Here is a 72,089-nt window from a genome sequence, read left to right as displayed (position 1 = left end):
CAGGTGAGACGTTGCCATGCCGTGCTGCGTCTGTTGTGCCTGGAAGCAAAGAGCCACACTGGCCCGGCACTCCTTTCAGCTTTGCGTTCACAGGCAGATGAGTGGCTAACACCGCTCAATTTGACAGTTGGTAAAGTGGTGTGTGACAACGGTGCCAATCTGCTTAGCGCATTGAAACAGGGCAAAATCACGCACGTGCCGTGCATGGCACACGTCTTAAACTTGGTCGTGCAGCGATTCCTTGTCAAATACCCTGGGGTCCAGGACATCTTGCGGCAGGCAAGGAAAATCTCGGCCCATTTCAGAAGATCTTACACGGCCATGGCTCGCCTTGCTGACATTCAGCGGCGACACCATCTGCCGGTCAGACGTCTTATTTGCGATTGCCCGACGCGATGGAACTCAACCTTCTATATGCTTGATAGGCTGCTCCAGCAGAAACGTGCAGTTAACGTCTACCTGTATGAACTCTGCGAAAGAAACGGTTCTGGGGAGCTGGGTTTTTTTTCACCGCGCCAGTGGCTGCTCATGCGCGACACATGCAGACTTCTGCGGCCATTTGAGGAGATCACCAAACTGGTCAGTCGCAGCCATGGCGCCATCAGTGACATGGTACCTTATGCCTTCTTTCTGGAGCGTGCATTGCGTCGTGTCATTGATCAGGCTGTGGAGGAGCAGGAGCGGGAAGATGAGGAAGTCGCAATGCTGGATGAATTCCCAGGGGGGGCTACTCTATCTGAGACAAGTCAACAACAGGAGTCTGATGAGGAGTCAGAGGAGGATGGTGCCGGGGCGGATGAGCAGGAGCAAGAAGAGCATGCTTTAAACCTTTCTGGGATCCCTGTTGTGCGAGGATGGGGAGAGGAGAATGAAGAGGACGACATTATCCTGGATGATGAGCAGGAGCCAGGCCACCACACCGCTTCCACTTTAGTGCAAATGGGGGCCTTCATGCTCCAGTGTTTTAATAGGGACCCCCGTATAAAAAGCATGAGGGTCAAGGACCAGTACTGGGTGGCAACGTACTTAGACCCCCGGTACAAACACAAAATGGCGGAAATGTTACCGCCGTCGCAGAGGGCTGTCAGAATGCAGCACTTCCAGGCCTTGCTTCGAGAAATGCTGCATTCTGCTTTTGCGTGCGCTGGCAGAGGAGCAATTCCCACTCCCAGAGAAGGATTTGCGGGTACCAATCCAACAGCGCCTGCAAGAAGAGGCCGGTTTGAAGATGTGTTGGTGACTTCGGATATGAGGTCATTCTTTCAGCCGACCCATCGACAGGTGTCATCCGGATCCAGCATCAGGGAACGCCTAGACCGTCAGGTGTCCGACTACATTGGGTTAACGGCCGATGTGGACGCTCTGAGGAGTGATGAACCCCTAGACTACTGGGTGGGCAGGCTTGACCTCTGGCCAGAGCTTGCCCAATTTGCAATCGAACTGTTGGCTTGCCCCTCATCCAGTGTCCTGTCCGAAAGGACGTTCAGCGCAGCAGGGGGGATTGTGACCGATAAGCGTACTCGCCTAGCTCACCACAGTGTTAACTACCTCACATTTCTAAAAATGAATGAGGCATGGATCTCGGAGGAATTCAACACATGTGATCAGTAGACCATGTATATGTCTATAAACAATTTTTGGAATCAAGCACACAGACCTTCTTAATTCATTTGGCTCACTTCCCTGACCCAAAAAAGCACACCGTACTATATGCCCCTACCCTCCTCTTTGAAGAGGTTGAGCGGTGTCATATTTCTACTGGGGCTGCTTATTATGAGGGGTTCCCACCATCCCTGTGCTGTGCTGACTTCCTCCTGGGTGTTCTTATTATGAGGGGCTCCCACCATCCCTGTGCTGTGCTGACTTCCTCCTGGGGGTTCTTATTATGAGGGGATCACACCATCCCTGTGCTGTGCTGACTTCCTCCTGGGGCTGCTTACGGTGCTGCTGTCAGCGCTGTATGTCACGGAGCTGCTGTCAGCGCTGTATGTCACGGAGCTGCTGTCAGCGCTGTATGTCACGGAGCTGCTGTCAGCGCTGTATGTCACGGAGCTGCTGTCAGCGCTGTATGTCACGGAGCTGCTGTCAGCGCTGTATGTCACGGAGCTGCTGTCAGCGCTGTATGTCACGGAGCTGCTGTCAGCGCTGTATGTCACGGAGCTGCTGTCAGCGCTGTATGTCACGGAGCTGCTGTCAGCGCTGTATGTCACGGAGCTGCTGTCAGCGCTGTGTGTCACGGTGCTGCTGTCAGCGCTGTATGTCACGGAGCTGCTGTCAGCGCTGTATGTCACGGAGCTGCTGTCAGTGCTGTATGTCACGGAGCTGCTGTCAGCGCTGTATGTCACGGAGCTGCTGTCAGCGCTGTATGTCACGGAGCTGCTGTCAGCGCTGTATGTCACGGTGCTGCTGTCAGCGCTGTATGTCACGGAGCTGCTGTCAGCGCTGTATGTCACGGAGCTGCTGTCAGCGCTGTATGTCACGGAGCTGCTGTCAGCGCTGTATGTCACGGAGCTGCTGTCAGCGCTGTATGTCACGGAGCTGCTGTCAGCGCTGTATGTCACGGTGCTGATGTCAGTGCTCTGTATTACGGTGCTGCTGTCAGTGCTCTGTATCTCCTGCACCCTCTTGTTTGCCTACCCTGGTCCCTGACCTTCCCTCTCCTCCATTGCCTTCATTAGCTCCATAGTCCTGAATTGTCAGAACAATTTCCCAAATAAAAAAAAAATGCTTGTAGTTATCGATCCCAAATTCACCTCATACATGTATTATGCTATTGTCCAGGTGGTGGGACTACGTGCTACCCCCTAATAATTACCCCGTGGCCGCAAATTCGACCTAAAGGTTTGCGAAATTCGCCTCCCATTGAAGTCAATGGAGCCCGCGGCGAACGGTCGTTTTCGCGAACGTTTGTGTCCGTTCGCGTTTCGCGTTCGCGAAACGTCCCGTCGGAAGTTCGTCCATCACTAAATGGCATGGTGTCTGCCCCAAATCCATACCAGGCCCTTTGAGTCTGGTATGGATCTTGAGGGGAACCCCAGGGCAATATTTTTTTAAAAAGGTTGTTGTGTCCCCACCCAAGACCATATCAGACCCGTCGATCTGGTATGGATTTCGAGGGAAAAACCCATGCCTCAAAAAAACCCAAAACAGTGTGCCCCCCCCCCCCCAAATTTCATACCAGGCCCTTATCCAAGCATGCAGTCCGACCATTCCAGACCACATACCCTTATCATAGAAGGATGGCAGGAGCCACAATTGCAGAACCCGTTGAAGGTTGCAAACCACCACAACCACCGGCCAAGTCACATGGAAGTCAGACTTGAAGTTGCAGGGTAAAGACGGATCAGAAGTCCAGCGACTTCCATGTTGGATCAGTATGAACAGGCCAACAGTGCCTAGAAAAGGTATTTCCACATTTTGTCATGTTACAACCAAAAATGTAAATGTATTTTATTGGGACTTTATATGACAGACAAACACAAAGTTGCACATAATTGTGAAGTGGAAGGAAAATGATAATTTGTTTTTATTTTTTTACAAATAAATATCTGAAAAGTGTAGCGTGCATTTGTATTCAGCCCCCTTTACTCTGATACCCCTAACAACAATCTAGTGGAATTGCCTTCAGAAGTCACCTAATTTGTAAATAGAGTCCAGCTGTGTGTAATTTCAATCTCAGTATAAATACAGCTGTTCTGTAAGGCCTCCAGAGGTTTGTTAGAGAACCTTAGAGAACAAACAGCATCATGAAGGCCAAGGAACACACCAGGCAGGTCAGGAATAAAATTGCAGAGAAGTTTAAAGCAGGCTTAGGTTATAAAAAATATTCCAAGCTTTAAACATCTCATGGAGCACTGTTCAATCCATCCTTTTAAAAATGGAAAACTAAACTGACAGGCCGGGTAAGTTTTTAATCAGGGTTAATCAGAGAAGCAGCCAAGAGGCCCATGGTAACTCTGGAGGAGCTGCAGAGATCCACAGCTCAGGTGGGAGAATCTGTCCACAGGACAACTATTATGTCGCGTACACACGATTGGAATTTTGGTCGGAAAAAGCTCTGATGGTTTTCCCCGATGGAATTCCGTCGAGATTTCACTCAAGCTGTCTTGCATACACACGGTCACACCAAATTCCGACCGTCAAGAATGCGGTGGCCTACAACACGTACAATGGGACTAGAAAAGGGAAGTTCAATAGCCAGTAGCCAATAGCTTCCGTCTCGTAGTTGAATCTGAGCATGCATGAGTTTTTGCACGTCGGAATTGCATACACACGAATGTATTTTCGGATAGGAACTTTTTCCGACCGAAAAATTGAGAACATGCTCTCAATTTTTTGCTGGCCAAAATTCGGCCAGCAAAAGTCCGATGGAGCATACACATGATCGCATTTTCCGACCAAAATCTCTCATCGGTCATTTGCTGGCCAAATTTCCGATTGTGTGTACGCGGCATTAGTCGTAAACGCCACAAGTCTGGCCTTTATGAAAGAGTGGCAAGAAGAAAGCCATTGTAGTTTGCGAGAAGCAATGTGGGGGACACAGCAAACACGTGAAAGAAGGTGCTCTGCTCAGATGAGACTTAAATGTAACTTTTTGACCTAAAAGCAAAACACTGTGTGGCAGAAAACTAACACTGCACATCACCCTGAACACACAATCCCTACTGTGAAACATGGTGGTGGCAGCATCATGTTGTGGGGAGGCTTTTCTTCTGCAGGGACAGGGAAGCTGGTTAGGCCGCGTACACACGGGCGGATTGTCTGCCCAATTTAGTCCGCTGAAACGTGTTTCAGCTGACAATCCGCTCGTGTGTGGGCTTCAGCGGACTTTTTCAGCGGACAGTCTGACGGACTAAGTCTTTTCGGAATTTCCGTAATTTTGTCCGTCCAAACTTGGTTTCAGCGGACAGTGCGCTCGTGTGTAGGCAAGTTGGACGGACTAAGTATGGCGCATGCTCAGAAAGGATTTACACGCCGAAGGTTGCATTGCAGTGTATTGGACGTCATATTTCTAGTCCCGTCGTACGTGCCGTACACGTCATCGCGCAAGCTTTCAGCGGACTGTCTGTTCATCGTCTGTGGTCAAGTCCGTTCATTCAAAAGTTGGACGGACTGTCTGTCGGATTGTCTGACGAACTTAGTTGGGCAGACAATCCGCCCGTGTGTACGCGGCCTCAGAGTTGATGGGAAGATGGATGGAGTCAAATACAGGGCAATCTCACCGGACTTTCCAGTAGAAAAGGTCAGATGGAATCATTTCATTGGATAATCCGATTGTGTGTATGCCTCATCAGACTTTTTATTTCGAAAATTCTGACGGACCTAGAAATAGAACATGTTTTAAATCTTTCCGACGGAATAAATTTCTATCAGAAAAACCACTCATCTGTATGCTGGTCCGACAGACCAAAAACGATGTATGCTCTGAAGCAAGTATGAGACGGAAGCACTCCGTGTGGTAAAACTACCTTTCGTATTGGAGCTAGCACGTTCCTCACGCTGCTAATTCTGTGATCTTTTAATACAGCGCATTATTTCCTTCTTTATAATACTAGAAGAATGAAGTTGTTTTTCTGCTCATATTCACAAACAGATTTCTTCATTATTATTTATTTATCCTCATCTCATGAATAATACTCTATTTTTTAAAAGCCCGATCTCCATAATAATGTTTACAATTATTTTTTATACTCATCTTTTATAATTTTTGATTACATCAAGATTTATTTTACGATTACTTAAAAATTATTTTCTAGTGATCTCCATATCATTTTTTTCAAGTTACCACAATAAAATTATTATCTTGTATTTTTTCTTAACCTTAAGGAGATTGGTGTCCCTCATGTTAATTTGACATAGGGGGTTATTTACGAAAGGCAAATTAATTTTGCACTACAAGTGCAAACTACAAGTGCAAAGTGCACTTGAAATTGCACTGAAAGTGCACTTGGAAGTAAAGTCGCTGTAGATCCGAGGGGGACATGCAAGGAAAATAAAAAACAGGATTTTAGCTTGCACATGATTGGATGATAAAATCAGCAGAGCTTCCCCTCATTTCAGATCTACCCCTCAGATTTACAGCGACTGCACTTCCAAGTGCACTTGCAATGCAATTTCAAGTGCACTTTGCACTTGTAGTTTGCACTTGTAGTGCAAAGTGGATTTGCCTTTCGTAAATAACCCCCATAGTCAGGGGCGTACCTAGAGCATTTGGCACCCGGGGCGGATCCTATATCTGGCACCCTCCCCCCCCACCATAAAATGTAAAAACACCCACCGTGTCCCCTGCATACCTCTGCATCCTTCAGTATCTTTTTGTCACTACTGTGTACCCCCCCTCTCCACAACTGCACCTCTGGACCCCTTTAAATTACACAGCACCCTGCACCTCCGGACCCCTTTACATTACACAGGACCTTGCACCTAAGGACCTCTTTACATTACACAGCAGCCTACACCTCTGGACCCCTTTACATTACACAGCAGCCTACACCTCTGGACCCCTTTACATTACACAGCAGCCTACACCTCTGGACCCCTTTACATTACACAGCAGCCTGCACCTCTGGACCCATTTACATTACACAGCAGCCTACACCTCTGGACCCCTTTACATTACACAGCAGCCTGCACATCTGGACCCCTTTACATTACACAGCAGCCTGCACCTCTGGACCCCTTTACATTACACAGCTCTTGTACCTCTGGACCCCTTTACATAACATAGCACCCTGAACCTCCTGACCCCTTTACATTACACAGCGCCCTGCACCTCTGGACCCCTTTACATTACACAGCACCCTGTACCTCTGGACCCCTTTACATTACACAGGACCTTGCACCTAAGGACCTCTTTACATTACACAGCAGCCTGCACCTCTGGACCCCTTTACATTACACAGCTCTTGTACCTCTGGACCCCTTTACATAACATAGCACCCTGAACCTCCTGACCCCTTTACATTACACAGCCCTTGTACCTATGGATCTCTTTACATTACACAGCACCCTGAACCTCTGGACCCCTTTACATTACACAGCCCTTGTACCTCTGGACCCCTTTACATTACACAGCACCCTGCACCTCTGCACCCCTTTACATTACACAGCCCCTCACAGCTCTGGACCCTCTGCATGTTACACAGATCCCCTACAGTTCAGACCCCCCTCCCTACCATACAGACCCCCATCTACAGTGTAGACCCCCCTACAGTACAGAATCCTCCCCTACAGTGCAGACCCTCCTACAGTACAGACCCCTCCACCCTATAGCGCAGACCCCCCCCCTACAGTGCAGACCCTCCTACAGTACAGACCCCCCCCTACAGCGCAGACCCCCCTACAGTACAGACTCCCCTACAGACCCCCCTACAGTGCCGAATCTTCCCCTACAGTACAGACCCCCCTACAGTGCAGGACCCCTTCTACAGTGCAGGACCCCCCTACAGTGCAGGACCCCTACAGTGCAGGACCCCCCTACAGTACAGGACCCCTTCTACAGTGCAGGATCTCCCTACAGTGCAGGACCCCCCTACAGTGCAGGACCCCCCTACAGTGCAGACCCCCTACAGTGCAGGACCCCCTACAGTGCAGGACCCCCCCTACAGTGCAGACCCCCTACAGTGCAGGACCCCCCCTACAGTGCAGACCCCCTACAGTGCAGGACCCCCCTACAGTGCAGAACCCCCCCTACAGTGCAGGACCCCCCCACAGTGCAGGACCCCCCCTACAGTGCAGGACCCCCCCACAGTGCAGGACCCCCGCACAGTGCAGGACCCCTTCTACAGTGCAGGACCCCCCCTACAGTGCAGGACCCCCCTACAGTGCAGAACCCCCCTACAGTGCAGAACCCCCCTACAGTGCATGACCCCCCCCCCCCCACAGTGCAGGACCCCCCTACAGTGCAGGACCCCTTCTACAGTGCAGGACCCCCTACAGTGCAGGACCCCCTACAGTGCAGGACCCCCCCCCCCCTACAGTGCAGGACCCACCACAGTAAAGAACCCCCCTACAGTGCACAGCCTCCCCTAAGGACCCATAGTGTACCTCGAGCCCAAGGCAGCGGCATTGCAGGGGGGAGGTGTGGGCAGCACCCAAGTGAAGTGTCACCTGTCGGCTCAGTGATCTGGGACCCGGCGCAATAATCCCCTTCTCTCTGTGTGTGGCACCCGGGGCGGCACGCAGTGTGTGGCACCCGGGGCGGCACGCCCCCCCCGCCCCCCCACTTAGTACGCCCCTGCCCATAGTGTTTTTGAAATGTACCTGCCAACTCACAAACAAACTGTCCTTTTTGAATAAAAACACATTGGAAAGTATTTTGTGAAAATAAAATATCCATTTATTCAGCGCCCTGCACCTCTGGACCCCTTTACATTACACAGCTCTTGTACCTCTGGACCCCTTCACATAACATAGCACCCTGAACCTCCTGACCCCTTTACATTACACAGCCCTTGTACCTATGGATCTCTTTACATTACACAGCACCCTGAACCTCTGGACCCCTTTACATTACACAGCCCTTGTACCTCTGGACCCCTTTACATTACACAGCACCCTGCACCTCTGCACCCCTTTACATTACACAGCCCCTCACAGCTCTGGACCCTCTGCATGTTACACAGATCCCCTACAGTTCAGACCCCCCTCCCTACCATACAGGCCCCCATCTACAGTGTAGACCCCCCTACAGTACAGAATCCTCCCCTACAGTGCAGACCCTCCTACAGTACAGACCCCTCCACCCTATAGCGCAGACCCCCCCCCTACAGTGCAGACCCTCCTACAGTACAGACCCCTCCCCCTACAGCGCAGACCCCCCTACAGTACAGACTCCCCTACAGACCCCCCTACAGTGCCGAATCTTCCCCTACAGTACAGACCCCCCCTACAGTGCAGGACCCCTTCTACAGTGCAGGACCCCCCTACAGTGCAGGACCCCTACAGTGCAGGACCCCCTACAGTGCAGGACCCCCCTACAGTACAGGACCCCTTCTACAGTGCAGGACCTCCCTACAGTGCAGGACCCCCCTACAGTGCAGGACCCCCCCTACAGTGCAGGACCCCCCTACAGTGCAGGACCCCCTACAGTGCAGGACCCCCCCTACAGTGCAGACCCCCTACAGTGCAGGACCCCCCTACAGTGCAGAACCCCCCTACAGTGCAGGACCCCCCTACAGTGCAGGACCCCCCCCCTACAGTGCAGGACCCCCCCACAGTGCAGGACCCCCGCACAGTGCAGGACCCCCCCTACAGTGCAGGACCCCCCCTACAGTGCAGGACCCCTTCTACAGTGCAGGACCCCCCCTACAGTGCAGAACCCCCCTACAGTGCAGGACCCCTTCTACAGTGCAGGATCCCCCTACAGTGCAGGACCCCCCCCCCCCACAGTGCAGGACCCCCTACAGTGCAGGACCCCTTCTACAGTGCAGGAACCCCCCACTACAGTGCAGACCCCCCTACAGTGCAGGACCCACCACAGTAAAGAACCCCCCTACAGTGCACAGCCTCCCCTAAGGACCCATAGTGCACCTCGAGCCCAAGGCAGCGGCATTGCAGGGGGGAGGTGTGGGCAGCACCCGAGTGAAGTGTCACCTGTCGACTCAGTGATCCGGGACCCGGCGCAATAATCCCCTTCTCTCTGTGGTCGCGTGACTCACGTTGCGCCGTTCTGATCAGACTCGGGCAGCGGCTGTCACTCACAGCCGAGCAGAGTGAAGCCGCCTCCCCCTCCTCCTTTATGTCTACACAGTGCTGTGCATAGGGGGAGGCGGCTTCACTCTGCTCGGCTGTGAGTGACAGCCGCTGCCCGAGACTGATCAGAACAGCCGCGCGACGCGACCACAGAGAGAAGGGGATTATTGTGCCGGGTCACTGAGCCAGCTGATGTCACTCCACTCGGGTGCTGCTCCCCCCCCCCCCCCCCGCAATGCCGCCCACTGCCAGTGCCTCCGGCTCTCTCTGTGTGGGCTGCGAACCCGAGGCACTGCGCTGTCTGACACTTCAGTTGCGGGGGGGGGGGGCGCTGGCCTGACACCCCCCCCAGTGTGTGGCACCCGGGGCGGCACGCCCCCCCGCCCCCCCACTTAGTACGCCCCTGCCCATAGTGTTTTTGAAATGTACCTGCCAACTCACAAACAAACTGTCCTTTTTGAATAAAAACACATTGGAAAGTATTTTGTGAAAATAAAATATCCATTTATTCTGGGTAACAAAATAAAGAAGAAGTCAATGCTGGACAAACTTTTGCAATTTGTGAAGCCTTTTGGCCCCCAGGGCACACATCAAGTCTGTGGGAAATTGGGATCTTGAGGAGTCCATATAATAGGGAGCACAATCTGGTCCAGGAATCTCAGAGATCAGGACAAGCAGCAGATGACTTATCTGAACCCAGGTCATCATTTTCTTCTCTTCCCTGAAGCCTTCCTTCCACGCTGCCCTGCAGCCTTCTTTGGAGGCTGTGGCTCTGGTGGAGGACTTGAGGCAGGAGGAGAAGTAGTAGGAGGAGGAGGATGGGTTAGTGGGCCCTGAGGACAGGGTTGATGACCACTGGCTTAGATCAAAGCATATTCATGTGATAGAATGGCCCAGTCAAAGTCTAGACCTAAATCCAATTGAGAATCTGTGGCAAGACTTGAAAATTGCTGTCCTGGTCATGTGCACCATGGCCGCAGGCAGGGGCATTGCTAGGTGGAAAAAGGACCAGGGGTTTCAGCCCAGAGTCCAAGCCGGAAACGGGGGGAGGGGGGGGGTGTTGGGTGTTGTACGCAACGCAGGTTTTTTTTGGCTGGGCCGTGACACTGACGGTAGTGACTTACATACACTAACCTACCTACACTGACGGCAGTGACCTACCTACACTCACCTGCCTGACCTACATACACTGGACATATACATACACTAAGGCCGCGTACACACGCGCGGACTGTTCGCCCAACTTTGTCCGTCCAACAGTTTCGGCAAACAGTCCGCTCAAACTTAGCATGGACGGACATGGCCACACACGACGGACGAACAGTTTGCTGAAACCGTGCGCGATGACGTGAACGGCACGTACGACGGGACGAAAAATACGACGTCCTATACACTGCATTATAGCTTTCGGCGTGAAAATCCTTTCTGAGCATGCGCGCAACTTTGTTTGACGAACGAGCCTACACACGAGCGGACTGTTCGCTGAAACAAGGTTTCAGCGGACAGTTTTACGGAATTTCCGAAAAACCTTGTCCGTCCAACTGTCCGCTGAAACTGTCCGCTGAAAGCCCACACACGAGCGGACTGTCCGCCCAAACACTGTTCAGCGGACAAAGTTGGACGAACAGTCCGCCCGTGTGTACGCGGCCTAATGGTAGTGACCTACCTACACTGGCCGACCTACCTACATTGACATTTACCTACACTGACATTAACACACACTGACCTACCTACACTGACATTTACATACATATTTGTGGGAAAAAAAGGACACCAATTTTGTTTGGGAGCCATGTCGCACGACCGCGCAATTGTCAGTTAAAGCGACGCAGTGCCCAATCGCAAAAAGGGGCTTGGTCCTTTGGCTGCAAATTGGTCCGGGGCTTAAGTGGTTAAGGTGCAGAAGTCACGTGGTTCTGGGTTCTGGTCCAGAAGTTGTTGCTGACTCCGTGGTCCTTGTCCTCCTGACCAGCCCCCGGGGGCCCTCATGGCCTGGGGCGCGGATCCATCCGTTTCCGAGCCTCAGAACTGGCTAGTTTGAGGCACAGTAACTGGAGGGGAGGATTCTAAGGTGTTCTGGTGCCGTCTCAGATTTTGGAGAGGCCCAGCAACTCTACACACGACCAGGGGAGGACTCTTCAGTGAGAGAGCCATGCACAAGGCTGGCTGCTCGGTAAGAGCCTGGAAGCTGAGCTGCCATAAACATAGACTGAATCCACAATTCTTACAGTATTGCCAGACCGGCTGAAAGATTCTGGTACAGTAAGAAAAGTTCCTACTCCTACCCTTCCAGTTGTAACTGAGTTTCCAACCAAGTCTGCGTGAGAGTCTTTGAACGCTAGAATTACCTGTTGGCTTCTAAACCCAAAACTTAAGGATTTATCCAACAGTTAGAGTACAGTTGCGAGCTGCTGTTCCTTGGATTGTGTATAGAGAGAGACTTGTATTGAAGTCAGCAGTTCCAAGCACCTGAGCTAGACTCAGCTAGACTAAGTGTCGGTCTCTACAGTTACTGGGTTATCAACCCTGGGAACCCCTAGACAAGGACAACGAGTAGGAGCTGGAGGAGGTAATTGGTAAGCCCAGAAAAATTCAGCAGCTCCTTCGGGGGTTAGTGCTACAGGTCGTTCTACAAAGTATTAACTCAGGGGGGCTGAATACAAATGCACGCCACACTTTTCACATATTTATTTGTAAAAAAAATTGAAAACCATTTATCACTTTCCTTTCACTTTACAATTATGTGCCACTTTGTGTTGGTCTATCACATAGAATCCCAATAAAATACATTTATGTTTTTGGTTGTAATACAACAAAATGTGGAAAATCTCAAAGGCTATAAATACTTTTTCAAGGCACTGTATTTGTCAGCTTGCGTACTTGCAGTGATGGGTAAGCAAAGACAACATACTATGCTTGGAGCACTATATGCAGCAGTACTTACTTATAACATATTGGAGATGATTTCTGACATTAGAGAACACCTATTTAAAGTGGATATTTTTCTTACGTAGTAGGGAACTTGCGGCTTCACAGTCAGTTTCCCTTACCCAAGATGTTGGTGGCAGCAAGCGAGAGCCGATTAAAATATTGGCTCGGGTGAAGACACAGCTGGATTCATGGACAGATAAGTGTCCTGATATTAAAATATAAAAGTCAGCAGCTACAGTATTTGTATTTTTTTTTTTCTGAAGGAGCCTGGAGCTCTGCTTTAATGCAGGGAATGCATTAGGTTAAAAAATGTCTTGATATTAGAACCACTTTAATCGGATAATGTTTTTGATAATTTTATTTTATATGTTAGCTTTTTGGTATTGAGTAAGCCTCTATATCATATGCTTGCCAAATACTCCATCCTACATATTATTTTATGTAAATAAACCTCCCAGAAGTGTATTTTTTTGTATTATTGTAACCTTAATGTTTTAAATGTGATTAAAGCCAGAGGCTCTAATAGGCTTCAAAAAAGGATGGGCTTGGGGTGCAGAGCGCTGTGCTCTGAGCCCACCCAGTTGAGTGAGAATAGCAAATGAATGTTCGTTATTCTCACACTGACACATGACCGGGGCAGAAGCAGGGGAAGACCGACCGACCCACCAGCTGCCACAGTCAGACTCCAGGGATGGCTCACCACTAGAGCTGCACAATGAATCGTCAAGAATCGTTATCGCAATCTTGACTAAAGTGTTTCACAATTCTTTCTATGCAAAGAATTTTCTCTGCTCTTCTGAAGCCACAGCCACCAAAAGAAAGGAAGAGAAAAACTGGGCAGTGCATCTGCCTTCTAAAATAAGGAGGTCTCCCACGGTGGGGGGGAGGGGTGTTCCCCACTTTCATGTCTGTTTCCTGGGGGGGTAACCTCGTCTCCCATCTAGAGGAGGTTTGCCGCAGTCTGAATTATCGAGCACCAGTCGCCACTGTATACTAGCAATCATAATGGTCACTTTAGCACTTACAGGCTGTGTATAACCAGACCCTTCCTGGGCATCACCGTGGCTTAGTAGTTAGTAGCACTTATGCCTGGTTGCACTTCATTGATTCAAGACCAGACCACAATACTCCATGTACTTGCATGGTTTTCCAGTTCTCCAGTTCCATCCCACACTTCAAAGATATGCTGGTGGTTAAAGTGGCTCCTGACTAAATTGGCCCTAATATGTGTACTATAAATTGTAAGCTCTGTGAGGGCAGGGACTGATCTGGATGGACAGTATGTACAGCACTGTATAAATGATCAGTACTATATAAATACCTATAAGCTATAAGCTACATAATAGTTGTCTCTAAGGACACTAAGCAGGGCAGCCTTTCCCACAGTACGGATTGGGGGTGACACGTAGGTTAAGATGAGAGTATTAATTGGCTGCAATTTGTGCAAATCTTTCTAGGCAATTCATGATTCGTTAAATATCCTTAAAACATGTGTGTTGATTCGCTTTATCTACCAAGAGATTAATCCAGCAGTCAGGATTCATGAATTATGTGATTCTTTACAAGCACTTTAAAATTCAGAAGAATTGCAGTTGTAGAAAATATCATCTAATCCAATTCAGGTCACTCACATATCATAAATCAATATGCTCATATCTAAAAGTGAGGGATAGCAGAAGGCCAAGAGTTAGGCATTCTATACCAGCCTCATTCAACCTTTTAAACACTAAGGAACCACTGAAATAACTTTCAGGTCAAGGGAAGCCATACTAATATTTAATATATCTACAGCTCATAGGAAATTTGTGTAAACTGTGCATTGTCAAAATAGGAAAAACAATAGAAGAATAAGGAGTAAGGTGTAGTACAATAACAATTGTACTGCTCTCTCACATTGGCGATTAGTGGAAAAATTGTCCCCTTACACTAGTGCTCAGTGAAGTTCTGTTACAATATTGATCTGTGGAGAATGGCCCCATAGATCACTGGTCAGTGGAAACGTGCCCCTTGGTGGTCAATGTATTTCCCCCTTACACTGCTGGTCAGTGAAGAGTTACATTACATTGGTAGCCTGTAGAGAATGACCTGGGATTGGTGATTGGGGTAGAAAGTCCCTATTACATCAGTGAGCAGTAGTGATGGACGAACGTTTCGCCCGGCGGTCGTTTCGCGGCGAATTTCCGACATTCGCGGTCCGCACGTTCGAACGCCTTTTTCCGTCGTTCGCCGCGGCGGACTTACGTGTTTAATGTATACAAGAACTTTAACCTTTGGTGACACGTTTATCATGTGATACAGGACAGCCAATTGAGACATGACAGCACATGGACACTTGGACATTCCCCCTAACCTATAAATACACCCGATCCGGTGGCCATTTTACATTCTTTCTTCTGTTACGATAGGGACAGGTTCCTGTGTGGAGTAGGGAGAGATAAACCACTAGCTATTTGGTACACAAAAGTTCTTTTCAGGACTGGTATAGGTGTTAGGTGTTGATAGGTTTGCTGTGCTGCTGATTCTTGCAGCAGCCTGAGTGTCTTTTGTTAGTTTAGAGAAAGGGAAAGGACGGTGTATGCTACAGGGACAGCCAGATTAGTCTTTCATCATCATCATCATCATCATCATCATTAGCTGTTACTATCAAGGTCCACAAAAGAGCTGTTCCAGTAACCACTAATCGTTCTCTTTTTTTGCCAATTTGTATAGGGACAGGAAGGAAGCAGTGTTGTCAGGCAGTGAGGGTAATTTTAAAGACTTGCTGTTATTATTAGTTCCACAAAGGTTCTTTTCAGGACTGGTATCAGTGGTACAGTAATAGGCTTGTACATGTATAATATTCTTTCTTCCAAATATAGAAAGGATATTATACTTGACTGCTGCCCTTCTGCTGCAGTCTGCTAAACATTCACAACTCACTTGTTCCACAAAAGTTCTTATAAGGACTGGTAACTTGGTATAGGGTGCTACGGTACATAGGCTTGAGTGCGGTACAGTCTGCTGTTCTGTAAGGACCGCTATCGGTCCACAATAGATAGGGTTGACGTGCACCACTGCTGACCGCTGCCCTATACTGCAGCAGTCCTTCAGCGGTATAGGGACTGACGTACAGTCTGCTAATCACTAACACACAACCTGCTTGTTCCACAAAAGTTCTTATAAGGACTGGTAACTTGGTATAGGGTGCTACGGTACATAGGCTTGAGTGCGGTACAGTCTGCTGTTCTGTAAGGACCGCTATCGGTCCACAATAGATAGGGTTGACGTGCACCACTGCTGACCGCTGCCCTATACTGCAGCAGTCCTTCAGCGGTATAGGGACTGACGTACAGTCTGCTAATCACTAACACACAACCTGCTTGTTCCACAAAAGTTCTTATAAGGACTGGTAACTTGGTATAGGGTGCTACGGTACATAGGCTTGAGTGCGGTACAGTCTGCTGTTCTGTAAGGACCGCTATCGGTCCACAATAGATAGGGTTGACGTGCACCACTGCTGACCGCTGCCCTATACTGCAGCAGTCCTTCAGCGGTATAGGGACTGACGTACAGTCTGCTCACTTCCTTGACCCAAAAAAGCACACCGTACTATATGCCCCTACCCTCCTCTTTGAAGAGGTTGAGCGGTGTCATATTTCTACTGGGGCTGCTTATGATATCCCTGTGCTGTGCTGACTTCCTCCTGGGGGTTCTTATTATGAAGGGATCACACTATCCCTGTGCTGTGCTGACTTCCTCCTGGGGGTTCTTATTATGAGGGGATCACACCATCCCTGTGCTGTGCTGACTTCCTCCTGGGGCTGCTTACGGTGCTGCTGTCAGTGCTGTATGTCACGGTGCTGCTGTCAGCGCTGTATGTCACGGTGCTGCTGTCAGCGCTGTATGTCACGGTGCTGCTGTCAGCGCTGTATGTCACGGTGCTGCTGTCAGCGCTGTATGTCACGGTGCTGCTGTCAGCGCTGTATGTCACGGTGCTGCTGTCAGTGCTCTGTATTACGGTGCTGCTGTCAGATGCCTCTATCACGGTGCATGTGTCATTCCGGTATGTCACGCTGCTGGTGATCATCTCCTGCACCCTCTTCTTTGCCTACCCTGGTCCCTGACCTTCCCTCTCCTCCATTGCCTTCATTAGCTCCATAGTCCTGAATTGTTAGAACAATTTCCCAAATAAAATAAAAATGCTTGTAGTTATCGATCCCAAATTCACCTCATACATGTATTATGTCATTGTCCAGATGATGGGACTACGTTTTACCCCCTAATAATTACCACGTGGCCGCAAATTCGACATGAAGGTTTGCAAAGTTCGCCTCCCATTGAAGTCAATGGGGCCCGCGGCGAACGTTCGGTTTCGCGAACGTTTGGGTCCGTTCGCATTTCGCTTTCGCGAAACGTCCCGTCGGAAGTTCGTCCATCACTAGTGAGCAGTGAAATTATGTTACATTGGTGGCCTGAGGGTAATGCCCCCCCCCCCCCATCCTAGTAATGGTGGTCAGTGGAAAAGTTATATGTTATATGTTCCCTGACGTTGGTGGTCAGTGAAAAAGTGCCCCCTTGGAGCTTGTTCACGTTTGGCTAAATTTCTAACACTTAACAAGCACTCCTATAGGGTTAGTATGGACATTAGACTTGCGTCAATGAGCTTTAGTATGGTTGTTAGATTGGCATTTTACAAGCCTTATAAACGCTCCCCAAATGCCCTATGTGCAATTTTGATGCATTTTATGAGCATTAAGCAATGTTAAAACTGCTCCATAAATAGCATATTACAGGAAATAAACTAATTTTAATGCCCCACACCTGCCCTGCAAACGCCTGCCAGGGCATTTGAGAAACGTTATCATAGACTTGAATGGGAGGTGTTGAAAGGCTTAAAACTACTCTACATTATTATTATTATTATTATTATAATTATTATACAGGTTTTATATAGCGCTAACAGTTTGCTCAGCGCTTTACAACATGAGGGTAGACATTACAGTTACATTACAATTTGGTATAAGAGGAATCATAGGGCCCTGCTCCTTAGAGCTTACAATCTAAAAGACATGAGGCTTCAATTTTGAAACAACGTGATCCCAACGATTCATGGTTTCATAATGTGAACAGCACTATGTGCTATCCATTGTATCATTTGCATCGGCATTTGAGGGGCATTTTTAATGCCATTCAAATGCCTGCTTTTAAAGAGGAAGTAAAGCCTCTAAAAAATAAAAAAATAAAAAATAAAAAGAAACACTCTGCAAGACAAAGGCATAATGAGCTAGTATGTAAAGCATTCTAGCTCATTATGAATTACTTACCTGAGATTGAAGCCCCTGCATCAGCCCTCGTTCACCTCCTCCGACGCCATCATCTATCCCGGAGTGACTTCTGGGTATCGCGGCTCCAGAGCTGTGACTGCCCGGAGGCGCAATGACGTTACTCCCACGCATGCGCGCTGGTGCCGCCCCTAATGGCATGATCGCCGTTAGAAACGCCACACTCAATGTGTCTGCGCCCGATGTACAGTGCATGCGCCGTAGACATTGGTGCCAATATTTCTGCAAATATCCCCTAAACCTTTTAGGTTCGGGAGATATTTCTTGCACCTACAGGTAAGCCTTAATCTAGGCTTACCTGTAGGATAAAGTGGTTGTAATGGGTTTACAACCACTTTAATGCCAATGTAAAACTTAGCCTTACACTAGTGGTCAGTGAAGAGCTACATTACATTGGTGGTCTGTGAATAATGGCCTTCCTAGATTGGTGGTTAGTGGAAAAATGCCCCCTTACACTGGTGATCAGTGAAGAGCTACATTACAGTGGTGATCTGTGAAGAATGGCCTCCCTAGATTGATGGACAATGGAGATGGTGAGGGAAGTTCTGTATTTCATTGCTGGTCTGTGGAGAATAGACCCCCTAGTGTGGTGGTCAGTAGAAAAGAATGTCCCTTACAGTGGAGTTTCATGGGAAGTGAGCTAAAAAGATGATTGGTATCAACGGTAAATTATCCGAGAGGCAGAAATTGTTCATTGCTCAGGGAACCCTTAGCAACCTCTGGAAGAATCCTAGAGAAGCCTGGTTGAGAAAGACTTTATTATACGGTTGAATCTGCCAACATCTGGTCACTTTTCAGCTCTAGAGTGGGAAGACCAGTGAAAGCTCATTTGTAAAATGTTCGGACAGTTTGCTGAACAGCACTGACCTTTGCATTGCGTCAATAAACATTTTTATGCGTTCTGGCTGTCTAAACAATTTTTATATGGTTTACAAATTGACAGAACCTTGGAGGTATGTTCACTTTAAGCGATACCGATCTCCCTAGTGCGAAAATATTTCTCAGCCAGCTGTGACTGGTAACCTGCGACAGCTGCAGGTAAGCCGTTCAGCACGTGGGGTTAATTTTGTGTCTGCACTTTCAGGGACTGTGAGTGACACTTAAGCAAATTAATTATGCCTGGAGGAAAAGAGATTGAGGCGGAGGTGTAGAGGACAGGGGAGTGGGTGAAGAGGAAAGGGGTAAAATTAGGGAGGATGGGTGGTGTGAGAGAAACTGCTAGAGGTCAGAATAAGAAAGAGCAACAAGAAAGAGACAAGAGCAGCACAAATGTGAGAGGAAAAAAGTGTGACACAAGGAAGAGAGAGGGTGGAGAGGAGGAGGGACTGCACACTTTTCATTGGATCTCTCCGATTCTTTCCTGGCTAACACTTTCTGCTCTCCTCACTCCAATATCAAATTCTGCAATTACAGCAGGCAGCTCCAAGCCATCCACCAGACCTTTATACTGTGCTACTGCACTGTCAGCACTATTCTGATTACTTAAGGTAGTGTGTTGTGTGTGACTTTTTTTAAATTTAAAACAAAAACTTTCACTTTTTACTTTTTTAACAGTTAAGTAGGGAGTATTTTTATTATTGGAAACAATGCCACTGAGAGGTGGCCTTTGGCCTCTGTTGCTTCTTTGGATCTCACCTGGGTTGTTATCTAAGGAGGTTCAGCCCAATGAATATGACTATGTAGGCTTTCAGCCGGAGATGGTTCGGAATTATCAAAGTGGAAGGTTCTATTCAAGGACACCCCAATGCGTGGACATTCCTCAAGATCTTGCACTATGCCATGGCGTGGGCTACAACAAGATGGTGCTGCCCAATCTTCTGGACCATGAAACTATGGTGGAAGTGAAGTACCAAGCCAGCAGCTGGGTTCCTTTGCTAAGCAAAAACTGCCACCCAGGTACCCAGGTGTTGTTGTGTTCACTCTTTGCCCCAGTGTGCCTGGAACAGCCCCTCTACCCATGCCGATGGCTCTGCGAAGAGGTGAGAGATGGTTGTGAGCCAGTCATGCAGTATTTTGGCTTTTCTTGGCCAGAAATGCTTCGCTGTGAGCAGTTCCCGAGGGAGGATGTCTGCATAGCCTCACCAAATGCCACTCAGGCCCCACGTCCACGTAGTAAGTATCACCTGCCAAGCTTCTACTACGGTACCTACTGCTGCATCTGGGAGCACTGATATGCTTTTTGTGTATTTAATGTAGAAATGTATTGGTAGTGACCCATGCTTCTACTATGATTCAGCTTTAGGTGATTGTGTGCTATACTGTGACACCAGGTGCACTAGTCCAGTATAGCTCTGTATGCTGAATTGAAGTGATTGTGGGCTGTCATTCAATGGGCTGCAGATTTATTCTGTTTCTATCTGCTGTATACATTTCTATGGCTGGCCATACATTATTCAATTTTCTTTAGATTAAACTTTAATTATGTAGTGCAAGGGGCTGCATGATTGCATATAAGGTTTCACCTCATATTATACGATTTTGGTAAATTTAAAGGAAAAATGTATAAGAGAATTGTATAATATATGGCCAGTCTGCCAGAAGGCATTGGAGTTTATTTACTAAAACTGGAGAGTGCAGAATCTGGTGTAGCTCTACATCTTAGCCAATCAAATTCTAACTTCAGCTTGTTCAATTAAGCTTTGACAAAAAAAACTGGGATCTGATTGGTTTCTATGCAGAGCTGTATCAGATTTTTCTCTCTGCAGTTTTAGTAAATCAACCCCATTGCGTTACATAGAAAAAATATTTGCAAAATTAATTAATATGAAAACATCCGTCAACCTATTACATTCAATTTTCAGGAGATTCTGGTGAGCTGACTCATCATAGTATTTCATGAGACTCCAATTATACAATTTCCTCAATGAGTTAGATTTGGGGGAGAGAAAACAAAGGGACTATAGTTCCCTCCCAACTGCTTTAACTTGGAGACTCGCTCCTTTTGTTGCATTCTCAATAAGATTAATTAAAACTGTTATGAACCATCAGGTCCGAGAGACAGAAGATGCCGCTGGATAATTCGCCATTAAAAACTGTGTCAATTTTGGCTAAATTCTTTCAAGCAGGCAGACTCAATATAGCCATTTTCATCATACAAAAATCTATTGCAGCAGTTGCTCAGTTATTTAACCTGATATGTATTTAAAAACATAATTGTATTCAAAGTAATAATTGATAATAAAATAAATAAAGTAATAAGGCAGAAGTTTACTAAAATACTAATAATGCCTTACAGCATTGCAAATGTAGTCACTTTGCATGGCTAGCACTTTATTAAAAGGACTTAGCATAGACATGCTGGAGTTCAACTATTATCAGTCTTGGGTCAATTAACCTCTTTCACATATACAGACTTTTTTTAATACTTAATGTCAAATAATCACATACAGCTAACCTCACATAAATCATACCAGCTTCTGTTCTGTCTTTCTCCTTGATGATGGATCATCCCGGTACGCAAAAAGATCTCACAAATTTGCAACTGTCCCTGTGTTATAATGTCCGCTTCCAATGCCAGAGGCACTCATTACCCCCTGCCCCCCTGGAAAACATAAATGACCCAAATTGTCACAGAAGTTTGGAAAATGACTTGCTATAATTTGGCAGCTTATGTCCATCCTAATTGTCATTCTACCCCTAGCATTCAGAAGCAGATCAGTGAGAAAATCTCAGTACCCATGCAACTTCTTGCCACTGTGTTAAAAAATTAAACAGAGGGTGTCACATTTGCTGATTTTCTACTGCTGATTACTTGGCAACAGTAACATGTACTAAAAATGAAAGCAACGTCTGCATTGTAAAAGATCATATACCTCTATAATTTAGATACTCATGCACCAGAGAGACATGTAATATAATTTTCAAATTGCATTTGATCTCAATCGCTGTTTGATTTTTTTTTTTTAAGCACGACTTTGTAGCTTTTAATGAAGCATAGTGCAAATTGCAATATAGAGTAATGCCGCATACACACGACCGGACTTTCTGGCAGACTAGGTCCGACGGTCTTCCCGATGGACTTTCGGCGTAGTTCCGACAGACTTCCGAACGAACGGACTTGCCCACACACGAACGAACTAAGTCCGCTCAAAAGTCCGTTCGTTTTGAATGTGATGACGTAAGATGGGACTAAAAAAGGAAGTTCAATAGCCAGTAGCCAATAGCTACCATTGCATCGTATTTGGTCCATTTTCCTGATAGGAATTGAGTCAGTCGGACAGATTTGAAACATGTTCTATTTCTAGGTTCTTCAGAATTTTTAAAAGAAAAACAATTGGATTAGTCCACACACGAGTGGAATGTCCGACGGACTGATTCCGTCGGACCTAGTCTGCCGAAAAGTCCATCCATGTGTACGCGGCATAACTCATATAATAGCCCTAAAGAACTGAATAGTGATTTTGCTAAACTGATGACGGCTGAGATCTCATTGGTGCCTGTGAGAGACTGCATTGTAGCTGTAACTATATAGGGAATAAGCCATGTGAATGATGTTCAGGTTTTATCTCACAATATTAATATTTCTTAGCAAAAGCATGGCATTATCATTCAGAACTGGATAGTGGGATCACAGATGGTCAGTTTTGTACCCATGTGTATGAACCCTAACCCTGGTATCACATCAGATCTATAGAATCATGCAAAATCCCATTTACTGGTTTGAGTGTAGAATGGCAAAGTGCGCCTTTTACGTACAGCTGGCCATACATGGAAGAATTTGATAATGAATATCCGTAATGTTGGGAATCTAGCCATTGCAGCCTAGTAAATGTGAGCATTGGATTACTCTTTTAATTGCTACTTGAATAACAGAGATGAACAGAACATTAGAGGAACAATTCCATTACCAAAATGTCGATGCTGATCTCTTGTGTGTGCTGATAAGGTAATATAAGTTTGCACTCCATACACATGGATATAATTGTTATAGTTGTTATATAATTGCATCAGATAAAAGGTTACATAATTAGTCTGGTTGAAAAAACACATAAGTCCATCTAGTTCAACCAATAAAAGGTTCTGCTTTGTGGAATTTTAGGCAATTTAATTATACATGGAATAGGATTAAAGTATAGCTTAAAGGTGACCATATACCAGTAGAATTTTCAAATTTCAAAAATGTTCTTTATCAAAATGTTCTATTTTCTAACAGTCAGAGGGGTCAAATCAACTTTCTTTTTCATCCGTAGTGATGATGAGTGAATTCAAAGGAGCAGGATGGAAAATTATTTGCAACCAAATTCTAACCCCTGAAAGTGGTTTTCGTTCAGGAAAAATCATACATATTGTAATACGCATGTTCTAGGCAAAAAAACACTTTAATGTAATGTAAAATAACACTTTTAACATGTGGGATTCTACTCAAGTAGCAGCTATGGATGATATTTTAAGGGTTTTTTAAATGAAAGTATTTGAGTTAACGATGGCAAATTCTCGGACAAACTATTCAGAATTTCGTTGGAATGAAATTTTATGGGTGTATGACCACCTTAAAGTGGTTGTAAAGGACCATATACATAGGCCGAATATCGGGCAGCATCAGCCCATTTGTACAGCAGCTGGTCTGACAGAAGTTGGCCATTCAGCCGGCTTCCATCGAAGGTGCATGACTTAAAAAGGTCTGCTGATTGGCATCCGATCAACGCACTCAGCCAATGGTTGAGAGTCCTGGCCGGTGTGCTCTGGTGGGGGGACAGTCCCCCTGTTAGAATACAATAGTTCAGCAGGGGAGATCGCTGTACTAACATAGTTAGTATAGTGGCTCCTCCCGAGCTCTTCAGATTTTTTCATTCAGCCCACAGGATTCAACGGAAAAAAAACCTGAATAATGTGTACTAGGCTAGGTAGAAACATTAAAGCAGAATTCCACCCATTTAAAAGTCAGCAGCTACAAAAACTGTAGCTGTTGACTTTTAATAATCAGACACTGTCCTACGGTCCAGCGGTGCAGTCACACAATGCCCCGGATCCTCTCCCCCTCCTCTCTGCAGCGCTGGCATTCTAACTGTGGGCGCCTGGCTATGGCTTCACAGCCAGGCGTGCACTGTGCATGCGCTGCGAGCTGTGAATGGCCGGGCAATCTTCTGGGATCTGTGATGTGTCCCAGAAGATTTCAGGGAGGGAGGGGGAGCTGGGTACCTTTAAAAACAGGGTACCCACTGCCACCCCAACAAAAAACATGCCAAATGTGCAAGTCAAGGGGCCACCAACACTTAAAGCAGAGGTTCCATTTTTGTGTGGAACTCCACTTTAAGGTAAAAAAACCTTCTCTGATCAGGATCCACCATAGCCCCTCTAAATACTTACAGAGGCTCTATCTTGACCCAGGGCTATGCCCAAGAGCAGCGGCTCTTAATGCTCTCTTTCTTCTCACTAGACTTGGAGGCAGCAGTGGGAGCCTTTGGTTCCTGCTGCTGTCAATCACAGCCTGTGAGGAGAGAGCGGAGGGCGGGGTCAAGCCATGCTTTGTGTGTCAATGGACACACAGCGCAGCTCGGGAACGAGCTCACACAAGTGATCCTATAGAAAATGGCTTGCTATCGAGGCACTTGACAAAGGGGTGGAGCCAGGAGCACCAGCAGGGCTTTCCATAAGAGAAGGAACAGGATTCCGGAGGGGATCAATGTTTTTGAACAGAGCAGGTAAGTATGAAATTTTTGTTATTTAAAAATAATTACATTTAGAATCTATGTCAGATACCTTTTTTATTTTGAACCACAATTCTATGTTCTCATGTTGTGCCACTGGGATAGCTATGCTAAGTTGCTGCCAATTTCTTTATAAAGCAGCAACATTTAAATATTAATGGGTAGGTACAGCTGCATGATCACTTTGGGCTTCTGGCCTCCTGTGGAGAAGTCATGAAGTATTAAGTAAAAAAATGTTTTCCTCCCAACTGGGTAACTATTTTAATGAAGCTTTTTAAGAAGAAATCACAACATCTTGCAGTTCATCATGGTTGTTAAAAAGACCTATGGCTTCTTTAGCCATTGGGCAGGTCTTTCCATCTATGAGTAATATTACAGTAAAATTGTGGTAGAAGAAATTTAACATGATAGATTCTTAGGGTATCCAAAGGCTACCCGTAATTGTAAAGTAATATGTTGTTTTATACTAGCTGGGGAATGTGGTTTCTCAGGATGGCCAACATTGCATTAAAAGTAGATTCAGCTCAACTGAATTGTCCTTGATTGTCATTAGCCTGGCAAGGCAGATGGCAATCTATGATACAGTGAGTTGATCTGCTTATTAGGTACTACCTGGCAATATGTAATTTACAGTTTCAATATATTCAGAAGGTAGAAAGAACCTTTTAGTAATGAAATATCCAAGAAATGATTGCCACCCTATGTCTTTAGGTTTCTTGATAAGAACCTTAAAAAAAATGGCCATAATTTGCTTCCCTCATGACTTCTGGTTACCTACACCTTTTCAGCTTGTGAAAGACCAAGGGTCCATGTATAGAGCTTCCCCCCTCTGTGCAAATACATCTTATCTTCATAAGCCTAGCAGGATAAACATTTACATTTAAATGGGCAAGGGAGTGGACTGTTAGTGGAGAAGTGAGAAAAGGCCTTTACACATCAGAGTTAATATCCTACAGACTATACTAACTACTTAGTGAGGTCATTAAGGGAGGGGGTTATCTCTGACCTCTGTAGCACTGATGACCTTCCTTACTGTACTTTGAAACAACACACACAATGCCGATTACAGCCTTGTGGCCCACCCAGTCTGTTGTCCCAGCACTCCCAGGTTGACCTTTGATATTGCTGGAAGTATGGCTCATGTCTGGAAGTATTGGCTGCAGAGACCAGATATGTAAACCAATGAACGTCTCCTATTTGCTACCCTTTGGTCTGTTAAATATACATCTAAAATAATTTTGTTTTATCTTTTTAATAAGTGCAAACAAGTACCTGTTGATCCTACCAGAAATCTTGTGAGCTGATAACTTTTTGTGCTTTCTACTTGTGTTGAACTGGCATCAGTTAGAGCAGCCATTCTTAACTAGGGTTCCATGGACTCTTACGATTCGTCTAGAGGTGGGCAAGGGGTTCCTTGAGCTGTGGCTGACTGGCCTTCCTTATGAAGGTGCCTGCATAATTCTTGGTCCGATACCATTTGGTGGATCTTTTTATCTGTCAGAGATCTTCTTTACACTGTCCCCCCGCCCCCACCCCACCCAATTAATTAATTTGAGCAGGGGTTCCTTGAGACCTGAAAATAGGTTAAAAGGTTGAGAAAGGCTTAAGCCAGCCATACATGGTTCAAATCTCAGCTGATTCAGCACAAATTGGCCGAGATTATAATCATTAATGGGCAGGCTGAATGTACCAAGTTGATTGACGTGGGTACAACCAGCCTGCCTGATTCACTTGCATGTATCTCTAGTGGCTACTATAGCCACTAGCGATAATCACTGCCTTGTCCCACCTGTCAGGAGGGATTCCTACATCAACCCTGTCTGCATTGATGGGGGAATCAAGAACATTTCTAGATTCTCTGTGTATCTCAATCTATGTTATTGAGATGAGAAGACAGGGAGGTGCTCTGTAGTCCTAAAATATTTCCTGTCCTGAAGTGACAACTTCTCTATACAGTACAGGAGTGTTGTCACCCTCGGACAGGAAGTGTGTTTTACTGGCAGAGTCACCATGTGAAAATAAATAAAATAAATAAAAAAGCCTGAAAAATAAGAAAATGAATGCAGCCACCACAGCTAAGCACTGGTAAGCTGCAATATAAAAAAATGTTGGTTTTGGGGTCTGTGCTCTAAAGACAATTTTCACTTTAATACATGCCCTAGTTGTCTAAAGTTCTCAAAGATGTGCACGTCTAACATGCTGTACACACAATTTGGACACGTCTATAAAGGCCTCCATTCAGTTAACATGAATGGGGAAATGTGGGTCAGTGAACCAAATATGCTGAAATGAAGTTTTTCTAACAAGAAGCAATATGATATAGCTAGAGGGATTAATATCCTTTTTTAAGAATTTAATTCAAATACAATTTGGCTTATATAAAGTATACATGTTCTGTACAGGTATCCAGCAAGTCTATTAGTCGAAATCTTAGTTGGTTGGAAATAGGTGATCAGTATGCTTTGTTAATTATTGATTATTAAGGGTATATTCTACCTTTTATATATAAAAATAAAAAAATAATAATAATATGTACTCACATTTATTTATTTTATATGTGTTAGCCCTTGTACACACGGTCGGACATTCCGACAACAAAATCCGTCGGATTTTGTCCGACGGATTTTGTCCGAAACTTGTGTTGCATACACACGGTCGGACAAAGTTGTCGGAAAATCCGATCTTACGTAACGTGATGACGTTATTTCGTTACGACAGGACTATGTTCAGGCTAGTAGCCAATAGCTTTGGTCTAGGAATTTGATCTGAACATGTGTGGCACTTTGTCTGATCGGAATTCTCTACACACAATCGGACAAAGTCCGATTGGATCATGTTTTCGGAAAGTTTTATAGCCCAGCTCTAAAACATTGTCTGTCGGATATTCCCACGGAAACAGTCCGATGGATCCCACACACAGTCAGATTATCTGACAACACGGTCCGATTGGACATTTTCCGTCGGAATGTCCGCCCATGTGTACAAGGGCTTAGAGCCTTGCAAGTGTGTTCAATGGATGTCTGGTGCAAGGTACAGGCTCTTGCAGTCTATTCCTCCAGCCCCTGGTCTGTATAAAGGTATAGACCCTTCAGTTCTGAAGGTGGAAGAAATAATCGACTACGAGTGCAGTGATATCACCACACTTGTGTTCCAATGAAATGCAGTTTGTTGCGGCAGCAGATAGGATATGCCCTCTCCCCTTCACAGATCCGTTTAAATAGATGATGTGGCTGTGCGGACAGAGTGCCAAATTATAGAAATACAGGGTCACTTTGTGGGCTTTGGGTTGTATTAGAAAAAACCCTCCACTCTTCATTTTTATTTATGAGTTCCTATCAGACCTCTGGAGATCGGGGGGTTTGGTTCTTACTCTCCCACCTCAACCTGTACCTGTACATGTTGTATTTGTATGTCACTTTGCTTACAGTATAATTTCTTTCTTTTTCTTTGTCTTCTTTTTTTTTCTTTCGTTTTGTTTTGTAACCTGACAAAAAAAAACCTTAACGTGATTGTAAAGGCTTGTTTAAAAAAAAACAAAAACAAAAAACAAATCATTCCTCCACTGTGTAGCTCATTTTGCACAAAGTGGCCCCAATCCACCTGTTCTGGGGTCCCTCGGCGGCGCTCGTGGCTCCTCCCCGCATCAGATAACCCCCTAGAACAGTGATGGTGAACCTTGGCACCTCAGATGTTTTGGTACTATATTTCCCATGATGCTCATGGCCTCTGCAGTGTAGTTGAGCATCATGGGAAATGTAGTTCCAAAACATCCAAACATCTGGGGTACCAAGGTTCGCCATCAATGCCCTAGGAGAAGCACTTTCCCGGGGGGTGGGGGGTTACATTGTGGACCCGCTCCCGAGTCTAGCATTTGCATCCATAGACACGAATGCTGGACTTGGCCCCGTCCCCCCCAGTGCCTGCGTCATTGGATTTGATTGACAGCAGCGTGAGCCAATGGCTGCACTGCTATCAATCTATCCAATCAAGAGCTGGAACCCTTTGGAGAGAGGGAGAGCGCGTCTTCACCAAGGGAAATAAGGGGCTCAGGTAAGTAGTAGGGGGCCGATCACTGCCAGGTGTTTTTTCACCTTAATGCATAGGATGTGAAAAAACACAAACCTTTACAACCCCTTTAAGGTCTAGTTCACATCTATGCAGGTGGTTCCTGCTGCCACAGAAAGGTGTGCTGGATGCGTGCAGGTGCCATTAATCCTAATGGCATGCCGCAAGCACTCTAAATCGCAACTGCACTGAACTTGTAGTTTCTGCATGGTCTGCGATTCTAGAAACGGTGCGGGGAGCATAGATGTGAACCAGGCCTTACTAAAGAACTAAAAAAATTTTTGTTTAAATTACTGGAGACTGTGGGTAGAAGAGTCCCGCAATTTAGGTAAAGGGGGGGGGGCATTTGTTTTAAGAGTGGGGGCTAAGAAATGTGGCCATGTGCCAATGTTCACATTTTTTGGGGAGGATTGGGAGTTAGTCTGTCTTAAGCCCCGTACACACGAGAGGATTTATGTCCGACAGACTTCCGAAGGAGTCCTGCCGGAGTTCTGCCGGAGTTCCGACAGAGTTCTGACGGACTTTTCGACTGAGCGGACTTGGCCACACACAATCACACCAAACTCCGACGGATTCGAACGTGATGACGTACGACTGGACTCGAATAAGGAAGTTCATAGCCAGTAGCCAATAGCTGCCCTAGCGTCGGTTTTAGTCCGTCGGAATAGCATACACACGAGCGAATTTTTCGAAGGGACCGGGTCCGGCGGAGTTCCGTCGGAAAAATTTGAAGCATGTTCCATTTTCTAAAGTCCGTCAGACTTTTGCGAATCAAAAGTCCATTGCAGCCCACACACGATCGAATAGTCTGACGGAATCATTCCGTCGGACTTTGGATGTTGAAAAGTCCGCTCGTGTGTACGCGGCATTAAAGTGTCTAAGGCCAATTTTGTTTTTTTCCATTCTGGATAAACTGTGAAAGGGTTAGAATCCCTATCAAGTTTTTATTTTATTTCCGTGTTTCTACTGATGAAGTTTAGCGTCTTTATTTGCCTTGGTCACCATAATCACTGTGATTAAATGTCGAAATTTTCAGTTGTCACTGGAAAAAAGTGTGTGTGTGGGGGGGCTTGAGAATCTCCTAACAGGGACACTGGTTCCGGTGAAAGCTGTTTTAGAGAGATTAGACTAAATTAACAAACCTGTAACACAAGCATAAGGCTTTCTAATTCAGCCATGCGACTGTAATTTTCAAATCTAACTGGACCCAGCTGAAAATAACTCACTTTTTTAAAAATAAGAATACATGGGTTGATTTACTAATACTGAGGAGCGCAAAATCTGGTGCAGCTGTGCATGGTAGCCAATCAGCTTCTAACTTCAGCTTGTTGAATTAAGCTTTGACAAAAAAAAAACCTGGAAGCTTGTTTTCTATTCAGAGCTGCACCAGATTTTGCACTCTCCAGTTTTAGTAAATTAACAACTTATTGTGGAGTGTTTGCTTTGTGAATTGAGCCTGTTGCTCCTTGTGGCTCGTACACAGGAACCGAATATCGTACAACAGATCGTACGACCTTTTTCGCTTAATAGTCGCAAGTAGAAATTGAATAGGTAAATAAAGTCACGTAACATTCTTATACGACGTCATGTGTTGTAGTGTATCTGTATTGTATTTTCGGATGACAACTATACTGACTAAACGAAAATTGTACGATCTGCAATCGTACAAGGAAAATTTTTATGTATATCTGATCGATAAAATATCGGATGAACTGTCGTGATCGATTGTCGAAAGTAGTGCATACATGATCCGAAAATTGTACGATATCGTACGATATTCGGATCGTGTGTATGGGCCATTACTTTAGGGAGATTTTCTATCCCTTCCCTTTGTTGTTCTGAGTCAGGAAGTAAAGGAAATTCTCCCCAGTGGGACACAGGCAGCCAAAAATAAATAGACAGGAGCTAACCATTCCATACTTTATTCAAAACTGAAAAACACATTTTTTTTGGCTTAGGATAGATTTTAACTAATTAAGTCAGGTCACCAGAACAACGTCTAATCACTCTGCAGCTTTTTACATACCTAATATTTCTGGATAGGGGTTCCATTCACCACAGTCATGAGAACCCCTGTTGTCTCTTAGAGGAACAGAATTTATTCTCTCTTCAGATGAGGAGATTTATGCCACGTACACACGACCGGACTTTTCGATGGACTTGGTCCAGCGGACAATCCGACGGACTTTGCAGCTGAGGTCCGCCGGACTTTCAAACAAACGGACTTGGCCACACACGATCACTCCAAAAGTCAGAGGGATTCGAACGTGATGACATAGAATAAGGAAATTCATAGCCAGTAGCCAATAGCTGCCCTAGCGTCCATTTTAGTCCACCGGACTAGCACACAGACGAACGGATTGTCTGCTAAAAGCCAAGTCCGGCGGACAAATTTGAAGCCAGTCTTATTTCTAGGTCTGCCGGACTTTTGGGAAGAAAAAGTCAGCTGGAGCCCACACACAATCAAATTGTCCGACGGACTCTGGTCCGATCGTGTGTACGCGGCATAAGGGGGGATATGAACAACATGTAAAAATATATAAGGGGTCCATATAGTGAACTTGGTGCTGAGTTATTCACTATACAGTCAACACTGAGAACAAGGGGGCACTCTTTACATCTAGAGGAAAAGAGATTTCATCTCCAAATACGGAAAGACTTTTTCACACTAAGATCTTTAAGAAAGGCCTAGATTCTTTCCTAAATATACATAATATAACGGTACTGATATTTATAGGTAAAGTTGATCCGGGGAATATCCGCATGCCTCTCGGGGGTCAGGAAGGAATTTTTTTCCCCTGCTGTAGCAAATTGGATCATGCTTTGCTGGGGTTTTCGCCTTCCTTTGGATCAACTGTGGGTATAGGATTGGGTATATGGGATTGTATGATATTATTTTTAAATATGTATTTATTTTTATGGTTGAACTAGATGGACTTGTGTCTTTTTTTCAACCTGACTAACTATGTAACTAACTATGTAACTATATGTCTCATTCCCCCAGCTGCAGCACCTGTGGGAAAAGCACCACAAAGAAAACAAGGAGCTGCTGTTTCAACAAAGCACAATAGGCTGTGCAGCTGTAAAGCACTTAGCTTTATCTTTTTTTTTTCCTGGCTCTCAGTCCTATGCATATTTAGTATCTAGAGTGAATCCTTCTATATCAGGCATGTCAAACTGTTTTTGTCCACTTTATTAATTCATTAGGTGCAGCTCCAAACTTTCTGTAGGCCATTATGGCTAAAGCTCTATCATTTTCCAAATCAGTAACTTTCCTAAACATTTAGGAGTGTTAACATTTTGTAAGTAGCAATAATGTTATCGACAGTGATCTTCATTTTTCTGGTTATCTGAAGAATTATTTATTGCCCCCAATTCAAATTTTCATTCTTGCTGTCATTTACTTGTTGTAGCTTGGTTGGGATCTGGTTGGTTCTAAGGCAGCATGTACTAGACATTTGCATGACGAATACATTTGTTTTGTTTCATTTTGATTCATGAATCTAGTTATTTCATTTAGTTAAATTCATTTGATTCGTTCAATTCATTTTCGGGATTTGTATTCGGAATTTGGAATTTTCAAATTTTCTTTGAATTTACCGATTTTTGACAATTCAAGAGGATCAAATTGATAAATTTACGACTCGGTCGAAACGAAAATGTTATATTGTTTTTGATTTCGAATGCAGCAAAGTGAACAAACAAAAGAAAAATCTTCATCAAATGATTACAATGACTCTTTAAATCACCTTTGGCTTAACAAAAACAGCATTATTTTGAAATGGTACTCTAATAACACACACAGTCTTTGATTTCAGAAATATGTGTAGTTAGAATTCGACTGGAATTGAATGTAAAATTCCATTTGAATTTCAGTCTGAATTTCATTACGTTATTCAGAGCATTCGGTAAAATTTGTTTATATTGTAATTCGGGTATTCGGATATATCCAAATCTCTGAATAACCAAAAATTTGTCTGAATATTCAGAACGAAATGAGCCGCACATGTCTATCATGTACACTGGGCTTAAAAAAAACTCCAGTTCCCTTGGCAAGAAAAAGACATTCCTATAGAGCATTTTTTAGGATAGGGAGTTTTGTTTTTTTCCTGCCAGAAAGCTCCAATCAGGAAAGCAAACCAGAAGGTTTTTTTCCCTGCGTCTAAATGTTGAGCTCAAAATATGCCTGTAATTGTCCTAATGTGCATGGACACATAGGATAACATTGAGTTTCTTCTACAGGCAGAACACAAAACTCCTATAGAAGCAACGTTTTTTAAGTCCTGTATGCATGGAGCCTTATATGGTAGTGGTTCTCAAAGCCCTGAAGGTTAGATAAGTGCTCAGGTACCACCATGTGTATAAATGCCAAGGATTCCTATTGTTTCAGTGTAAACTGACTTGTATCTTTGAATTCCATAGAAGTAGATGTACAGAATTTTAATTTTTTTTAATCTTTTGTCGACGACAGAACAAGAGGTGGACATGTCACCAGTTCACTAAAGCCAAAACAAATGCTCTTCTCCATCTGGTCAGACAGGGAATCCCTGCTGGAGAGAAGCTTTTATATGAAAAGGCCCATCCTCTCACATAAAACCATTCCTTCAGCATTTTTTTTAAAACAAAAAGTGAGAATTTCTTCAGTGGGTCACAGAAAGATGACTGGAGACTCCACGTGGAAGAGCTGGCTTGACAAGCAGCAACTATGATCTTTGAAAGCCGCCCAAAGGGCCACTTCATCAGTATGCTCATTGGGGCAGGAGATCAGTGGTCAACCATTGGATGCAGTCCTTGAGGTACCCTTTGTATGTATTTGCCTTCCATCAGCTATGCCTGGCTGAAGATTAAAGTGCCAAGTGCAGTTAACCATAGCAACAAAATTAGTAAATAAACCTTAAAACTAAAATACGATGAAATTAAATTTATAAAAGTAACACATTGATATCCACTAGATCTAAACATAGGTATTAAAATATCACATAAGCTATTAATGTAATTAAAAGAATGTTTTTAATTCTTTTAAAGATGATTTTTAATTTAAAATGATACCTGCTTCAAAAAGCACCAGCCTTGGACATACCCATGCCCACAATTCGGCCTTCATGAAACGAAGCGTAGGAATCCATATGGAATCTTCCTGTAGAAGGACCCACCTCTTATTTGAGCTGTACATTTTTTATGATGTCCTCTGTCCAGGTTCCTTATTTTTGGAGCTTTCAATACATTATGACTAGTCATGCATGGAACATGTATTGACGTTACACTTTTTTTTTTAACCCTTGTTCACCCTGTCTTGTGATATGAATACATCTATAGATAAAGAATACAAACAAAAAAAATAACAACAGTGATCCTACTATGCAGGTCATTTTTAATTTCCTGTTATGGAGTGACAACTGTCTGCCATGGCAACCTTTTACACATGCCCCCAATGGAGACTTCAATTGGCTGGCACACATTACACAACCATGCTCTGCCATTGTCACCATCAGGAAGCCATTTCAAAGACATTATCTGCATCCGATGACAGAGTAAGTGCATGTAGACAAGAAGTGGTTAAAAGAGCATGGAGGGAATCATAAGCACTGAGATGCAACAAAAGCTGCAAACATTATTTTATCATGAAAAAATAGCCCAAAAATGTTTTACTAATCTAAATGTCATCCAGTTAGGGTTTAGATTTACGTCATTATTTTATTTTTTTGTATGCATATTTTATAATTGATGTGGTAATCTTTTAAGAACATTATTAATTTATATAGTTTAAATCTGGCTCAAGGGGCCCCTTATGGAATTATCAAATCAGCACCTGGTTTCATTTTTGTTTGACATGACCAATGTATATAGTAAACTATACTTACAGCATGTTAATTTACATCAAGCTTTTCTGCCAAGAAGGGATGTAACCGGTTTAGCTGCAGCCAATCATTACACATGGGATTAAAATCTATAACTATAAGTGCATCCAAGGGGCAGTAGCACAAGGTTTGGAAGGTGTTTATTTTATAGAACCTGGATATCTTCATTGTTACATTCAATATGTAGGAGTTTGGGAGGCTGACAGATACAGTTTGAATATTTTAGGCATTTTTTAAAATGTTATATACATTATCATAGTGACATACACAAGTCCAGATGTCCGTTATGCATCCCCTGACTTTTCGATTGTGTTGTATTCCGTGGCCACAGACTTCGTGCATGTAAGTCCAATTTAGTATCCAGTAAACAAGGACTTTCTGCATGTGATGAAATGTTAATTTTCCAAATGTGTTCCCTGAAAGACGTTCATAAGAAAGAAATGTGATAACATTGGGGGTTGATTTACTAAAACTGGAAAGTGCAAAATCCAGTGCAGCTGTGCATGGTAGCCAATCAGCTTCTAACTTCAGCTTGTTCAATTAAGCCTTGATAAAAAAAAAAAACTGGAAGCTGATTGGTTTCCATGCAGAGTGGCACCAGATTTTGCACTCTCCAGTTTAAGTTAATCAACCCCATTGTGTTGCTTTTTAGCTGAATAATTTCCATCGAACAAACAAGCAGGTATCAGCTTTCATTTATTCACCTACAGCAGAATTTGATTAGTTGATTTTGGCAACACAAACATTCCCCAAGGTTTGTGTGTAGAACAAGAACATGCAATACATGACCTCAGCTCTAAATCTTTAATCTGATTTCTTAGTGATTCTCCTGCAAGTGGAGAGATAATTATGATGTTTACAACACTTTATTTGGGGGAACAGATATAAAAGTCATGCTGGTAGAAAACCATCAAAGTCTGCGTCGTGTGTATTTTTTTCTGAAATATGTGTTATGTATAACATGCAATTACTTATTTTTTTACTGTTTTGAGAGGTAAATAATTATCAGAAAACCTCAGTAGACAGTGAAACTTTTACAGTTATAGCCTAGAGGGGCTCATAAATGCCCATACTGTGTGTTCATTGAGCATTCTTTGTACAGAATACAGAAAGAGATTCCTAGGGTCTTACAATGCTTAAACGAACATTTAAGTAACCCTTGTGTGTATGAAGACCTTTATGTGTATGAAAACTAAAAAGAGAACATAATAAGAAAAAAGAGAAAATAATCCAAAATTTGATTAGCTACAAAGGTCATACTATTAGCAGTCCCCTTTATACTGCCCTATGGAGTCCATACATGAAATGGTTCAATGAAGACTTACAAGACTACAAATATAAAAGAACATTCAACGTGTTTATTCAGAAGGACACAACTGTATGAGCCAAATTGAGGACACTGCCTGCACAAAAAAAAAACCTGACTGTGTGGGTGAATTCATTTACTACTTTCCCATAAACAAAATTCAAAATGCTCCCCAGCTGTTAAGGGGATATACTTCTGTAGTCATGGTGAAGGTATAAATCTACCCAAAACATACAAGTAGACCCAGGTTGAAGGGTCTCAACCAGCAGGGGAAAACTGAAGAAGATAGCAGGGGGTCTGACCAGGATAGCAAGGTAATTGCTGAAAAAGATAGCAGGGGGCCAATTGTACCCCTAACAGCTGAAGTTTAAATGAGGGCCACCAAGGAGGGCAAATTTAAGTCACAAAAGATAGTGTTGTAAATGAGCAGCTGCTGCTTGACAATCTGAATTTTCTGTTCATTGCTGATGTCTGTAATGGTTTAAGATTGACATATAACCATCACCAAAAGCCTTGAATGTTTTTCTCTACTATTTTCCTTCTACCTTATTAAGAACAGTAGGAAACTCATATACAGAAAGCCATCAAATTAGATAAACCATTAGTTAATATGATCTTTTGCTTCAAATACATGAAGAAATATGTTTGTACCATACAACTGTGCATCTCAATAGGAACTGTAAACTCCGATGACTCCAATCGCATCTTTGTAAACCTGTAGCTCATTGCCCAAGTATAATTATCCTGGTTTTCTTTCTTTCAAAAGCCTAAAAGCCAAAAGGTTCCTGCATGCCTACTTGGGTCCTTTGGCTGTGCTTTAGAAGAAAAAACTTTCTCAAAACAATGGCAAATACAGAGCTTAGAAAAATGGCCAGATTCATTTATTCACACAGGCATTGTCTTATCAAAATTATTCCAATGCAATCGTGCAGGAATTTGACCATGAATGAACCTAAAACCATCACAAACAGATGAACACTGACCATTTCATTAGGGAGAGGTAATCCAATACCATGTGTGCTATTCTATGGAATGATTGTTCCTGGTAGAATTATCAAAGTTTTCATGAATAGGGAGCTTACAAAATAGTTAAGTATCTCTTATTCTTGAACCTTTAATGCATGCATCCAAATTAGAATGTTTGCTAAAAAGAGTACAGGATTTACTAATGAAATAAATTGATGAAGGCATGATTTGTACAATAACACACACACACACACACACACATATATATATATATATATATATATATATGTAAATTAGTGAGTGTACAGCTTGTATAACAGTGTAAATTTGCTGTCCCCTCAAAATAACTCAACACACAGCCATTAATGTCTAAACTGCTTCATATATATATATATATATATTATATATTTAGCTCACCAGATGTTAGTTGTTATGAATGCATTACATTTTCTTTCTTATTTAATTTTTTTTTTTTTACTTTAAAGAACTACAGCCAAAGCTTGTTTGGCTGTACTTCTCCTGGAGTCCCGTGACCCTTTTTCAGAAGACAGCCGGCTAATGTCACAGAGTCGGTCCAACCTATGGAAAGAACACGACCATATGGTTGGGATCCACCCTGATCCCTGGACCAGCACCCAACTCAGCCTCTCTGCGAGCCACTGAGAGCCGGAACCAGCTCTCCCACCCCCTCTACAGCCCAGTACTCCAGCGAGCGCCAGTAGTGAAGGAGACGATCTCCGATCCTTTACCCTGAGAGGCCTGGAGACGAGTGAGGGAAAGATGGCCTCCACTCGGCTCCATAACATTGGATGATAATTCTAGCAAAAGACCTCCACCTGTTACTCAAAAATGGTAACCTGTAAAAAAAATTTAAATGTTGGCTATGGAGATTTTTAGAGGTCAAAGTTTGTCGCCATTCCACGAGCAGGGACAATTTTGAAGCGTGACATGTTGGGTATCAATTTACTTAGCGTAACATTATCTTTCACAATATAAAAAAATTGGGCTAACTGTACTGGTTTCTAATTTTTTATTTAAAAAAAGTGTATTTTCTTCCAAAAAAATTGAGTTTTTAAGACCGCTGTGCAAATATGGTGAGACATAAAGTATTATAACGACCCCATTTTATTCTCTAGGGTGTCTGAAATAATATATATTATGTTTGGGGGTCCTAAGTAATTTTCTAGCAAAAAAAAATATTTTAACTTGTAAACAATAAGTTTGAAAAATAGGCCTGGTCCTTAAAGAGGAAGTTAACCCTGATGGGTTTACTTCCTCTTTGTTTCTCTGCAGAGGTAAAGCATAATGGGCTACTATGCATCGCATAGTAGCCCATTATGTGTCACTTACCTGACACAAAAGCCAGCAATGTCACTGCTGTCCCCTCTTCCACAAAGCGTCCATCTTCCTTCTGGATATCGTGGCCCCGGTGCTGTGATTGGCCAGAGCCGCGATGACGTCACACCCGCGCATGGACACAGAAGCCGCCACTAACGGCATATCGCCGTTAGCAGCGGCATGCTCAGTGCGCCTGCGTGACGTTGTCTATGGCTATGCGCCGTAGACAGCGGTGCCTGTCTTTTTGAAAATATCTCCTAAACCGTGTAGGTTTAGGAGATATTTCTTGGACCTACAGGTAGGCCTTAATCTAGGCTTACCTGTAGGTCAAAGTGCTCTGTAAGGGTTTACAACCACATTAAAGTGTTACTAAACCCACAACAGTAAAATCAGTCTGTATATGCAGCATAGCATACTTGTTATACTCACTGTGGAACCTCAGCATTGTGTAAAAAAGCTGTTTTATCCTGTATGCACAGATCCTCCCCCTCCTGCACTGTCTATCTGGGGAAGGCCAGCTAAGACAGGCAGAGTATCTGACCTGCACATGCTCAGTTGTCTTTCTATACTGGAGAGAACAGTTTCTTGTTTTTAGAGATAGCCAGGTCACATGATATTGACATCACACATGTGGGCGTGTATGCAGGCTGAAGTGAATATCTCCTCCTTCCTGAACTCTCAACACTGAAGAAACTGTACAGTTTACCATGTAACCATGGTATATAGATCATCGAAAAAGTATATAGTGGAAGTATTTTAATGTAAAAAGACGTTTAAGCTGTGGGCACTATTTTCATATTACTGGGTTTAGTAACACTTTAAAGCGGAGGTCCACCCTAAATAACAGTACTAGGTCTATGTGATCCCCCCTTCCCTAATCGCTAGGTAACCCCCTTACCTTTCTGCTGTCTTCTTCTGTTTTCTTCTTATTTTAAATTTTCTGCCTCTGGAGATTGTGGAAAGGGGCGGAGCCGATGCGGAAATGGACGGGGCTTCAGCGACAGGTCACTTCTTCCTGTCTGCCGCAGGGGCTCCTGGGATCGTTTTTTTTCCCCAGGAGTCTGTGCGGCGCCCAGGCTGAGTTGTTGTGTTCGCTCGAGCGGATTGATCTGCGCATGCGCGAGATCGCAGCTCATAGGGGCGGTGCATGATGGGAGTTTAGAGGACTGTGCCCCGGAAGACAATGCCTGTGGGCTTCACATGCCCACAGGCAAAATGGAAAACGCCTGGAGACATTTTCCTAGGCAGTTTGGAGGAATGAAAAAGACTTGGAAGAGAATCGGACAGCACATAGAGGTATGTGAAATATTTAGTAAACTTAATTTAACCTCCCTGGCGGTACGATTATTTCAGATTTTAGGTGCTAAAAGCGGTACCATTATTTTGCATGAAAATTTGGCGTTTTATATTGTAGTCCTGCAATTCTTAGGAATAACTCTCTTAAATCTGTCCAAACCAGAGTCTAGCAGACATCCCGGGTATGATAAAGTTTGAAAAATTAAATCATAAATTATAATATAATAAATAATTATAAATAATTGTACCAAATAATAATATAACAATAATAAAAATTATTCAATAATGTAATCAAATCAAAAACACTGAAATTTGCTCAGTTGCAGAATTGTCACTGTCATTACTTTTCAGTATTTGATGACGGATCTCCCCACAAATCGCTATCCCTCAATTCTGCGAGTGATTCTAATTTATTATCGCTGTTTTCTAGCTGGTCTAAAATCATTTTTGATGTACAGTGACAGTTTTGGTTGCTATGGGCAATCTCCAGTTTCCAGGCATAAAGAACAGTTTTTATTATATAAAACTGCATGCAGGACACTGGGCAGACCACTAGGGACAATGGGGATGTGAAATATTTACATACAGCAATGTAATCTGTAAGATTACATTATACTGTATGTTTACTGTTTGTTTCACTTTTTGAATTTGGCGCCGTTCTCCGTGCCCGTGCGTCGCAACGCTCGCAGGGCACGGAGATCGGCGATGTAATGCATCGAGCGAGACACGGCTCGCTCGTACAGCGGGGAGACAACGCTGGATCCGAGGGAGAAGGTAAGTAATCCTCCTCCTGGATCCAGCGATGCAGTCCCGAGTCTGACTCGGGGATACCGCTCTTGGTATAAAAAATCCACCCCGAATCAGACTCGGGAATACCGTCAGGGGGGTTAAAACATTATTGCGGGAAAAAAAAAAAAAACGGCGGTGGAACCCCGCTTTAAGTGGTTACAAAAAAAAAAGATAAACCCAAACATCTCTTTTAAAAAACCTTACAATTCTGCCACTAACACACTTCCTGTCCTAGAGTAACAACACTGCCCCTCACCAATTCAGTATGGTGATTGAGCTTTGTCACTCTAGAACAGGAAGTGTGTTATTGAAACCTTAGGCTGCTTTCCTGGGTCGGACTACAAACACTTGCTTTTCTCCTCATCCCCATTGCATAAGGGGATGGGGGTCTTGTAGCTCACAGAAGATAACTGGGAAAGCTGATAATTCCATTAGAGATTTTAGTTTGGTACACAGAAACAATTGAGAACTGTCCATGATACTTTTTAAATTTGCACATGCACTAACATACAATTTTTCAGGACAAGCTTTCGGAGTATGCCCCCTTTTTTAAGGTCCAAGCAGAACTAACTGACAAAAGTTTTAGCAGTACTGCTTGGACCTTGAAGAAGGGGACATACCCCGAAAGCTTGTCCCGAAAAATTATATATTAGTGCAAATATAAAAAATATCATAGACAGTACTCAATTGTTTCTGTCATAAGTGCACTAATACGGCTACAATCACTTCAAGTTTGGTACACAAGACATTACACTGACTCCCAAGATTTCTGTCTGGATGAAAAGGTATTGTTCTGTACTCCCAGAAATGTACTTATCCTGAAAAGGAAAATCACATCCTAGCTAATACATCCTAGGACCGGTAAGCTGCAGTATATTACATTCTTCGTTTTAAGATGCACTTAAGGTGGGCCTTGCACATTAAGATTCTATTCCATCTAAGAACAGCCTACATCAAATCAATGACCAAGCACCCATCGTAACCACAGTATCTTTCACCAGCCTGGCTGTTTGGGTTTGCAAACATGTTTTTTCTGAGCAAATTGGACATGCTGGAAGATATCTGCAATCAATACTAACTTTTTTAATACGCTTTTTACATCACTATCCTTACCTATATATCAGTAAAGCCAAATCAGAAAGTAAACTATACTGATCTGTATGCTTTTGAATATGGGGGATATTGGAGCATCTAGAGCAGACTTTCTCAACTAGGGTTGATAGGGGTTCCTTAAATAAGAAGCAATTTCTGCTAAGTTCCCACTGACCCCAAAAATCTTCCTGTCTTTCTGTAAGAATTGGTTTCTTTTTGCTGACCACAAATGTAGGAGCTTTGTTCTTAGCTATCTGTTAGAGGTCCGATTTTTCCCAATGGCCACAAATGTAAGGAGCATTCTTCCCACTAACCATCACACTAATGTACAGTGAGCTGTAGCAATAGCAATTATTAGGGATCTGAAAGTCACTTCAAGAGTTCCTCCGTGTTAAAAAAAATGTTAAAAAAAGCTGATCTATAGGAAGCCTATGCAAATGGGAAAAATTGATTTTTGTGGGCTCTTTGGGGCATTAAACCATGGTCCCATTCAGTGCAGAAGAGTGCTAACCACTCAACCACTGTGACTAAAGACTGGCATCTGGGCGTCACAAGGTCTCGTTAGAAGCAATTAGGGTTTTTATTTAACTTGTAACATTTCAAGCTTGAGTAACGCTGTAATGACTGACCTTTATGAGGACGTTGATGTCAAAGATGAGGTCAAAAGAAGATTTTGTCAATGGAAACAGCCTGTAACAGCAACCTATATAATCTTATTAAAGGAAACTAGTCTATTTTCTATAAGTAGTCATTTAGAGTTATTATTGTAGCTTATATAAAATATATTTTTTTAATTTCACATTTTTATATGTGTACTGAGTCACAGTGTTATAATACTGTATATAGTATCAGTATATTTGTAGATAATCTCTCTGGTGGCTACCTGAATATTGGTCATCGTAGTCTGCTAAATCATTGCTGAGATAAAATTATCAACAGGAAAAATGCACATTGAGAGTTTATTATTTAAATCCTTAAATGATCTAATATGGCAGTCTCTAAGTAACCTACAGTATATATATTTAAAAACTATAAGTAAAACAAGAAAATCTTAATGCCCTTAGATTAGTTTAGTTGCACTCTTTGAATTCACATATACTGCATATCTAAAAAAACAATGTTGATTTCCTATAAAGTGGGCCTGTCACTATTATAAAGCAAACACAAAACAGCCCTGTCCACCCCAGAGGCACCTGTATGTGAGTGTGCCACCATATACATAGTTCAGCTTGGAGACAGGTTGAGTCACAAGCCCCCTCAATTTTCACACTGCAGTTGATACGCCTTATAGATGCAGAGGAATATTGCATTGTTGTATTGATGTAGCGGCATGCCAGAACGTAGACTAGGGTGTAGATTAGAATTTGAATACGGTGCACGCAGGGATGGGGGTCCCTCATGAAGAAGACATGTGGCTTTGACATGTTTGAGAGGTATGTGCAGGTATTTTGCAGCGACCTCCTATTCATGCTGAAATAGTCACAGACATAAGAGTGGTCAACTATCTGGTCATGATCTGATAGCCTTGGGGGCATATCTGTCAGCCAGCAGTCTAGTAAATATGTAGTATCTGCTTTCCTGTGGACATGATAAGTGGAGAAGGAGTCAGATGCAACTGCTGCAATACAGAAGATTATCCCCCAGGATGTCAGAAAGTGAAGGTATCTGGTGTATGTCATCTTCTGCCAGTCTTTTTTGTGCATGTAGGTCTCTGGGTAACACTCTGCAGGACTCTAAAAACAGTGTGAAGCTGAATTTCTTATATATGTTCAAATTGATTTTTTTTCCTTGTGAAGTACAGCTGTCTTATAAGTGTCAGCTACTACAAAACAGAGCAGGAAGAAGGCCCGAGATCCCATTTACACATCACAGTCTATGAGTTACAGGGTGCCCGTTAGCTAAACGTGTCAACTGGAGTGTGAGTGTGACTATTTACACCACTTTATCCAGAGATCGAGTCTGAATTCTGACACTTGGTTATAAAAGATTTATCAAGTGTGTTGTGAAGGGCTAACTTGGAGATGTGTGAGCAGAGGTGATTTATGAAGTATGGGAAGGAGATACTAGTAGTAGTAGTACTAGAATGGAATAGATCTCAAAGTTGACATACATTTTTGCCGTATACTTTTATTATTCCATTTTAGAGCAGGGGTCTCCAAACTTCCTAAGTAAAGGGCCAGTTTACTGTCCTTCCGGCTTTAGAAGGGCCGAACTGTGGCCAGTGGGAGTAGGAAATGCCCTGGTGTCAGTGGAAATAAACAATGCATCATTGGTTTTAGTGGGAGGAATAGTGCTTTGTTGTCAGGATGCATGGAAGGAATAGTGCCCCATCAATGGTGTCAGTGGGAGAAATGATGCCTCATCATTGGTGTCAGTTGGAGAAATAGTGTCCCAATGACAGAATAAAGGCAAACAAAGGCCCTCATTTGATCCCAGAGACACAGTTATGAGGCCACTGTTTTTAGATTAAAGCTGGTCATAGGAGATGTGATTTATTTTCCTGCATGGGTGGCAGGAAGGAAAATTGCTTGAATCCCTCCTGCAGAGCTATTGTGGGGGAGTTTGGCTTGGGAGCCATCCCTGCTGGGAGAACACACTGTGATTATTGCTAGCGGCTATAGCCACTGGCAATAATCGCATTAAAAATCGATCAACTTGGGAACAATCAGCCTGCCCAAAAATGGTTTGAATCCTGGCCGATCCCTGCTGAACCAGCTAAGATTCGAACCATCTGTGGCTGGCTTACTACTCCATAGGAAGTGTGTTACTGGCAGGGTAAACAGGTTAAAATAAAGAAAAAACGAATGAAGTCACGCCATAAGGACTGGTAAGCTGCCATATACAGTATTCCATTTTTGTTCCTGAGTTTAGATACACATTATCCAATATTTAAGAAAAATTTTTTGGTTTTAGATATACTTGAATAAATGTATTCAAATATGGAGCAGCAACAAACATTAATGGAAATTATTCAATAAACTGATGATATATCCTCAATTGATAGGGAATAGAGTCCATTTGACTAGGAGGTAATTTACTGGAAGGAGAAATGTGGAGGGCAGTGGCGGCTAGTGGTAATTTTGTTTGGGGAGTCGTAAACAGTGCTATTCTAACACACCCAAGTGGGCTCCGAGTGCACTGCTCTGGGTCTGGAGTCCACCCTATTTTGGGTGGAAGAGGGGAAGATTTTATAGGCAATTTGTGAAGTAATGAATGTTATTAAAGAAAAATGTCTGCTAGAAAAAGATGTCTGCTAGACTCTGGTTTGAAGAGATTTAAGAGCGTTATTCCTGAGAATTACAGGACTACAAAATAAAATGCCAGATTTCCATGCAAAATAATTGTACCGCTTTCAGCACCTAATTCCAGACTGAATAATACCGCCAGGGAGGTTAAGTGTCGATAAATGAAATAATGGAAGATATGACTTCATGTGAAAAAATATTATAGGCAATATATTCAAGTAATAACTTTATTACATTTTACAAGTAATGGCAAAGAGTTATTGGAACTTACAACTCCACTTCCTCCTCTCCAACTCCTCTTACCGTTGGGGTCCCCCAATGTTCTGTCTTTGGATCTCTACTATTCTCGATCTACATGTCCTACCTGGGTCAGCTGATAGCCTCCCATGGCTTCCGCTACCAGTTATATGCTGATGACACCCAAATCTATCTCTCTGCCCCTCAGCTGACTCCATCAATCTCCTCACGCGTCACTGATTTACTAACAGACATATCAGCCTGGATGTCAAACCACTTCCTCAAACTGAATCTAGCTAAAACTAAGCACTTAATATTTCCTCCCCTGACTTCTCTGTCAAGATCAATGGCACATCTATGAGTCCGTCCCCACATGCCAGGGTGCTAGGGGTAACCTTAGACTCTAAACGGTCCTTTCAGGCCCACATACAATCCCTATCCAAATCATGCCGCCTTAGAGCCGGTTCACACAGGGGCAAGGCGACTTCCGATTTAACTTTGGGAGGCAACTTGGACACGACCTGATTATGAATCACAGCACAACTTGGGGCGACTTCAACGCGACTTTAAGTCGCCCCCAGGCCAGGCGAATTTGGCCGTGGCCAATCACAGAATAATCAGCTCTCGAGGGGGAACTCCACGCCAAATATTAAATAAAAAAACTGCATGGGTTCCCCCCCAAGAGCATACCAGGCCCTTATGTCTAGTATGGATTTTAAGGGGAGCCCCCTATGCCGAAAAAACGGTGTGGGGATCCCCCCAAAATCCATACCAGGCCCTTATTCGAGCATACAGCCCGGCCGTTTGGGAAAGGGGGTGGGGATGAGCGAGCGCCCCCCCTCCCGAATCTACCAGACCGCATGCTTTTAACATGGGGGGGTGGGTGCTTTGGGAAAGGAGGGCGCCCTGCAGCCCCCCACCCCAAAGCACTTTGTCCCCATGTTGATGAGGACAAGGGCCTCTTCCTGACAACCCTCGCCATTGGTTGTCGGGGTCTGCGGGTTAATAAGGGGGCCCCCCACCCTATGTGAATGAGTATGGGGTACATCGTACCCCTACCCATTCACCTGAGGAAAAAAATGGGAATAAAAAAACACACTAGACAGGTTTTTAAAGTAATTTATTAGGCAGCTCTGGTGGTCTTCTTCCAACTTCCGGGTCTCTTCCGACTCCTCCGCTCTCTTCTCCTGGTCTCTGGTTCTTCTCCCGCTCTTCGGTTCTTCTGCCAGGCTCCTCTGCTATCTTCTTCCAGCTCTTTTACTAGCGTTGGCCTGGTCTTCTCTGTCCTTCTTCCCTCTTCTTTCTTCTTCCGATGTTGACATGCTCTCTCCCGCTGTAATGCCGTGTGCCACGTGCACAACGACTTATATAGGCATGGGGCGTGGTCACCGGGTGATGTCACACGGTGACCCCACCCCTTATGATGTCACAGTCCCAACATGCACCCGGGACTTGAAGCAGTCACACTGTTTTGACCATACAGCCACATGCATGGAAGGGTTAAGTCTTCTTGCTCTCACTAGCAGCAGACTTGATGCACTAAATTATTTTAAGGACACTGTGTAGCATCCCCTTTACTGACACCTGTCCACTGACTCGTCTAGCTGAAGGGGAGGCCTTCACTCCATAGGTCCCAAAGACACAGATCTGTATTCACAGTAGGCAGTGTTACACCACTTTTACCTACAGGTAAGCCTATAATATGGCTTACCTGTAGGTATTGGAAATATCTTCTAAACTTGCACAGTTTAGGATATATTCTCTGTATCCACATGTGCCAACATCATCAGCACATGCGCACTGAAGAAACGGCCCACTTAAGCTGCTTCTTCGGAGCCGCACCGAGACCGCGGGACTGACGTCATCGCGGCAATCACAGCGCCGCAGCACGTGAACCTGGAAATAACTCCAGTAGACATGTTGCCAGTCACAGCGGTGTACGGGGACCACTGCAACAGCTTCGATCTAAGGTAAGTATTTCATAATGAGCTAGTATGCAATGCATACTAGCTCATTATGCCTTTGTCTTGTAGGACGGCCGAAACACATTGCCATTTTTATTGACCTTTCTCCCCATTTTTTAATAAAGGACATCCATTTGTGCTGATATATCATAGTACCGGCTTTTTCCTGTGAACTACGTAGCATTGGAGGCAGAACAACTTGGAGCCATGGATATAAGGGAGGTTATAGCACAGTTTCTCCTGTACTGTACTATCTCCCTGTATTTTGTAAAGGGATAAGCAAAATGTTGTTACTATTGTGCTTTATAACAAAAATAATTAAGTCTTTGATACGTTTGTGTGTTAAACAGGATCAGAAGTTTGCCCGCAGTGTGACGGCGAGATAAAAGCTGACTCTCTCTATGAACATATGTGTGCCAGTGAATTTGGTAAGACTATCTTTACACATCGTACTGTATATAATTTATATTGTGTGTCCTCATCCCAACAAAACACGGAAGTCACAGCCTTGTTTCATGACTGTTCATTATAATGAGGAGGGTGGAGCTGCGACACCTCTGTTCTAATTAGAAATATAGTTGAAGTAAAGGCAATTGAGGTGATGGTCAGGGGCCTCCTGCTGATTTAATTAGAAGACCCGGAGGGGTTAATACACCAGATTCCACTCAGCAACTCATTTACTTTTGTTTGTGGAACTACTGTTTAACATTCTATTCACACTTAAAGTGAATCTTGCATTAAAATACAAGGTTCACTTATTTACAGAGAACTCTCTGCCCATGCCAAAATGTAGTACTAAAATGAAAAAAAAAAACTGTGGTTAAAAATGTTAATATACTTACCTTACTCACAGCTTCCTGGTGGTTGTAATGCCTAGATGAGGGCCTGGTGAGTTCCCAAGGAATGGTGGGTAGCTCGATGGTTGCTCGAGCTTCGTATTGCAAGATTTGAGATTCTTAGTACTCTTTGGGCTTTCACCAGACAGATTGTGGTGTCACTCATACGTTGGGGGTAAGGTGAGTATATTAGCTAAATGTTTTTATCTGCAGGGTGTTTCTATTTAAATGTTATTTTAGCCAGTGTTTTGGTATGGGGGCCCTCGGAAATAAGCTGAGCTTGCTTGTAGCACAAAGTCCCCTTTAAGCACTTCATTGTTCATAGCAGGATCATGGAAAAAGTGCAACAGAATTTAAGTCATAGTTTAGAATGGGCCAGTGAGCATCTCAAACATTGTGTTGAGGTGTGCTAATAGAAAGTGCTACAAACTACAGGTTATTCGAAGCCAGTACTGGGAGAATACTATACTTCTAAAATGCAAGTTGCCTTACTTATTCAGGGCTTCGATATTTTTTTCTGTATCACTGATGCAAGGTAAGTATGCATATTATGAATCTGACTTTGCTGCAACTTCACCTGCAACATGCACATTATATTGTCAAAAGTATGGGGACACCTGCCTTTACACGCACATGAACTTTAATGGCATCTGAGTCTTGGTCCATAGGATTCAATATTGAGTTGGCCCACCCTTTTTAGCTACAACAGCTTCAACTCTTCTGGAAAGGCTGTCCACAAGGAGTGTGTCTATGGGAATGTTTGACCATTCTTGTAGAAGTGCATTTGTGAGGTCAGGAACTGATGTTGGATGAGAAGGCCTGGCTCGCATTCTCCACTCAAATTTATCCCAAAGGTGTTCTTTCGGGTTGAGGTCAGGACTCTATGCAGGCCAGTGAAGTTCCTCCACCCCAAACTCACTCATCCATGTCTTTATGGACCTTGTTTTGTGCATTGATGTGCAGTCATGTTGGAAGGGGCCATCCCCAAACTGTTCCTACAAAGTTGGGAGAATGAAATTGTCCAAAATGTCTTGGTATGCTGATGTTTTAAGAGTTCCCTTCACTGGAACTAACCCCTGAAAAGCAACCCCACACCATAATCCCCCCTCCACCAAATGATTTAGACCAGTGCGCAAAGGAAGGCCCATAAAAACATGAATGAGCTAGTTTGGGGTGGAGGAAGTTGACTGGTCTGCACATAGTCCCGACCTCGACCTGATAGAACACCTTTGGGATGAATTAGAGGGGAGACTGAGAGCCTTCTTGTCCACATCAGTGCCTGACCTCACAAATGCACTTCTGGAAGACTGGTCAAACATTCCCATAGACACACTCCTAAACCTTGTGGACAGCCTTCCCAGAAGAGTTGAAGCTGTTATAGCTGCAAAGGGTGGGCCAACTCAATATTGAAGCCTATGGACTAAGACTGGAATGCCATTAAAGTTAATTTGCATGTAAAGGCAGGCGTCCCAATACATTTGACAATACAGTGCATGTTTCAGGTCAGTGAGTCAGAGTATTGAAGCCAGAGAACTAGCATTTTCAGAAGAAGGTCAACAATGACAGCCTCCATATTGCTCTCATTACAGGTGTACTTAGATTGCACTGCACAGCTTCTAAGCTAATAAAGGGTGTCCTAGGAACATGTGTTTCACTACACTGGGAGCCGTATAAAAGACAGAACCATAAAAAGTTTGATGTCTAGGGGTGGGCACATTACAGTATCCATTAATAAATGTAAGGATTAACATGACCAGTTCTCATACAGAGTACAGGCATACCCCACTCTTAAGTACACAATGGGGTTTATTTACTAAAGCTGGAAAGTGCAAAATCAGGCTCCCTTCTGCATAGAAACCAATGAGCTTCTAACCCCAGCTTGTTCAATTAAGCTTTGGTAATAAAACATGGAAGCTCATTGGTTTCTATACAGAAGTGAGTCTGATTTTGCACTTTCCAGCTTTAGTAAATAAACCCCATTGTGTACTTTAAAGTGGATTATGCCTGTACTTAGGGTTGATCTGAAAAGGCAAACAGGTTGTTCACTTTGCAGGACAACTTTACACAGAGCTTAGTGAATTTCATTGTTTTTTTTTTTGGGGTGAAATTTCATGTTTCAAAAATAACCCAATATGAGCAAGGACAATTAAAACATTTTTTTTTCTTGCACGTGATTGTATCATAGTCAGCAGAGCTCCAACTAATTCACTAAGCTCTGGGGAAATTTCCTTACAATTGCAACTACCCTTGCATAGAGCCAAATCAGTGCCCGTACCCCGAAGAAACTCTATCAATCTAATTACCCTACCACGCACACCCACCCACCCTTGATACTATTTTGGAGAAAGCAGCCCCAGGATGTTTTTGTATTGTGGGAGAAACCTGAGCAACCGGAGGAAGGCCGCGTAGACACGTGAGAGCAGAGAATCTTCAATGCCAACTGGGGTTTTAACCCAGGACCCAGAACTACGAGGCAAAAGTACTAACCACAATTTCAATACAGGTATATAATATAACTCCCCATAACCATTTCATATTAACACCCATTATTTTATGAACACTCACACATTCTTCATTTACTTTTATTCTTTTCTCTGCCTAACACTTCTGCGAGTAACAAATGATGATGTCCACTATCACAGTTTCTGTAGAGACATGGGTACATAGCCTTTGCACATAGTGCATATAACATATCTTGCTTCATTTTCAGGTATAGTGTCCTTTAAGTAGCATTTTTGAATGTTTCCTGTGTCATGTCAGTGGTATCAGCGAAGCAGCATGGGATCTTCCATCATCTGTGTCTTTGCTGTTCCAGCTGTTTGTAGGCTGGGATGATACTGCTGAGAGATTCAGATTAGTCATATCCCATTGTAGACTCATGGACAGTCTTCAGCTGTAGGATTGTAGGCCATCCCCAGTGACCCTCAGCAGTGCAGCCCAGCTAGAGGATTCATCAGAACAGCAACAGGAAATAACTGAGTTTACTATCTATTGTCTCAGCATTCTTTTTCCATCAGAGTTTATTAAAAAGACTTTAGCCTTAATGTACATCTGTTTGTATGTAGTTGTTTTTTTTTTTTAGTCCTTAATTTTTTAAGAATAAGGCTATAATGTGCAACTATGTACAGCAGGCGATTTTAATCGGACAGATAAAGAGAAGCCAAAGAGCAAAGTATTCTCTATTTTATAGTGTGGGTCATGATGGTAGGCTGTTCAAGCTTGGAGTATTCTCAGCTTGGTTCACTTGCAAGTGTATTTTTAAAGATTTTGCATGTTATTGTTCTGAATGAAACGTTTTCATTGATTTAAAATGGAAAATACAGCATTTGGCCACTAGATGGCATGAAGTGTAATTTCCTATGATAATTGGCACCATCTAGTGGTCAAATGTGGTATTTTCCTTTTCAAATCAATGCAAACCATTAGATCAGCACAGGAAATGATCTAATAACAATTATATATATATATATATATATATATATATATATATATATATATATATATATATATATATATATATATACACAGTATGTCACAAAAGTGAGTACACCCCTTACATTTTTGTAAATGTTTTATTGTATCTTTTCATGTGACAACACTGAAAATGACACAAATAGTCAGCGTACAGCTTGTAGAACTGTGTAAATTTGCTGTCCCCTCAACACACAGCCATTAATGTCTAAACCGCTGGCAACAAAAGTGAGTACACTTTTGAGTACACTTTACGCTCAAAGTGAAAATGTCCAAATTGGGCCCAATTAGACATTTTCCCTCCCTGGTGTCATGTAACTCATTAGTATTACCACGTCTCAGGTGTGAATGGAGAGCGGGTGTGTTCAATTTGGTGTTATCGCTTTCACTCTCTCATACATTGGAAGTTCAACATTGTACCTCATGGCAAAGGACTCTCTGAGGATCTGAAAAAAAAAAAAGTGTTGCTCTACATAAAGATGGTCTAGGCTATAAGAAGATTGCCAAGACCCTGAAACTGAGCTGCAGCATGGTGGCCAAGACCATACACCAGTTTAAAAGGACAGGTTCCACTCAGAACAGGCCTCACCATGGAAGTTGAGTGCATGTGCTCAGCATCATATCCAGAGGTTGTCTATGGGAAATAGATGTATGATTACTGCTCAGACCATACGCCACATACTGCATCAAATTGATCTGCATGGCTGTCATTCCAGAAGGAAGCCTCTTTAAAGATGATGCACAAGAAAGCCTGCAAACAGTTTTCTGAATACAAGCAGACTAAGGACATGGATTACTGGAACCATGTCCCATGGTCTGATGAGACCAAGATAAACGTATTTGGTTCAAAGGTTGTCAAACATGTGGTGGCAACCAGGTGAGGAGTACAAAGACAAGTTTGTCTTGCCTGCAGTCAAGCATGGTGGTAGGAGTGTCATGGTCTGGGGCTGCATGAGTGCTGCCGGCATTGGGGAGCTACAGTTCATTGAGGAAACCATGAATGCCAACATGTACTGTGACATACTGAAGCAGAGCATGATCCCTTCCCTTCAGAGACTGGGCTGCAGGGCAGTATTCCAACATGATAGTGACCCCAAACACACCTCCAAAACGATCACTGCCTTGCTAAAGAAGCTGAGGGTAAAGGTGATGGACTGGCCAAGCATGTCTCCAAACCTAAACCTTATTGAGCATCTGTGGGGCATCCTCAAACGGAAAGGGGTAGGGGTGCAAGGTCTCTAACATCCACCAGCTCCGTGATGTCATCATGGAGGAGTGGAAGAGGACCCCAGTGGCAACCTGTGAAGTTCTGGTGAACTCCATGCTCAGGAGGGTTAAGGCAGTGCTAGAAAATAATGGTGGCTACACAAAATATTGACACTTTGGGCCCAATTTGGACATTTTCACTTAAGGGGTGTACTCGCTTTTGTTTCCAGCGATTTAGACATTAATGGCTGTGTGTTGAGTTATTTTGAGGGGACAGCAAAGTTGCACTGTTATACAAGCTGTGCACTCACTACTTTACATTGTAGCAAAGGGGGTGTACTCACTTTTGTGAGATACTGTGTATGTATATATATATATATATATATATATATATATATATATATATATATATATATATATATTTTTTTTTTTTGTTACCTAAAAGTAAAAGCTGTGCTTGTTTGCTTCCTCCCCCCTCTGCTGCCACATTTGGCACCTTTCGGTGGGGGAGCGGGTACCTGTCAAAAAGAAGGAAAGGTCACCCGGAAGTTCCGCCTCCCTTCCTCCTTCTACAGGCGGCGGGCCACTCAGAAAGTGCAGCACACGTTGTGCATGCACAGTAGGGAACCAGCTGTGAAGCTGCAAGGCTCATACAAGAAATGGCAGCGGCAGCACCCAAGAGCCGATTGAAAAATTGGCTGGGGAGTCGACATCATGGGATCCCTGGACAGGCAAGTGCCCTAATATTAAAAGTCAGCAGCTGGGGGGTTGGAGCTCTGCTTTAAGTAATGCACCAAAGGGTCCATTAATGTAACATTTGTTGGAGAAATGTCACAAGCATTCCCCCAGTCTGCATGAATTCACACCATAGTTTGACAAATATGATGATTACCCAGATCATCAGCTCCATTTAGTGTCTATAATGTGTTATATTTTTCCTAAATGCCTTAATCAGAAAAAAATACAGCATTTTATCCACTAGATGGAGCTAACGGTCATAGGAAATAATCATATTAGAGAAACTACAGGAATGTTTGCCACATTTGTCCAACAAATGTTTTATATATAAACCCTCAAGTGTATCACCAATCAGCAGACGGGAAGATTATCCGCACTGACCAACTAGAGGGAACTCCAAACGTGAAAAAGACAGCTATAGGCGTCATCTCTACAATGTATTAACCAAGACATTAGTCTGTTTGTTTTCTCCTGGATTTTAATAAACTTGAATAAAAGATCTATTTTACATATACGACCTGAGTGCAGATGATGAATTTGTTGCACAGACCGATCATAACTCCTCGAATGCCAAAAGGGGTGATGTTCTTGGCACTGGTTTTTAAAGATGTATCCTTCCTTTTGTGGGCTAGAAATGTCTTCGATTTAATGGCATCAAGTGTCTATGGTGCTACTTGGACTTGATTTGTAAAAAAAGGCATCAGCGATATTTGCAGTAGTAGGAACTGCAGAGGAAATGTAGAGTCAGCTTTTGGGGGTTAGGGGTCATTCTAGAACTGTTCCTAATATATATTTCTTTGTTATAGCCTTGAAGGTTTCTGTGCGGGAAGTGAAGAAGGAGAACGGAGACAGAAAGCTGATTCTGAAAAAGAAGAAGGCACTGAATAAGGGTCCTATCCAGAAGAAGGAGTGGGGGGACCTGGTCCTTTACTTAAAAAATGGAGCTAATTGTCCATGTCCCCAGCTGGAGCAACTGAACGGCCAGTTTCTGGTTCTGGGGCGGAAAGTGAAAAATCAGCACATTCTCACCGCAATCCACAAGTGGGACAAGGCTAATCGCGAGTTTAACCGCTTTATGCGCAAAGTGAAGAAGACCAAATGTCCAAAGCCACACCTAGTGTTCATGTGAGACTGTTTTCTCATTTAAAGACAGAGCACGCTCTCCCCCATCACACACTGTTTCTGCTGCTGGAGCTGGGACTCTGAAGCAGATTGAAGCACTGAGATGGTGACAAGGGGGACATCAGCTTCACCCTTACCCTCTATGTCCCACAGACAATGGGATAGGGACACCCTCTGAGACATTTGAGACTAAACAGCCGAGAAACGTATGTCACTCACCTGTAGAAACCAGATCAACATACTGTACATACTAGTAGTCTGGGAAAACTTAAAGGGTCAGTTCATCTAAAACGAATATTTCAAAATTTGGTAGTCACCAGCAGATGTGATCAATTTCTTATTTTGTATATCTCATAAAGATCCTGGTGGTAAGATCTCAGCAAATGAGTTTCTAGACCTGCCTATCTTCCATGGCTACTATGAGAGGGTCTCACTCTCTTTAGATATTTTATATTGTTTTTTATTGTATTACTCCAGCAGGAAGATCTTGCAGCTGGAGCTCATTAATAATTTAGGAAAGGCAGTTAGTGATTGAAAATGAGTTTTGGGTGGACTGGCCCTAAGAATATTCCTAATAAATTGGGTTCAGTTAAAATGAATTTACACCTTTAATTGAAAACAATGCAGATAATGTATTTTAATTAATGCAACAGCAGTGATGTGGCTGTGATTGCACAGAATGTGTTCATACATTCATTTATTAAAGAATTGTTTTGGTAAAAATATTGTATATTATATGGAATCACTTGTTGTAAAAGCCTATATGAGCCAAAGCCTACATGGTATGTTGACACGTGGGAGTCTCATGTTGGATGTTCCCGGAGTCCTCTTAAGATGATACCTACCATTGGTGTGCGGAGCCTATTGCATTAAGGTGTGCACCCCAGAGCACAAACACACATGCGTATGTATCAGCAGAGCAGTAGAGCAAAGATTTGTATTAGTAGGACGGTGTCAGTAGTTTTTTATTTTTATAATTTTTTTTTACAATTTTTATAATTTCTTACAATAATATTTTTATTTTTTTCAAATTGTTTTGGTAAAATATCAAGGTTCTAAAGAGACCTCTGATGTCTTACTTTGAGACAGAGAAACAAACTAAGGAAAGAGATTCCCCAGTCCCTTTCTCTGCAGTCTGTAGTAAACATAGTTTACTATGCTTCAGTTAAGAATGAAGACAGGAGCGATCAGTACAGATCGCTCACTGTGTTCATTCAGAAAAGGAAGACATTTTTATCAGCCCCTTTCTTCACTCCTGAGAGGAGAGAGGGGAAGCTGGCAGCAATGCAGAGATATGTGAACATACTGTATACATACAGTACTGTGCAAACATCTTAGGCAGGTGTGAAGAAATTCTGTAAAGTAAGAATGCTTTCAAAAATATATATTTTAATTGTTTATTTTTATCAATTTACAAAATGCAATTTACCAAATGCAAATACAAAAGTGATCGAACAGAAGAAATATCTAAATCAAATCAATATTTAGCGTGTCTACCCTTTGGCTTCATATTTGTATCAGTTCTTACGCTTGCAAAAATATAGGGATTTTGTAGAATTAGAGCCAGGTGGAAATGATCATCAATTTCATTTGTAGGTTGAAACCGAGACCATAACTGGAACAGAAACAGCTGTGTTGGAAGCTTAAAACTGGGTGAGGAACAGCCAAACTCTGCTACTAAGGTGAGGCTGTGGGAGACAGATTCATATGGCAAGTCATAAACCATGGCAAGACTGAGCACAGCAACAACACACAAGGTAGTTATACTGCATAAGCAAAGTCTCTCCCAGGTAAAGATTTTAAAGTAGATTGGGGTTTCAAGAGCACAAAGAAACAGGCAACATTGAAGACCTTAAACGCAGTAGACGACCAAGGAAACGTAATGCAATAGATGAGACACATCATGCTTACTTCCCTTTGAGATCAGAAAACTTCCATCTGTGTCATCAGCTCAGGACAGGAGGACACTAGTGGGATCCAGGTACACCCATCTACTGCCTGGAGAAGTCTGGCCTGAAGTGGTCTTCATGGAAGAATTGCAGCCAAAAAGCCATACCTCCAATGTGGAAAAAAGGCTAAATGACTCAATCATGCACGAAAACATTGGAATTAAGGTGTAGAGAAATGGCTGTAGCAGGAGGCAGTTTGTTGGTAAAGGGCAGGAGCTGGTACAATAATGATCGCCTGCAGGCAACAGTAAAGCATTGTGGAGATTCCTTGCAATTTTGTAAATGGAGATGGAGATTTGGTCAGGATCAATGGTGTCCTCAATGCTGAGAAATACAGGCAGATACTTTTCCATCATGCCAACCATTAGGGAGGCGTTTGATTGGTCATATTTTATTCTGAAGCAGGATAATGACAGCCAATGTATCTAAACCATCTTCTGCGTAAAGAAGAGCAAGGAGTCCTGGAATTGATGGTTTGGCCTCCACAGAGCCCTGATCTCTTGTTTGGGAAGGATTTGAGGCAGCCTACATCCACAGAAGATCTGTGGTTAGTTCCCATGTTTGGAACATCCTACCTGCCTAGTTTCTTCAAAGACTGTATTCAAGTGTTAAAGTGTACCTAGAAGAATTGATGCTGTTTTGAAGGCAAAGGGTGGTCACACCAAATACTGATTTGTTTTGGATTTCTCTTTTGTTCAATTAGTTTATTTTTTATCAATGAATAAAATGGAAAGAAATTACACTTCTATTTCTGAAAGAATTCTTGATTTACAATTTTTTTTCACACATGCCTAAAACTTTGCACAGTAGTGTACCTAGCACATTATGTGTTAGCTTAAAGCTAAACTTCAGGTTTCTTATGACTTTAAATAGTGCGCTTGGTCTAAATGAATACTTTTCTTTACTAAGCGATGTGTCTACATGAGTCCAGAATTTATAAAGATTGTCTGAGCTGTCAGAAAACAGGGGGCGGAGAGCTGGAATCATACTCTGCAGAGCTCAGTGAGGAGAGCTCTGAGAGCTGATTGGAAAGAAGGGACACACCCCATTTCACACAGGAACAGAGCTGAGGCTTTCAATCTGTTGGAGATCCCTCCCTTGTCACCATTTTGCTCTCGGTGTCAGGAAAACTTGTCAGAAGTGATTCATGCTGCTAGCAGAGGAACAAATCAGCAGATAGAACTGGCACTTAGTGCTTTTAATTGAGACAAGTACACACTAAAGAAAGATATGCTTTGTTCATATTTCATGTCTGAGGTTTAAAACCACTTTAAAGTAGATCCCTCTATGCAAAGGAAAGGTCTGCTTTTTTAGCAAGCCCTCTGCCTCCTCCAACACAACTGTCTATAAAATCTATTTGTACACAAGCCATTCACCAGAAAAAAACACTTACCTTGGCTATTCTGAGAGGCACAGATTACATTACCTTGTGTTCTGTTTCAAATCCCGCTTTATGCATTGACATACATCCTTATACTCAGTGTGTGCGAACAATATGGTCAACTGCTGACTTTTTACCATTCACAGGCAGCTTAACTCTTCAGTAAGGCGCATCATTAAAATCCAATTATTATTATTATTATAATACACAAATCTATATAGCGCCAACAGTTTACGCATCGCTTTACAATGTAGAGGGGGCACAGCATAATTACAGTACAGTTCAATACAGAAGGGAGAGGAGGACGCCGCTCATAGAGCTTACATTCTAAATGCAATGTTACTTCAGCTAATTGCAGTACAAAGTATGTTTTTGCATTCTTTTGAAGTCTATGAAGACAACAACTTTCCTAAGCACCATCTCTGTGAATAATTAACACTGACAGGACTAAACTAACTAGTACTAAACAGGATGGGAGGGCGAAGGGCTACACCCAATCACATAAAAAAAATAGGTAGTAATGGCACAAAACTGTCAGTAGATGCCAGCATACATAAAACAAAGATAAACAAAAACAGAAAAATAGAAAAAATCTGCGCTTAGTAAAAAAAACAATAAAAAATCAGCAGCTGAACACCATCACCAGGATACTGGGCACAAAAAAAATGAAAGAAACAAAGTGCAGCGCTTGGCCACTAAATGTGAATGTGACCTTAAAAAATGTGCAAAAAAATGTAAGAAAAAAACTGTGAATCCAAATACACAAATACTGTAAAAAAAATATGATGGAAAAAATCTTTTTAAACTCAAGTGTCCAATGAATTAATGTAAAGAAACAATAGATTGTGAATTCAAATGTCCATATGTAAATTAATACACAAATATAATAATATAAATAATGTCCAGTGTATATAAAAAGTAACTGTAGAAATAACTGAAACTTGTTTGTTCAATAATATAGTACTTGACCACATGGACCCGTCACCTCTGAACACCACTAATAGATGGAGGCTTACCAGATCCCCAGTGACCCCCCTGTTAGGGGAGGTCAGACTGTGCAAGTTCGATCACAGATCACATAGACGTCCCGATAACCCGATGCCGGAGATTATCCCGATCTTTTGGATGTCCAGCGATCTTCGCATCCGCACGGATTTTCTCAGCATGCCTCCAAATGACGTATCACCATAAAGAAACAAAAAATGCGCCAAATCTTGTGATATAGTTTCAACAAAATGTATTTAAGCTGAATGCTCAAGCGCTTAAAAAGACTCCACTGAGTCATAAGAAAAAAGGTACAGATGCCGTTTTGAAAAAAACGAACGAAAATGCTAGCAAAGTTAAACAAAATTAAAAAACTCATCAGCGTGAGTTTGTAATGCGATCGCAAATGCACAATGGGTGTGAGCGTGGCTACCCTACGATCGTTTCCTCAAAGGTCTGACGTCATCAGGGGTATGACGTCAGACCTTTGACGAAACGATCGTCGGGTAGCCACGCTCACACCCATTGTGGGCTGCAGTGACAACAATGGCTGGTTCTAGTATTGTAACACACATAGCTTCCCCTAGCTCCTGTATGTGTACATCCATCATTGCGAGTCTCTGGTTTATGTCCCTTTTCCTCTTCTCCAGCAATGGTGATCTCCCTTCCTGCATAGCTCTGCACCCTGCACCCATGCCACGCTCAGCTCACACTCACTTTGGGGTTAATGCAAGCATGTCTGCAGCAAGCAAGTTGGCTGTGACCTCTTCAGAAAAACCTCTGCATTCTGGAAAATGCATCATTTGCGCATGTGCAGGTAAATGTAAATGCACAGAAGCATTTACACAGACACAGGGGCATACAGCTAGTGGCAGTCAGTCCATAAGGGGCACAGGGTTATGCCCCCCCTAATCTCTATGCTCCAGCTCCTATTCTCCATGTGGGGCGCTGGATGCATAGAGTTCTACAAGTTTTTGTTGTTGTAATGCATGTGATTAGAGCCAGAGGCTCTAATTTGCTTCAAAAAAGGAGGGCTCGGAGCGCAGAGCACTTCGCCCTGAACCCACCCACTTGTGTGACATTAGCAAAATAATATTCTCTAATGTCTTTCTACTTCTCCTCCCGGCCAATCAGGAAGCGGATCCTGAGACCCAATTGGCCGGGAAGAGAAGGGACCGAATTGGGGGGAGAAGCCGGGGAACCCACCGAAACTGCCTGCAACCTGGATGGGGTAAGTGTGGGGCTGGTGGGCTTGCAAATGGGCGGGCTGGTGGGGGGGTTTGTTTGCAGCCCCCCCAAAAAATGGAGCACCAGCCGCCACTGCATACAGCCATTCACTTCTATGGCCTGCTGTACCCCTACCCTGACCTGTGGCACGTCAGACTCCAGAGAATGCCAGGAATTAGTCCCCTTTCACACATGCAGACCGTTCATTTCATCAGTTCAGTCACGTCTTTTCAGAGAAAAAAAATTATTTTCATCAGCTGCTCATCAGTTTCTGATCAGTTTATTTACATCCACTACCAATGCAAAAACGGACCATTTGTCAGTTTACATCTGTTTTTTTCCAGACATAAAGAATATGTAAATCCTTTAGTGTGTGTGTTCTGAGCAGAGGTTCACTTTAAAGCCCCTTACACATGCTGACCTAAAAAACTTCTGACATTTGGCCCATGTGAACATCACCCATTTGGCTGGCTTTTGTCACACGAGCATGCTGGAAAACCAGCATCTGGCTACTGATCAGCGCTTTCAGCCAATGGCAGAGACCACTGATCAGAGTGTTGTGGTGGGGGGACATGACCGTCTGCAGTATGGTATGTGCTCTAAAATGCCACGCTGCTAGCTCCATGTCCGACGCATTTCCCCTGAATAGGCATCAACTGGGATTGGAGGCTCCAATCCCAGTTGACACCTATTCAAGGGAAACGCTCCGATCCCAGCTGATGTCTATTCAGGGGAAACTCATCGGACAAGGAGCTAGCAGTGTGGCGTTTTAGAGCACAGACTGTACTGCAGGTGGGCATGCTCACACTATTGTGTTATTTTATCAAATTTTTTGTAAGTGCAACTTTTTATTAAACTTTTATCTGTTTAAAAAGTTAATGCACTATGAGCTTTTTTTTCTACCCCTCCAACACACTTAAGCCCCGTACACACGAGCGGACTTTTCAACATCCAAAGTCCGACGGACTGAGTCCGTCAGACTATTCGATCGTGTGTGGGCTGCAACGGACTTTTGACTCACCAAAGTCCAAAGGACTTTAGAATATGGAACATGCTTCAAATTTTTCCGAAGGAACTCCGCCGGACCCGGTCCCTTCGAAAAATTTGCTCGTGTGTATGCTACTCCGACGGACTAAAACCGACGCTAGGGCAGCTATTGGCTACTGGCTATGAACTTCCTTATTCGAATCCAGTCGTACGTCATCACGTTCGAATCCGTCGGAGTTTAGTGTGATTGTATGTGGCCAAGTCCGCTCAGCCGAAAAGTCTGTCAGAACTCCGTCGGAATTCCAGCAGAACTCCGACGGAACTCCTTCGGAAGTCTGTCGGACATAAGTCCTCTCGTGTGTACGGGGCTTTATTTTTGAACACTTCAAGCCGGTGTCTAATGTGAATCCCAGCGACTGATCATAACTAGTTGGCGGAAAATCCGACTGTTTGACTGCTCCATCGGACAATTGTTGTCGGATTTTCCGTGGACAAATGTTGGATGGCAGGCTTTAAATTTTTCCGAGCTTGTGTACACAAGTCCGTCGGACAAAAGTCCAAAGTACAAACACGCATGCTGGGAAGCAAGGACGAGCCAGAAGTGGTCGGTCTTGTAAACTAGCGTTCATAATGGAGAATCAACATTCGTAACGTGGCAAATTATGAAATCTTGAAATGCGGCGCACATTTCTTCTTCTTTAATGGGATAATAATGAAGCTGCTTTGCTGGTGATACTGATGGAGTTATGGCAAACACATTTTCAAAGGCTTTTTTTTCTAGTGATATCAAGAATAAAATTATTATGCTTGTTATTTTTATTTATTTTTTTGGTGCAAGTTACCAGAACACCATTATCCCGTAGTTTTTAAGATCAAAGATAAGATATTTTACATTGTATTTGTTAAAATATAAACTGCCTACTCCCAAACTGTCATTTGAAGTAAAACACATAGCCAAGTATTATTCTCCACAATTTTTTTATTGTGCATTAAAAAAAAACAAATACAATTAGACATGCTAGCTGCCAATAGAACTGCATTCTATGCATCCAAAAATATATCAAATCAAATTATTATTCAACAAAAAAATAAAATAAAAGTGTGTGTCCTGCTTCTTAAGGCTGGATTCACACCTATACAGTTTTGGTGCTTTTTGCATTTTGCAGATTTGCACTACAGTTCATTTAACATGGTTTCCTATGGAACACGTTCTGTAGTGCAAATCTGCAAACTGCAAAAAGCACAAAAAATCCATAGGTGTGAATCCAGCCTAATACAGGCGGTCAAACAATGCCAAGAGTTGGTGAAAGCAGGGGTCCGTCATCCGGAGATAATTCTGGAAATCATCTGGATTATTCTCCTAGAGCTCCCGCAGCAAAGGCATATGACATAATTGGTCACAATTAATAAAGCAACCAATTTTTGGTCCAAGAACTCCTCCTCCTCCTCCTGTTCCTGGACTGGACTTGGGTCAAAGCAATAACTCCAAGGCCAATAATAAATAACACGTTATCTCCTCTGATTCCGCAACGAGTCTGGTTGACAAACGGCTGTTCAGAAACTAATTGAAAAGCATGAAATGAAAAGCCCGAAATGAAAAGCACAAAATGAAAAGTGTCAATCAACACTCACCAAAATTCTACTAACACAAAATTAGCAGAAGGAGCCCAAAGGGTGGTGCTAAAGAGTTGAAAAAACACGTAATACCTCACTACCTTCATGTTTGTTGGCCGACTATTGTGTGCCATTTGTATGGAAGACAAGTTTGGGACCAACGCCCTTTGGACAAAAGTCAGAGGTTTTGTCTGTGGAAAATCCGATCGTGTGTGCGACTCTTGTATTGTTTTGTATAGACACTTTCATTGGATCTAGCAGTTGATTCACAGATGGCCTGTTTTTTTCATACACATTTGTTTATTTCGTTTTTAACATAACTATAATTTTGAATGTACTTATTAGAGGTTTTTGCACCAATATTGTTTTATTTCATTTCAGGACTCTTTTTCAGACTTTGTTTCACTGGTTTGTTTCAATTTTTTTTCTTTGTCATTTTGTATCAATTTTTTACACACGTTTGGTATTTGTATACAAGTCTATGAACTTATACACTTCGTTGGGACAGCACACTTTACACTTAAAGTGGTTGTAAACCCTTACAACACACTTTAACCTACAGGTAAGCCTAGATTAAGGCTTACCTGTAAGTGCTGCAAATATCTCCTAAACCTACATGGTTTAGTAGATATTTACAATTCCCCGGATGTACTCGGCGCATGCGCACTTTAGAAGTGCAACGGCGTGCCATTTTTATTAAACAACATGCCGTGACTGGCGGCTTGGGAATGATGTCACGAGTCCGTGACCCCGGAAGGAAGATGGACGATTCCAGCCGGTGAGGAAATCAGTGACATCGCTGGCTCCTGTGTCAGGTAAGTGACACATAATGGGCTAGTATGCGATGCATAGTAGCCCATTATGCTTTGCCTTTGCAGGGAAACAAAGAGGAAGTAAACCCATCAGGGTTTACTTCCTCTTTATTACCATATTTACCACATCCCACCAATCCAGGAATTTTTTATTGCTGCAGTCTTTCACTATAGTGGCCATTGCACCCTTTTTTAATTGTACAATATCACTCTGTGTGTAAAGCATCTATATAAAATATATGAGTTTCACTTTTTTGAATTGAATTACTGAAATAAATTAGCTTTTGATGACATTCTAATTCTATAAATGCACCTGTATGTGCAGGTCTAAGCATAAGGCTTCTGTGGTATAATGCACATTTAGAAAATATATGGTAGGTGTTACGCCTGAGTAGGATTTGAGGTGTAAGTTGTCTGTGTGCTGTGTCAAGGCTGTTTCTTTCCACATTAATAGAACTCAGATGCGTCCCTGCAGGAGGGAGATGGCAGGAATACTTCCTTGTGAGCCATGACTCAGTCCTGCACATTCCTCCACTAATTAATTGACTGAAATTAACCCTTTACTGATCCATACAGCCCAGGGGTGCTCCCAACCTATAGTATACTCACATACATAAAATACATACACACTAGTTAAAACTGGTAGAACCAGGTGGACTGTGCATTAGAAAAAACAAATGCAGTTTTTCACAATGACCGAACATAAGACCTTCATTTTCTGTTCCATTTTAAAAATGTGTCCTGCAACAGAAGCTGGTGGGTGGTGACTTGATCCAGGAATAATAGCCCCATACACACGATCCGAAAATCAGACGAAAGATCGTTTGTTTCTTTTATGCATGCTAGTCGCATATCGAAAATGGAGAGGTTACTAAAGGTACGAAAATGTACAACAGAATAAAAAATCAGAAGTGATGTCATGTGTTGTAGTGTATTTCTATTGTATTTTTTCTGATGACAATTGTACTGATTAACCACGGAAGATTTTCCCCCTTAATGACCAGGCCATTTTTTTGCAATATGACACTGAGTCGCTTCAACTGACAATTCCGCGGTCGTGCGATGCTGTACCCAAACTATTGACGTCTTTTTTTCCCCACAAATAGAGCTTTCTTTTGGAGGTATTTGATCACCTCTGCGGTTTTTATTTTTTGAGCTATAAACAAAAAAATAGCGACAATTTTGAAAATAAACCCAATATTTTTTACTTTTTTTATACTAATAATCTCCAATTTTTAGTGGGACTGCGACATTGCAGCGGACAGATTGCAAAAACCACATAGTACGTCTGTGTTTGTGTTTGCTGGCTGACAAAATCCAGGCACACGCCCAGTACACAAGTAAATGCGCAAAAACAGGGTCAAAGATTTTTCCCAATGTCCACCAGTCTCTCACCAATTGAAACCAAAAATCCAATTATATGAATGAGAGTCCACATTATGTAAAGACCCGTATGATTATAAATATAAAAGCTACTGTCCAGTAGAACAAAGGAAAGCATTTAAAACCAGGAGCTCCATATCTAGGGCCCAGGGCTGCCATCAGGAGGGTACAGCCGTTACAACTGTAACCATAATGCTAATACAGGTGATACTCGAAAAATGTGAATATCGTACAAAAGTTAATTTATTTCACTAATGCAAATTAAAAGGTGAAACTAATATATGAGATAGACTCATTACATGCAAAGCAAGATAGTTAAAGCTGTGATTTGTCAAAATTGTGATGATTATGGCTTACAGTTCATGAAAACCCAAAATCCACAATCTCAGAAAATTTTGAATATTGTCAAAAGGTGCAATATTCTAGGCTCAAAGTGTCCCACTCTAATCAGCTAATTAAGCCATAAGCAAATGTTGCATCTCATTTGGAAACCAAGGACTCAGAGTATGGAAGAAGAAGATTACTCTCTCTCGGAGCCAACCCAGTGGAAGTGGTGCTATTGCTTTGCTTTCTGGGAGAGGGTACTTAAGATGCGGATGTCACGTGGTTCGGGATTCCAGTCCAGAATGATGTGCTGACTTCATGGTCCTGGTCCTCCTGACCAGCCCCCAGGAAGGCTATGGCCTGGGGTGCGGATCCACTCGACTTGTTGTCTCGGGGCTGGCTAGTCCGAGGCAAGGAAACTAAAGGAGGATTCTGAGACGTTTGGGTGCCGTCTCCGGTTTGGAAGAGACCCATTAGCTTCATAGCATTCCAGGGGAGAACTCTTCAGAAGACCACATATGGGTTGGTTTCTTAGCAAGAGCCCGGAAGGGCTGAAGTACCAAAGTGAAACCGGTCTCGTGGATATCACCAAGCTGGCTGAAAGATCCAGGTATCACACGAGTGTTGTACAAGTTTAGTTTCCTACGTGTTCTACAACAACGTCTGTGGAAGAGACATATTCTTGTATGTTCTACAACAACTTCTGTGGCAGAGACTTGTTCCCAAGTTAAGCACCTTGTTGGCTGCTAGGCCTTATGAGAGAGGGACTATCCAACCTGAGTGAACATCTAGTTGTGAATGGCTATTCTCTGGATTCAGTCAAAGTAAGCAAGTCCTTTTAATTTTTGACTTTGACAATAAGAGTAGCTGAACTTTCATCCTAACCCTCTGATCCCAATTCAAGAGACTGTTCATTGTCTACGTTTGCAAATAAAATTCCTTTATGCAGATTCTGTCATCAGTCTCTCAAGTTATTGGGCTATCTACCACGGGACACCGCTAGATGTGAATTGAGGAAAAAAAGGTAATGGTAAGCCCAATTAAACCAGCAGCTCCTTCGGGGTTTAGTGCTACACTTCATTTTCATGCAGGACTTGGCACTTGCCCACACTGCCAAAAGCACCAAAACCTGGTTCAGTGACCGTGGGATTACTGTGCTTGATTGGCCAGCAAACTCGCCTGACCTGAACCCCATAGAGAATCTATGGGGCATTGCCAAGAGAAAGATGAGACATGAGACTGAACAATGCAGATGTGGGTTTTCATGAGCCGTAAGCCATAATCACCAAAATTCTGACAAATCACAGCTTGAACTATCTTGTTTTGCATGTAATGAGTCCATCTCATATATTAGTTTCGTCTTTTAAGTTGCATTAGTGAAATAAATTCATTTTCGCACAATATTCACATTTTTCAAGTATCACCTGTATAGCCCGGGACAGAAGAAGGCAGGACAGTTGAAGGGGAGCCATGCTGTGCATTACAGAAATGATCTAACAATGTGTGCGCTCTGTGGCATTGAGCTCAGACATAGAGCTCTTTATTGCCACCTCTGGCTACTATGTGCATGTGCACTCCTTGTGTACTGGGCTTTTCTGCGTGAGCAACATGTCAGCTTTGTGATAACGTGTATGGGCTATGAAGGAAAGGGAGGGGGGCTGTTTGTGTACAGGGGGGCCTTGTATGTTTACAGGTTTGTGTATGTGTGGGGCTGATATATATTCAGGTGTGTGTGGGGGGCTGGGCTGGCATATATACAGGCCATGGCAATGCGCCCATTAAGGGCCCACGGACACCGCCCTCTCTTTCTAGCCACCCTCCTCTACGTATCATGGATAGATTCATGCATTGCATTGCATTGCATGAATCTATCCATGGCCGCTGTAGCCATCCCCTATTCAGGCATCAATCGTGTTTTTTTAAAGCACCTGATTAAGCCATAGGCTCTAATAGGCTTCAAAAAAGGTGAACTGCAAGCCCAGAGTATTGCACTCGCAGTTTGCCAAGGTGTGTTAGAACAGCAAATGAATATTTGATGGCACAGTGGTGGCATTTGATGGCACAGTGGCGGCATTTGATGGGCTCAGTAAGGCTGCAATTGATGTTTTTTTTCTGAAGTTTTCAGTTTGTTTGCTCCCCTATACCGGTGTGATGGGGGCTGACATATATACAGGTGTGTGTGGGGGGGGGCTAGCATATATATGCGCGCGCGCGTGTATATATATATATATATATATATATATGCATATATATACTGACATATATACAGGTGTGAGGAAGGCTGACATATATACAGGATTGAGGGGGGCTGAGTGCTTACAGGTGAGGTGGCCGTTGTGCGGATAAGGTAGTATGGCCTGTGGGCAAGCCCTGGGGAATATTGATGGTCAGGCTCGGGGGGGGGGGGGGGGACCCAGACCTAAAGCTGTGTAAGGGGCCCAAAAATTTCTGATGGCTGCCCTGCACATGCCTTTGGACAAAAGTCTGAGGTTTTGTCTGCGGAAAATCCGATTGTGTGTACGAGGCTTAACAGTACCCAAAGAACCTTCTTTGTCTTACACACATCTGGGTGTATTGGATGTTCGGTCCCCAGCTGTGCGCTGTGATTTTATGCATGGTCTCAACTTCACCAAACCAGTCACATTGAGTCCTGGTTCACATTGGTACGATTTGACATGTAAAATCGGCGGAAATTGCCAGGTATGGCACCATTCTAATCGGTGCGACGCTGCATTTGTGGCGCCACACTGATTTGAAGTAGTTTCTGTACTACTTTTTGTGATTTTTTTTTTTTTTTGGGCTACGATTTACATTGACAGCTGTGCAGAAACCTGCACAGATGTCCGAAATCGCGGCCGAAATCAGGACTGACATGTGGGAGTGAAATCAGCTTCATTCCCGCAGCTCAGTGTGAACTTGGGCTGAAATTGATTAAGCCACATTGCACATTGCCTGCCTCAAGCTGGGATTCAAATGGGGAATTTAATGGTTTACAATTGTACAGTAAATGAAGTCAAAATTTTTGATCTGTAAGAGTGCCGGCCTGCAATGAATGATAGGGATCAGAATGAAAGGCATAGCTTCACCCACACAGGTTTAATTGAATTAATTTTCTTCTGAGACAATGCCTGCGTGGGGTAACTGAGCCAGATGTCATTCCAGGAATTGGGAAAGTAAATAAGGCCTGTTGGGAATGACATCCTCACAGCTGCTACCCCTATGTATAAAACTGGCCAGCACTTTTATCTTCATGTTGCACTTCTATAAAAAGGCACCTGATTCATTGGCCTGTATGTGATATTGATGAATTCAGACAACTCATGCGATGCATTTCAACTGGCCCATTACTGGTTTTTGGAAGTTTGGATGAAAGGAAATAAGGCCACTCTATATTTGATTAATATTGTAGCAATGACACTTGATGTTTCCCTGTTTTTTATGTGCTAGAAACTCCCCATTTTCTACTTTACAACTCAGATTTCTCCATGACCATACTCTTCAATACAGTACTAAGTTCAGCTGCAGTGCCACCATCTGGTAATGTCTGGTATTTCTACAACATAGTAGTATAGTAAAGTCTTAAAAGATAAGCTCACCTTTCAAGAACAATCAGGACAAAATGTGCATTGATTATTTCTTCCTACAAGAGTTGCATATGGGCTGTCTGAAAGCTACAGGACTTGTGAATGAACTACAAGAGCTCTCATCAGCACCTTTGCAGCTCAATCAGAACTACAAGCCATCAGTCATGGTGGCTGAAGGTACAGGTAACTGTGAATGAATGACGTGCCCGTGTGGGCAGAGCCACAATGGTTTTGAATTGTAACAGCAGGTGCAAGGGGAAGATCCTCTGTCCGCTTATACACTGAGAGGGGAATCAGGGAGAGAAGCAGCAGTAGCTGCATGTTACTTGTTCCACCCTAAATATGGTTGTGATATGTTTCAAAAGGTGAACTTAGCCTTTTTTTTTTTTTTGTTTATAGTATAATTCTTTATTCAAAAGATTTTTTTCAATTATAATCATATTATAATCATTTCAATCATACATAATAACAAAAAAGGGAATAAGCCTATTTTAGAATAAAAAAAAAGTCAAGACCAACATTGCTAAGCAGATATAACAAATAAATCAACAATAGCACATATTAAATTCGTAAACTAAAAACAATTACATCAATTGTTAACCTATAACATACCTCCCAACCATCCCGGATTCCCCTGGACCTTCCCGCGATTTGAAATAAGTCCCGGGGTCCCAGGGATCAAGGCTAAAATCTCTGACCAATCCCCCCTCCTCTCTTACTAATGCCCCCCAAGCTCTCTGACCAATTCCCTCCCCCCTCTTTTACTAATGCCCCCCCCCCAGCTATCTGACCAAATCCCCTCTCCTCTCTTACTAATGCCCCCCCCAGCTCTCTGACCAATCCCCCTTCCTCTCTTACTAATGCCCCTCCCCCCAGCTCTCTGACCAATTCCCCCTCCTCTATGACCAAACCTCCATCTCTCTTACTAATGCCCCCCCAGCTCTCTGACTCAGAGATGGGGGGGCATTAGTAAGAGAGGATGGTGAATTGGTTAGAGAGCTGGGGGGGCATCAGTAAGAGAGGGGGGATTGGTCAGAGAGCTGGGGGGGCATTAGTAAGAGAGGAAGAGGGATTGGTCAGAGAGCTGGGTGGGGCATTAGTAAGAGAGGAGAGGAAAATTGGTCAGATAGCTGGGGGGGGCATTAGTAAGAGAGGAGGGGGAGATTTGTCAGAGAGCTGGGGTGGGCATTACTAAGAGAGGAGGGGGGAATTGGTCAGAGAGCTGGGGGGCATTAGTAAGGGGGGAATTTGTGAGAAAGCTGGGGGAGGACATTAGTAAGAAAGAAGGGGAAATGAATAAGAGAGCTGGGGGGGACATTAGTAAGAGAGGGGGGGGATTGGTGAAAGAGCGAGCTGGGGAGGGGTCATTAGTAAGAGAGGAGGGGGGGAATTTGTGGGAGAGCTGGGAGGCATTGGTAAGAAAGAAGGGATTGGTGAGAGAGCTGGGGGGGCATTAGTAAGAGAGTAGGGGGGAATTGGTCAGAGAACTGGGGGGGGGGGCATTAGTAAGAGGGGGGGAATTTGTGAGAAAGCTGGGGGAGGGCATTAGTAGGAAAGAAGGGGAAATTGGTAAGAGAGCTGGGGGGGGCATTAGAAAGAGAGGAGGAGGGGGGAATTGGTGAAAGAGCTGGGGGGAGTCATTAGTAAGAGAGGAGGGGGCATTGGTAAGAAAGAAGGAGGAACTGGTGAGTGAGTTGAGGGGTCATTGGTAAGAGAGGAGGGGGGAATTTGTGAGAGAGCTGTGGGTGGGGGGGGTGGTATTAGTAAGAAAGAAGGGACAATTTGGTGAGAGAGCTGGGGGGGTGGCATTAGTGAGAGAAGGTGGAATTGGTGAGAGAGTTGGGGGGGCATTATTAAGAGAGGAGGGGGTAATGGTGAGAGAGCTGGGGGCATTGGTGAGAGAGCTGGGAGGCATTGGTGAGAGAGCTGGGTTTTGTTTCACCACACCCCTTAGGCCCCTCCCGCCATTAAGACTGGCCACACCCACAGTTAGCCGTTACGCACGTCGCAGCTCACTTACTCCCTCAATTGTCCCTCATTCTAAAGTTCAAAAGTTGTGAGGTATGCTATAATACCTTCACTTATCTACTTTAGGATAGAAGGAACCTTTCTTCTGACCCCAACATTGGGGGTCAGGAGACAAAATCTACCTGCAAAAAAAAAGGGGGGGAAAGAGAGATAAAAAAAGAGACCCAAACCAACTAGCACAAGCTCAAACCCTTCAGAGCTTCCAACACCCTACCCTGCCCCCCTCACAAATCTCCCGGCCCACCCAATCTAGACGGAAATGCAATCATCACACTGGGATGTACACGAAAAGGTCGTCCATGGCCGCCAGGTGTCTCTGCACTTCATTGACGCTATCAATGTCTTTTTATAGTGATGAAGGGGCAGCTTATTTAAATGCAAGAGATATCCCAGAGGTTTTGTAAGGTCCACTAATGTCATTTGCTTAATCATGTTCCTCACTTCATTCCAAAATGATTTAATTAAAGGCCACAGACAGAAAATATGTAATAGTCTCCCTGTCTCTTTATTGCAATGCCAGCATAGCTTAGAGGTTTGCGGATAAAGTTTTTATTAACCCTATACCACCTGACCAATAGCTTGTATCCCTGTTCTTGAAAGCGGCTTGCTATGGATGATTTGTGAGCCAGTGAAATAATCCTATTAATTTTCGGTCTTGTGAAAAAAAATCTGAAGGTCCTCTTCTCAGTGGTGCATATTAGCCTTTAAACAGAAGGTATTCATGTTGCATCTTATAACAAATCCCAAAAATAAGAGCATTATATTTAATTTGAAGACAAAAAGCATAATTTATATATTCAAAAAAATATATAAATTATATATACAATTAAAAAAAAAAAAAAATACCTAATGGGGGTTCATTACCTCCTGTACTGTGACACAGGGCACAAATACACTACATTACATTACAGTTTCAATCACGCAAATAAATGACATTCACTCAGCGATTTGATGCCTAACATTGTGTGCAGAGCAAAGTTTCTTGAACCATCTTGTCATGCAGGAGGCTGCTATAGCTCCATAGCCATATTTCCACTAAGGTACCACTAATAAAACCTAGCAGTTCAATGTCACACCTACAGTGCCCAAGTTAGACGCCTGTCCTCATGTCCTACTCATGGAAAACATGGAAGACAGTATCTTCATGGAGGATATAAAAGAAGCAGTGCCTGTATCTGCACAGATTGTTTCATGCATAAATGTCCTTGGTGGCAACCTCCTTTTGGTTTACCATCCACACCAGATCTTATGACTGGTGGTGAGTCTATTTGAAGAAACATTTCTCCAGACCACCTTACAAGTCGCTAGTGGTAGGCCGGGAACAAACTCCACAATGTCCTTGTCTCTGATCAACTTGTAGACAGTCTTTGGTTTCAACAAGTTTAACTCCTTCAAGCCCCTGCTCTCTGTAAAAGTGTCCAAGTAATACCAAGAAGGGTTCCACTTGTAGGGGACAGAGCTGTCCCAGTTGTCTCATCCAAGGGTTCTCCAAAGAGGAAGGGACAGAAAACAGGACATAGAGTTGCCACCAAAGTCCACTGTCTGATCACTTAAAGTCTTTAGGATGCAGTTACAATCAAAGAACACCCTCAGTTGTGTAGCAATGTTGGATTTTGGGCACGCACTCTGCCGCCTTTGAGGGGCTCCTTGAGCATGACAGTCTGCTTTACTCTGTCCATCATGGAGCCCCATATG

At 43.3% G+C, this 72,089-nt stretch overlaps 1 protein-coding gene across 1 annotated transcript; it reads left to right on the top strand.

The window, feature by feature from the left end:
• The first annotated feature begins 19,245 nt into the window (after positions 1–19,245).
• On the top strand, positions 19,246–54,844 carry SFRP1 (secreted frizzled related protein 1). Its single transcript, XM_077469709.1, has 3 exons — positions 19,246–20,057; positions 47,099–47,176; positions 53,806–54,844. The coding sequence occupies exons 1-3, from the start codon at positions 19,532–19,534 to the stop codon at positions 54,126–54,128; spliced, it is 927 nt and encodes a 308-aa protein (XP_077325835.1). The 5' UTR covers positions 19,246–19,531; the 3' UTR covers positions 54,129–54,844.
• The last annotated feature ends 17,245 nt before the right edge of the window (positions 54,845–72,089 follow it).

This window comes from Lithobates pipiens, unplaced genomic scaffold, assembly GCF_037356315.1.
Source record: "Lithobates pipiens isolate NorthernLeopardFrog02 unplaced genomic scaffold, aLitPip1_a1.2 Scaffold_8, whole genome shotgun sequence".
NCBI classification, from domain to species: domain Eukaryota; kingdom Metazoa; phylum Chordata; class Amphibia; order Anura; family Ranidae; genus Lithobates; species Lithobates pipiens.
The sequence above is the reverse complement of the archived record's forward strand: the minus strand, read 5'-3'. Positions and strand labels throughout refer to the sequence as shown.

Coding starts and splice junctions, on each gene's coding strand:
- SFRP1 (XM_077469709.1), top strand. CDS start 19,532: ATGCCACTGAGAGGTGGCCTTTGGCCTCTGTTGCTTCTTTGGATCTCA. Junction 20,058..47,098: donor TCAGGCCCCACGTCCACGTA/GTAAGTATCACC, acceptor TGTGTTAAACAG/GATCAGAAGTTTGCCCGCAG. Junction 47,177..53,805: donor TATGTGTGCCAGTGAATTTG/GTAAGACTATCT, acceptor TCTTTGTTATAG/CCTTGAAGGTTTCTGTGCGG.